General features: G+C 40.3%; 2 protein-coding genes and 2 long non-coding RNA genes across 4 annotated transcripts; 3 read left to right on the top strand and 1 right to left on the bottom strand.

Annotated features, from left to right (window-relative positions):
* Positions 1 to 3,243: 3,243 nt before the first annotated feature.
* SGPL1 (sphingosine-1-phosphate lyase 1) lies at positions 3,244 to 22,876 on the top strand. The gene is made up of 14 exons (XM_053451179.1): positions 3,244 to 3,543; positions 9,010 to 9,175; positions 10,524 to 10,591; positions 13,780 to 13,927; positions 15,433 to 15,512; positions 15,803 to 15,931; positions 18,132 to 18,220; positions 18,588 to 18,696; positions 18,971 to 19,069; positions 19,631 to 19,777; positions 20,352 to 20,590; positions 20,761 to 20,907; positions 21,779 to 21,899; positions 22,461 to 22,876. Exons 1-14 carry the CDS (start codon positions 3,526 to 3,528, stop codon positions 22,599 to 22,601), a joined length of 1,701 nt encoding a protein of 566 aa, XP_053307154.1. The 5' UTR covers positions 3,244 to 3,525; the 3' UTR covers positions 22,602 to 22,876.
* A 3,683-nt stretch (positions 22,877 to 26,559) lies between these two features.
* Positions 26,560 to 37,395, bottom strand: PCBD1 (pterin-4 alpha-carbinolamine dehydratase 1). Its single transcript, XM_053451202.1, has 4 exons — positions 37,261 to 37,395; positions 28,232 to 28,363; positions 27,325 to 27,405; positions 26,560 to 27,194 (listed from the first exon to the last, which is right to left on the bottom strand). Exons 1-4 carry the CDS (start codon positions 37,261 to 37,263, stop codon positions 27,096 to 27,098), a joined length of 315 nt encoding a protein of 104 aa, XP_053307177.1. The 5' UTR covers positions 37,264 to 37,395; the 3' UTR covers positions 26,560 to 27,095.
* Positions 37,396 to 42,685: 5,290 nt separating this feature from the next.
* On the top strand, positions 42,686 to 46,514 carry LOC128469386 (uncharacterized). The gene is made up of 3 exons (XR_008345937.1): positions 42,686 to 42,822; positions 43,433 to 43,539; positions 46,433 to 46,514. It is a non-coding gene; the product is annotated as an uncharacterized LOC128469386 (long non-coding RNA).
* Positions 46,515 to 54,954: 8,440 nt separating this feature from the next.
* On the top strand, positions 54,955 to 55,868 carry LOC128469385 (uncharacterized). The gene is made up of 2 exons (XR_008345936.1): positions 54,955 to 55,032; positions 55,528 to 55,868. It is a non-coding gene; the product is annotated as an uncharacterized LOC128469385 (long non-coding RNA).
* The last annotated feature ends 16,221 nt before the right edge of the window (positions 55,869 to 72,089 follow it).

Here is a 72,089-nt window from a genome sequence, read left to right as displayed (position 1 = left end):
CCCCGCAAGAGGGCTTGTCTGCCGTGTGCCCCGCAAGAGGGCTTGTCTGCCGTGTGCCCCGCAAGAGGGCTTGTCTGCCGTGTGCCCCGCAAGAGGGCTTGTCTGCCGTGTGCCCCGCAAGAGGGCTTGTCTGCCGTGTGCCCCGCAAGAGGGCTTCCTGCCAAGTGACATTCCTTGTTCAATTATTGTTGTACCATCACATGCAATACAGCTCTTAAACCTGATCTTCTGTCTGTGGTTCATTCCTGCGCCTGTCTGTAACAACCCCAGGCCGTCATGCATCGTGGGGTACAGACAGAGCCCCTCGTATCCCCTGCACCTGGGCTCCTTATCTATCTGTGTCCTCAGCTCGTGACAATAACTGACTAACGGGTTCCCTTCCATGAGTCTGTACATCTCACATACTGCAAGGCAACACTTTACCTGCGCTGGTCAACAATATGAGAAACTTGGAAAACATGGCCGACGTGGTCACCCTATTCTATGGCCATTATCTTCACTACAGGGTGTCATATCCCAGCCTTCCGTGTCTTAAAGGTGCTCAACCTCCATAGTGTAACATAGCTGGTTGGGGAGATCAAAGAAAGAAAATGCTGTGACGGAGACCTGTACTCTGACTGAGCAGCTCGACCGTAGGGATCTTCTTTGCCTCTGAAAACTCAAGGGATTAACCCTTTGTAATAACCCAAGCACTATTCGGGAAAAAGTGTCACTATTTAGGGGGGTTCCTAAGAGAGCACCAGCAATCCAAGTACCAATGAAGAGCCAGGGTCCAAGGATGTTATGTTCTAAAGAGCGACTTGATCCGTAGCTGGGGCCCTGAGAGACGGCACTGGGAATGTCCCTAGGAACAGTCTGTAAGTAGCCGGGCCAGAGTTCCAGACCCACCACAAATACAGCACAACCTCAAAAGAGCAATGTGGTAGAGCAACGGACGTCCGTAGCGACTCCATTTCAAATGTTTAGCTGGCATTGCCGCGGTTCTTAGCCGCCGCAGAGTTCCATGGATTTGCGACTAAGTACCGGCCAGGAGCCAGACAGGGAGTCCAACAAACACAAGGGAGAACATGGTCTAGGAACTCATAACCTTGGGAAAGTCAGTGAATACACTTCTTTGAGATGTAAAACACAGAGAAGGGGTAAAATCCACACAAACAAGAACAGGGCCAGGACATTCTTCCATACCATCCAGGACAAAGTAGAGCTGGGGGAAACCGGCCAACTGGGTATATTCTGGACATAACATGGGGAAAATCAAAAATAATTTAAAGCCGATGCTTTAAATTACATTAAAATGTATTTGATGGCTGGAGTAGCCATTTAATACAGAAGGCTATGTTACGGGACCCAACTGGCTACCCCAACTGGCTACCCCAACTGGCTACCCCAACTGGTTACACCTGCCAAATTGTGTTTCCTTTGTTCCGAGACATTGTGGTTTAACCCCTTCATCACTGGACAAGACTAGCGCTTGACGAGGTGAAGCAGGGACAGCTAGCTACACAGTGCTGATATTGTCCTGAAAAGAACAATATGACAGAACTAATGTTGAGGTGAAAACGGGAACTTTGAACTTAAAACAGGTTTTATTGGGAACAGCACAGATATTTATAAACACAAACATAATTAGATCAGAAGTATAATACCATCAACTACCAGGCAGCCCGGCGTCTCCAAACAGTTCTACGGCCAGCAATGCCCACCCGAAAAAGAGTCAATATTTATGGATGATTCCGAGGAAGCGGCGAAGAAGGATGTTATGTTCCAAAAAGCGACTTGATCCAACGGCGGGACCCTCAGCGACCGTGTTGGAAACGTCTCCGGAAATAGTCTGTACTGTGGCCCGGCTGGAGTTCCAGAGCTGCGGCTGGGTTATCCCCGGTCCTAAAGATGGGTAATAAAACCAAGTTTCCCAAATGAGCTCCCTCTCAGTAACCACCTCCGATTGTGGCCCACCACGTGCACAGTATAACCCCAAAAGTGCGACAAGGTGGGACAACGGACATCCATATAGACTCATTTCCAAATTTCAGCGGGCATTGTCGCATGGAGAGTTTCTAGCCATGTAGGCCCCTGTAACTGGCTAGTCCATGGAAGCCTGGTTAGGGCAGACCGGTCACCCTGTGCCACATACGAGGGGATTGGGCAGGCAGGCAAGGAGTCACTCCATGAATCCGTCATGGCTCCCCCTCTCAAACCTACCCTTATGTGTCCTCATCCTCAGGGGGTTACTGTGACAGGATATACAACTTTATTCCAGTAAAAGTGTATTTCTAATATTTTGCAAAGCACTTTGACATAAATTAAAGGATGAACTGATTAGGTTAGAATATAATTTCCATATATTTCAACATTTCAAATGACCAAAGGGGCAAATGTCTGTTTTTGAGTATGGCTTCGATTTTTTTTTTAATGTGACAATGGGCTACTGATGTATGTAAGGTATTTAGAATATGTAATATTTAGACATTTTTTTAAATTTCTAAACACATTTTGTTTATATGCACAATATTGTATTTTTTGGCTGCTAAACACTCATAACACAGGAAACATTTTGCATTACTATGAAAAAAAAGGACGGAAGGATCTGGGTACCAATGAGTGTCTATCCCTTCTATATTGGGACGGTTGGCAGGTATGCACTTCAAATGTTATTTTTTTTAGTTCCAGATAATCTGATGTTTCTCAAATAACACAGCATGAAATGTCAATGTTATAATCTTCTTTTAGTAGTTTGCTTTTTATGCGACATGAACATACCTTGCCAATGAGCAAACATTAATAATTATCATCAAACGCTGCCTTCAAGACTGTAAGCTCAGCAGCCAAGGGGCTGTACAGTGTCTGTTGCTCTACATTTTTTTATTATTTTGTAAAACTATTAGGGATATAAAAGTTGATCTTGAAATGTCCTCACCTTGTTCCACTGAGGTATGATAATCTACCAAGAACCAAGTGTTTAACTCCCCCTTTTATTCTATCGCACCCTGCAGGTAGGTTAGCAGGTGAAGCTTAACAAGCCTCCTTTCCCTGCAGCGTCTTCTCTGTGGCTATAGGTGTCGCTGTTCCTCGCCAACTGTTGCTAACGCCGTCTGCTCTGGTACCGGAACGACTTTAGATGCGCGCCGTTGCTACGTACGTTGCTACGTCGGCGTCGTCTCTAAGGGACTCGGCAGGAGGAAAGGCTGAGACGGGAAGGGTAAGAGGAGGTGTCTTTGATCACATGCACGCCATTTCCGAGAGGTGGAGTGACGGACAGGGGGTATAGGAGGGATTACTAGCCGGTAGACAATGAGCTGCAGAGCTTTAAATCAGTGGGGAAGAGCGCATCTGGGAGATATATAGAAGCTGCTACTTGTATATAGAGACGACTAGGTGCGTTATCATAAGGGTTCTTATTGTGCTTTAAGTATTCGCAGCCCCCTCCTGAACTTGCTGTTCCTTGTCGGGGACCCTCTCAGTCTGTAGCCCCTCCCCGTCCAGGGAGTTACTTTGATTTCCGCCCACCCTGAGTGATTGAAGTGCATGGACATGGAGTTGCAGGTATGTGACTCTTATCTGATATATTGACCCAAGCTTTTAATATATATTTTTTTGTAGACTGGAAGATTATTGCATCGTAACTGGCATTCGCTGTAATGTGTGAATGCCTTTTAATGTAATGTGATCATGAATGTGGGGCAAAGAGCAGGGTATATAGGCATGTTGTGGTGTAAATAATAAATATAATAAATAGCCTCCTCAACAAATAATGTATTTGTATGCGTTGTAACTACTTTAAAATTAACTGATTAAACCTGTAGGGGAAAAAACAACTTTAGGAGAAGTTGCTGCTCCAGAGCATCAGCGCAAACCCCCCCCTATCATGGCCCAATTTAGTGCCACTGATTGGTTGATTGAAATGGATGGCAGTACTTTCTGGACATATGAATGCATGGGGGGGTCCCATGACCCCCCCCCCCCACACCACCACTGAGCCAGATCTGGTGCTGGCTGGTGGTAAGTGGGAACAAGCTGCTGAACACATCTCCAGCAAGTCAGGTAGCCAGTGGCCAGGAAAGGGCCAAGTGCATGGGGGTGGGAGGCTGTAGAATCCCTCCACTGATACCATATGTGGAAAGCTATTTTAAGTGTGATAATTTTGTAAGTAGCCTACAGCTGGTCATTGTATTTGTTACAAATAAATCTAAACTCTTTTTCTATTTGCTTTCTCACTTCTTTTTTTCTCTATTAAATAGTGCCTATTTTCTGCTTACACAAAGTCCAGTACTTTGCTGTGAATATATTCTAATCCGTTTAACACAACAGCGAACTTTGCAGACTTGTTTGGATGTTTGTGGATCAGGTCTGTAGTTCTGCATAGTTGCCAAGCAGGTTCTCTAACTGGCTTTGTCAGGAGCCACTGAAAAATAGGTTGTGAAATCTTGCCCTCCCAATACTTGATTTGTACTCCATCATAAAACAGATAAAATTGTTTTTAATGCATGTTTAAAGGTTCTGTATTGCTGAAAGCATCAATGTTATATAAAAACAATTTCTTTCTGCATGGACAGGTAGTAGATGAAGTGTCTTGGTTTGGAGCCTAATCTAATATTCAAATAAAATGCTTCACAACTGTGTGTTGTGACTTTGGCTGTTATTGTTTATGTTTCACTTGTGTTAGTAACATCTGTTAAGTGTAGCACAGCCTGTGATGCTGGAAACTCTCCGTAGACAATCAGTACTATAGAACTGAACACTTGTATGATATTTTTTTTTTTTATATGAATTCCTTTTTTACATATATAAATAACAAAATGGATGCCGATGTTTTAGGTACCTTTTTATTGGGCTAACATTGAAAAAATGGCAGAAGAATTCTGGCAGAAGAGACCATTGAAGCCCAGAAAGTTTAAATGACAGCCCCATTAAAGGAGGATGCATATTAAAGTTCTCTGTCAGTACTTTAATGTCCATTCTTTTTTAAAAAAAAGGCACTTACCTGAGGTAGAAATTGCATCCCTGCAGTGGCCCTCTTCATGTGTGGATCCAACAATTCTTGCCACAGAAGTCAACAGGAGTGCTTTCCACGCATGGGCACGCCATTACCCGCAGCGTCCCTCAGGCCAGACTGGGGGACAAATGTATATGGGGGGCATACTGCAGGATCTCCCCATACGTTTGGAAGAGGGGCATCATGGAAACTTAAAGGGACCTTTCAGCTATCACATGAGTAAAGTCCTTTACATCTTTTTCTGTGTTGGACCTAGAAAAGCATCAACTTCAACTAAAGACGCCATAAATAAACTACAGGTTTTATTTTGTTGTGTGCCCTTGTATTGTATATCTAATGTATGAAGAGTTAAACCTTTTTTTGATTAGTCCTGCCCAGGCGTGTTCTGTGTCCGTTCCTGTCCTGTACCTACGTTACTATCCGCTCTTTAAAAACTCTAATTTCACTATAATTTGTTGAAACAGTGTTTGCTACGCCTGTACCTTTTTGTTTCATGTAAACACTATTTTAATCAGCATCATCTCTTCCCCTTTCCCTTGTGACTGCTGCTCTTCTCCTGGTAGGTCTACTACATGTATGAAGGGAATGTTTTACATACCTGCCCTGTGCAGGTTGCGTGAGTGTTGCGTTTGCATGCTTCCGAAGGAATCTCCCATAGAAGCATCATTCAGTATTGCACCGATCAGGTGCCCATCCAGCACAATGGCGATCTTGCATGCTGAACAGTGTGTGTTTCACACAAAAGCAAACTTAACAGCACATGGAGGCTAATGAGTACATTTGAGTTACAGCAATAGTCATTTTTTTGTAGTAGCATATTTGATGGTTATAGTGGTAACTGCTCATTAGCAACTGATTTTGGTTGTAAAAAGTTTTTTTGAGTAGAATTGCTATTATGATTACAATTACCGCTATAACAAAAATGACAGTAACATTTCCATTGCTGGGCTCTTCAAGGCCTGTGAAGGAGGGAAGATCTAAGTGCAAAGTTTATTTGTGTAAAGGTGCTGATAAAGTGGGGATGTCACTGCTATTTTGTGGACTTGGATCGTTCCACATTTTATGCTAATAGGGCATTTTAAAGTGCAAAGACACTTCTATGTTTTGCAAGGTTTGCCTTCTTTTGTTTTTATTTAAATGTCGTGTGGTTTTAAATGTCTCAGTGTTTCTTGCTGATCATGAACAGAGATTGCAGAGACAGCACTTCTGGAAAGCAAAATACTCTGATCCCTGCATGTAAGCAGGGATTGATGTATAGAAACTTCTTAATGTAGCTGCTGCATTTGTCCTGTCACTGCATGCTTACACTGATCATGCGTTGCAATGTGATATTTTGCCTGCTACAATTATTTTTATGACTTTTTAAAATAAAAAATTCACATGAGCTCAAATGCTTCTGAGGATAGTTATTGAGTTTTAACCCACAAACTGGGTTTGCCAGAAGAAAAAAATGGTGGTCTAATAAAATCGTAAACCTAGATTAGCATAATTGTGGCATTTCTGCATTCCAATATGCCAGGGGTGCCCACGTTTTTTCTGCAGTGGGCCACGTCATCAGAAATCTATGTGTACGTGGGCCACACTCATTCTTCACTGAGAGTAAACATTAAATAAATCAATTTATTCCTACAGAAAGTAAAGTGCACCAGGACAGGCTCTGCCACACAGACACCCAAACACATACACACCCGGACATGCTCTGGCACACCGACACCCAAACACATACACACCAGGACATGCTCTGGCACACCGACACCCAAACACATACACACCAGGACATGCTCTGCCACACCGACGCCCAAAACACACACACCAGGACAGGCTCTGCCACACCGACACCCAAACATACCCACCAGGATGGGGTCTGCCACACCGACACCTAAACACACACACCAGGATGGGGTCTGCCACACTGACACACACACCAGGATAGGCTCTGCCACCCACCGGACAGGCTAAGCTACAACAATAAAAAAAAAAAAATATATATAATTTTCTATATTGCTTAAGCATAGGACTTGCCACCTTTGCCCCAAAACAACCTAAGGCATCCTAGCCTCAAACAGTCTACCTGTGCAATGCTTTCCCCTCACTTACACATATATTCATGCGCTCATTCACAGATACGCACGAACAAGAGATGTTGCAGGGCTCCTGTGGAAGTGATCACGGTACGGCTGGCCGTGTAATTTAGTTTTAAGCCGGCCTGGGGGGCAATTGCCGAGCCCGCCCCTGTCTGTGGACTGGTGTCTTTTATACAGGTAACAAGCTGAGATTAGTAGCACTCCCTTTGAGAGTGCTCCTAATCTCAGCTTGTTACCTGTATAAAAGACACCTGGGAGCTAGACATCTTGCTGATTGATAGGGGATCAAATACTAATCGCTTTTTTTCAGTGGGCAAACGTACAAAATCAGCATGGGATCTAATATTTTTTTTCCTTCACTGTAGCTTGACTAATTTTATTGAGTGCTTTTTCTGAAAGATATTTAGTTTCTTTTCTTTCTTTTTTTTTTTTTTTTTTGCTTTGGCATTTGTTTTTAGGTTTTTTTTTTCTTTCATTTGTACAATAAAGAAAGTGAAAGAGGCCTGCAGCAATCAACTGCGGACTGAGAGGTGTTCGGTGGAATAGATGCTCTGTTAATCCTGCTTATAGTGACTAATTTTGACAGGCCACTGGTTGGAGGCTGTGAATAGCCATTTTACACACAGTTTTCATACATATGAGACCCTACAATACTTCCAAAAATTTAAACAAAAAAAAAACTTAAAAAAAAAAAAAGCTACATAGTGTATATGGTGTTTCATCTATTTAAAGTCTACACAAGTTATAATCTTACCAAAAGTAAACACTGGGTTTTTTTCTGAGCAATGAAATAGAATTATGTTTGTGGTTTGCAACTAAGAATAAATTGTATGACCTCACTTGGCAGCTAGTTTACATTCTAAACTGTGCCAAAAAGTGGTATCATTTGAAGTGTAAGAGACTTGTGTTTCTCTGCATTAATATATGGTACAGTGTATTAAGAAAGTGTGTTATTAATAATAATAATGTAGCCAATGGAGGGACACATGAATGCAAGATTGAGGATTTGGGAACAAATGTGTGAAAAGGATGAATGAACCAGGCCTGTCTGTCGGAGCACACAAGGTGGGAGTGGAGAAAGGCCTGGCAGGGAGCACACAAGGTGCTATTACATGCTGTATTTCGCATCAGCAGTGAAGTCTTGCTGGCTTGTAAACAAGGTCTGCACAAGCCATGCTGGGACCTGTCATGACCTCCTTTCTCTGAAAGAAAGCGAGAGAGAAGAATGAGGAGAAACTGCTTGAGTGAGAGTGAGGGAAACCTTTATCTCTCCCTCTTAAATAATAAAAAATAAAGGTTTTAAATTACCTCAGTCATGCTATCGTGTCTTTGTTAGGGGTACCCTCTATATTTACAAGAGCCATTCCTGAGATCTTTGATAGAGCAGTGCAAAAGAGTGTTAAAATAAGAAATAAAAAAAGGCAAAAAGTTCAAATGTTAGACCACAAACACCCTCTACCCCATGTCAGTAAATGTTGTGTAGTGTGTAAGAGACCATTTCATTTTTTTTAATCGCTACCCTATCTGGAAACTACCTAGGTTTTACTTGCAGTCTCTATGTGAAGAACTGCTTCCTTGGGACTGAGTCCCTTTTCTCTTTCTCTGGGCATGAGTTATTTGGTCACTTTAACATTCCCCTCATACTCTCCTCTCTAAGAGAGCCAGAGGCTAGTCTCATCCATTTGTGTGGCCATCTCTCTCTCATCTGAAGCCACTCCCCCAGTGTGTGTTGGCGTTAGTGTGTATGTCAGTGTAAGTGTGAGTATGAGTGCATATATGTGTCGCTGCGTATGTTGGGGGGAGCAAGGGGCCACTTGGCTTTACTTGCTTCCTGGGCCAATAGGTTACAGCCCTCCCCTGATACATCGTATCTATATTGTTGGCCTATAAGTATGTTTCTGTTGAAATGATTTGTGCACTCTGCTTTTCTAGGAAACACTAGCAGTATATAAAGAATTTGCCTTCAAATATTTATATGACGCCAGAAATTTTGTCAACGAGGCATGCAAAGGAAAAGACTCATGCCATCTTATTGCTCTGACTGTCACGTCTACACTTCTATCTGTATGGATTTACAACTTTATTTTTCAGCGTGAAAGTAAGTATTGTTTCTACTCATCTTGTAATGCATAACATATTCAGAAATCATCGGGTTTATTCTGAGAGTTTTAGGTGAGTAATGCATGCCTATGAACAGGCCTGGACTGGCTATCCAGGAAACAGGAGTGTGTGTTTTTAAAACCAAACACATACTTAATTGAATAGAAAAAAAAAAAAACATTCACAACAGGATAACTTTTATTCTTAACAGTTGCCGGTGTAATTGGCTAATATAATGTACAAATGTAAATTTTACCCCACGCAAGCTGTCACAATTTCTTCAGCCAGGTGTACTTAAATGTTAATAAATACCTGTAGTGTATGCTTTGATATAGTCTTTTCATTATATATAGTATTTATAAACGTTGTGTTGTCCGTAAAGTAGGAAAGCATTTTGTAACATTGATGCTACCCCACTGTGTAGCTGGATCTGCAGCTTCTCCCTTAAAAAAAAAAATATATATATATATAATATATTATTATTATAATATTCAGTTACCTCCCAACGACCTTAAAAAACCTTGGCGCATAGTTTTTTTAGAAATACCAATAAAACTGTTACTCTCCGGCAGTGCGATGTAAGCAGCCTTTGCTATGTGGTTTCTGGGATGATCATGTTAGATAATATATTGGTACCATATTACATACTATCACAAAATTCAGTGCATGTAGTGGAAATTATGTATGAAAAGTGATCCTCATGCCAAATATTAGCAACTAATGGAAGAAATTTTACAGTTCATTTGGTTGCTTTAGTGATGAGGCCAATTATCACTATTCACCTTTTCGTACACATGAGAATGATTGTTAACATAACCACAATTTGTGCTGTGAACATGTAAGGACCACTGTGGGGTGTATACATTGTCCACGTGGCAGCAATATTAATAATTACGAGAATAAAATTTCTTGCGTCACTTTTTGTTTGTTTTTAATGTTTTAATAACCATTTTTACACCTTCCTAGAAAAAAACATATATCTGCCTTTCTGTAGTAATGTAGAAGAATGAGTTTGTGCTTTCTTCTGTTGCTGTTTTGACTAATCTATGTTGCTCCACGGCACTAATGCAGGCGTTTCTTGTAATGGCAATTGAACAGCCGCAGCATATTTTTATTTTTTTTATTTTATTTGTGTGAAGTGAGATTAACAAAGTTGGGTATTTGGAACTTTTTGAATGTTTTATTAAAAGTTGAGATTTAAATAATCAAGGTAGGAATTTATTTTGGTATAGTATAGACATTGTTTTCACTAACGCGGACGATATTTGCATGCTGTGCAATTTTTAACGTTTATTACAATTGTGGATGCAGTTTTCTTACTTGTTCTCAAAATCCTATCCTTGCAGGTCTTAAATCCAGGTGTAAAAAGCAGTTTTTCAAAACTGTACGTAGATTACCTTTCATCGGCACAAAGGTGAGATATTGAGGATTATGCGTGGCTGATCATGTGCTATGGTTTCTCGACATGTATTATAGGCAAAGAATATTTGATAGTAATCATATAGGGCTAATGTGATATGCGGAAGAAGAATGTCATTCAGAATGGATTATTTAACTTTGCATTGTGCAGCTTTTCTCCTTGTTCACATCAAATTCCCACATTAATCTTTTGTAATGAATAGTAAATTTAATAAGTAGTAATTTTTCTCCTTATGTGAAAATTCACTGTTCAGTAAATACATTTCTTTATCCAGGCCTCCTGGGGAAAGGACTTTAGGGGTATCTGCCGAGACATCTATTCAAATAGTACATGTAACGTTTGCATTGGAAGTTAACGGAGATGTTCAAAAACCTAATTACCTCTCGTGGAATTAATCAAGCCTTAGCTGCAGCTGCCTCATACTGAAAATTATTTGGAAAATCCTTATTTTTTTAATATCTAATTAGGCATTCTAGCCAGGAACTACGGGCAGTGTATGCTACAAATCAAGGTCAATTTGTGTTTGAGATGCGTTCTTCATTGGTTGGGTTGCTTGCTTAAAACACTTTGTAAGCAACATAGATATTGTAGCTGTCTCTTTAATACACATCAGTAATTTCAAAACAGTTCTACAAAATGTAAGCAATGAATTTCACTGTCCTATTGTCAGCTGCAAAGTTTACTAGAGGTCGCTGCACGGTAGTGACAATAAGCAGGGCTTGTTGTGTAGAGAGAGAGAGAGAGGCAAAGCTACATTGGCCTAGTATGAATCATAATTGTGTTGTAAATTTAAATATTTGTTGCCTACAGTTCAAAAGTGTGTTTTATAAGGTTACACACAGATGTTTTACACATGTTTATCTCTAAACGAGATGTTACAATAGCAGTTCCTGTTATCCAGTTTCACCGATCTCCTCAGATATGCCACAGCTTTTTACTGTCCCTTAGTTATTGTACCTGAATTATGGTTCTTTGAGATTTGGACCGTAGACCTTTAGTCCATAAATATTACTATTTGTTATATTAAGCTTTGAAGCGATTATATCTCTAATTTGTATGTGACCATTGTACTATTGATAAGATAATGTCAGTGTGTTATTTACCAGCCTTTTACGTGGTTGTACATAAGTATGGCAAAGGTTCAGACAGACTTCCATATTTGTCCGTTATTAGCCAAGAAAAAAGCTGATTGTTCCTGTTTTTTTTTAAATATATTTTAAGTGATTCTGATGATTCACATGACTTGTTTTTCCAAACTTAGCAGAAACGCTTAGGGCACTAAATGTTTTAGGGACGTCTTGGGAGGATGCATAGGAGAAACTAAATGTTTGCCCTGCCTTTACCTGCCAGGGGAATCCTGTTCCTATTGTTGGTCTCTAGCGATCTACTATGCCCTACCTACAGACATGAGGTAGGCTTATGAACTCTTAGTGACTAGGGGGCTAAAAACTCTGTATGAGCGCAGTTTATGGTTCTGCTAGAATGAGACACACAGTCTGTTCAGAACCAACAAAAGTAATATTCAGCATTGTTCACACACGCGTATTATACCGTCTTTTGTGAATAATAAAACGGCTGGTTCTCAGTCACCCATTATGACTAATGACATTCTATCGAGGAACAAACATCATTAGCATCCCCATAAACAATAGTCTTCAGCAATCACTCAAGTCGCCCAAAATATCACGACTGACAACAATGGCAGCCAACAGGAACAAAATAAGAAAAAAATGTTTTTGCATCAGTGCTTAACCACATTACTGTATATTGCATTTAGGGCTGGAAGTAACGATTAGGCCGCACTCCCCCCCCCCACACACTTTAAAGACTTTAAAGTGCGGCCTATAATCGGGGTTTAGCGCAGGAATGCGCATTTCGTATTGCCCGACGCCCGGGAGATACAGTTCCGGGAGCCGGGCAGGCAGCAGGGTTAGGATCCAGATCCCCCGCAGCACTGCAGGGGAACTGGATCCTACTCTCCGGCAGACGTTCACTGGCTGCGGCGATGGGCGTAAACCACCTCCCTTGTCGGCACCTGAAGTTGTCTACGCGTATTGTGCAGACATCCACCGCCGGCCTTGTTAGACACCAGGAGTCTGCATTGGTAAGTCGGGGGGGGGGGGGAGTCAGAGTGGCAGCATATCTGGGATGGGGGCAGAGTGGAATATCTATAAGTAAGGTGCATTAAAATGGCTATTGATTTACTGTTTGTATGTAATAAAATACAGTGTGTTAGTTAGAATACAGTTTTACTATTCCACTGATGTGTATTTTTTCTAAAAATATAATTTTTTCTTTAAAAAAAGCACCTTTTTTTTTCTTTTTTTTTTAAGAGAAAAAAGCACCTAACTTTTAGGGTGCGGCCTATAATCGAGCCAATACGGTAGTTGGCTCATCAAATGAAGAACAAACGAAGTGTTACAAATAAACAGCAGAATAAAAAAAACTGAATTTACAGACTGGAGGGTGGGAGGGGGTTAATGAGGGGATGAGAGAAACTGGGGACCAGATCAAACTAAAGGGTGGCAGGGAGTTTATTTAATCTGCAGACCGGAGGGTGGGAGGGGGTTAATGAGGGGACCCTGGCAGTTAATGATGAGATAAGAGACAGACTGGGGACCAGATCCTACTGGAAGGTGGGAGGGATAGAGTTAATAGATACCTTACAGCAGTCTCCCGCTCTTCTCCACTCTTAAGTAGCATCTGTCTGAAGTAAGTTAAACTTTAACTTTAAAACAATAGTTCGTGCTGTACACAGACCAACTAATTGTTGTCAAACATTTTCATTATTGGTTATTATTGATTTAGTCCATTAGTTGTTTCAGCCCTAATAGCATTGTACTTTATGCCCAAGAGATTTTTTTCTTTTAACAAGTAAAAGTGAACACTGTATGTACTTAAAATATTTAATTACGGTACATTGACGTCGCTAATTATACTTTTTGTTTCTTTAGCAATTGCTTTATAGTAGCAAAAAAGATTTCTATTTTTTTTTAGCACAACTTTAATATGTGCAAAAGGGGAATTTCCAAATACTGCTGTCGGAGTTTAAAGAGTACATTGCGTGATTCATTTGTTCAGCTGTCGTCCGACATTTGTTCACTGAAGTATTGCATAACTTCTGTCTCTGGCCATTCTTATTAACGAGTATTTTGTTTTTTATTTTTTGCTAATGTCTGTAGATTCAGAGTCAGCTGAATAAAGCCCTAGATGAAATGTCTGACAGGCTGGTGTCCTTAAAGGATGGGATGAGCTATGTGAAGGCGCTGCCCCAGACTGGACTCAAGCAGGAGCAAGTAATGGAGAAGCTGAAAGAATATTCTGCCCTTGGTAATTTAGCCACGTTATTAGTATGTTTTCACAAATCATGAGTTTTATAGTAAGTACCTATGGCGCATCTGCAAATGTAAGCTAAAAAACTTGTGAATATAATTTTCAGGTGAACTTTAAAGCTTACCAAATCCTACATTTCACAGTTTAGTTAATCTGTGTAACACAGTTCACAGATTAAAGTAGCCAATACATATGTAATCCAAACCCACCGTTATCGAGACTTGAAGATTATACCATCTGATTTGTTTGACTGGTTCAGGCAGCCTTTGTACTTTAGCTTCCCTAAGGTAAAAATAATTCCTTAATTTTGAACCGGATATTTCCAGTACAGTTAGATTGACTGAAAATCAATTAGCACTATTTGTGGTTTTAATGTAGTTATGTAACTGCGTAGGTGAAAGATCCCCGTTAAGCCATTCATCCTGTTCTCTCTTTGCTGCGTTTCATGGCTGGCCATTTCTTGTGTTCCCCTGTACAATCATACCGTCCCCTAAGCCAATGTCCAGCTCGTCTAAAGAGACGGCTCTACTAAAGAATTAATGTTAAAGTACTCTGAGTTCTTTAATGTGTGTTGTTCAAAAATGAAACCAGACCTGCCTGAGGTAGCCCAGCAGCCAGAGCTGCCCCCTCCTCCTGTGGTCTGATTACTCTTGCCACTGATAGACTGCTTGAAGAACACATTCTATGCATGTCCACAGCAGGGACATTGCAGGGGGGGGTCAAAGGGCATACCCGTCTCGATTTTCCTTTGACAGTTACATTTAATAAAACACAAAAAATTGGTATTCTGTCTGATTCGGTTATGTCCCTGCACAAAAATACTACCTATGCACAGTGCATTACACTGCACAGGGGGGCATTGCAGGCGGACACATGCAGCCTAAACCCCTGTAAATGAGCTGAATCTGTACTGGGTAGCCTAGAGCTCAATGCTGCAGGGTCATGCAGCATGGCGCCCGCCTTTGACCCAGGATCCAGAAATCCAGGAAGGAAATGTTGGCGAAAGGGCACATTCATATGGAGGAACTCCCCTCATGTATCTGCAAAAAGAGGATCATGGAATGAGAAGCTTGAATGTTTTAGCCCATGTATATGTAACAGCCTTCCATAGACTTAACAATGAATTCCAGAATACAGCCTTAACCTTTTGCCTCCCATGCTTCATTACTACATCACAGTAATCATTTTATGCTATAATAAAACATATCCTGTTTGCCATGCCTTAACTAGAGAACCCACACAATGAGGGGGCAAAGACAAAAACAAGGTACAGTGAAGGGAAAAAATATTTGATCCCCTGCTGATTGTGTACATTTGCCCACTGACAAAGACATGGCATTTACTGTCTTTGCTTCCTTTTAATTATTTTGCACTGTTGGAGATTTTGTTTTTTTGTTTTGTTTTTATTACTAACTGCTCAATTTGTTTATTTTGAGATTTAAAAATATAAACTGGAATGTAAATGTTAACTGAATGTAAATCTAGCCTTTGTTTCATTGTAGGTGAAGTGTCCTGGGAAACAGGAAAAGTTTCTGGGACAGTTTACAGTGGAGAAGAAAGGTTGACGCAACTACTTGTAAAGGTAGTACAGTAAACAATGGTATTTGTACATTCTATGTATAACAAGTTTTTTTTATCCACAATTCTTTTATTCATTTTTTTTGTGCTTATTTTTGGATTATAAACATTAATAAAGCCCCCATTTTTCACTCTGAGGATACATAGAAATATAATTCTGTCCTACTGTTGCTTTGGATCCTATTCTTGAAAGTTGTTTGTTTTATTAGAGGGTTAATTGGACATATCTATAATCACAAACAAAATCCCTAATATTTAATGAAACTGAATAAGATTACATTTTCCCTTCACCAGGTTTATGGAGAATTTGCCTGGAGCAATCCTTTACATCCTGATATTTTCCCTGGTGTCCGAAAAATGGAAGCAGAAGTAGTCAGAATGACGTGTACACTCTTCAGTGGAGACCCAGAGTCTTGTGGGACAGTAAGTAAAACTTTCATTAAGCCACCAAGTCAGATGTGATCTTAGGAAATCTGTCATGTAGGCTGACAAACAAATCTAAAAATAATCTTTATTTCCAAGTCTGCATATTAATGTTTTACAATTACATTAATAGTGTTTAATACATAAAGGTATTACAGGTAGGATGGTACTTGTCATTTCAATGTGTTATGTGTTATAACTGAAGGTATACAGTTTCACATCAACACTTTTGTAAATGTATTTTTAATTTTAATAACTGATTTATTAAATTTTTTAATTACTTTTACTTTTCAAGATTACTATCTGCACTTCTGCATTTATTTTTAGATGAATAGAACAAAAACTTGAATCTTCCCTAAGAAAAACAACTCCACAAAAGCAAAACTGAATAATCTTTTTAACTCCTTAAAGCCCAATAATGGCCCAAGGGGTCAAACGGCCAGGTAAAGACCAATGACGTGCCTGGCATTAAACAAGCTTTCTTCGACATCGAGCCATGGCGCCACTTGCAGGTTGAAAACAGGTACTGCATTTAACCATGCAAGTCAATGGAGCCAATTAAAAAAAAATGAAAAAAGCTACAAAAATAATAAAAAAAATAAAAAAATGCAAAGAATAAACTATTACTATGAGCAAGTGCTAAAATTAGCACTGTATCTTCCCAAAAATCTTGACTTGGAAAGAGTAAAAGTAAAAGCAATAACATGCAGAAAAAAAAGAAAAAAAACATAAACATTGGGTATTTCTAAACTCAGGACAAAGCCCTTCTTGTCCTGAAAATAAGAAAATATAACTTGTGTGGGTACACTAAATGAGCGAGGTGAAAATTACATCTAAACACGAGCACCACAAAAGTGTTAAAACAGCCTCGGTCCAAAGTCCAAAGGGTACAAAAAGTAAAAAAAAAAAACAAAACAAACAAACAAAAAAAAACAGCCTGGTCCTTAAGGGGTTATATACCTGTTTACAGGTATTTTGTCTACCTCCATGTTAATTCTTTTGACTGAGCTAAATTCACTATGAGGGAGCAGTGAATTGTTTTATCAACAAAAGCTACATGAATATCGGCTTGTGATCCACAGTCAGTTACTCCTTTTCTTCCTGAAGACGTGCAGTACAATCTTGTGTGTGTCAAGAGAGACCCCTACTGCTCATGTTTTCTTTTGCAATGCCTATGCACTATATAAACATATAAATGTATCTTTAATATTCACTTAACACCGTCAGATATGTTGGACCCACCACACCAAACCCCCACTACACTAGGAATCTTACTATAAGGACCACTATTGGTACTCGTGTAGTGTGCCAGTTGAAAACAAAAAATCTTAACATTGTGAGCCCGTACATGTAGGAGCTCTGTCGTGAAGGGGTTAAGTTATAGACAGCCATAATATCTGCATTGGCCTAATTTATAGAAATGAGTAAATTTATCCCAAATATCTTCAATTTATAGAAATGAGTAAATTTATCCCAAATATCTTCCTACTGTACACCACAAAAGCTCAAGAATACGATAACTGAGGTGATGTTTGCAGAGAGAACACTTATTTGGTCGCTGCTACTGCGATCAGCAATGGAGGGCTATAGAGTCCAGAAAGAAAGAAGAAAAGTTAAATGGTTAAGACATCCTTCCCTGTCCCATAACCAAAAGTTTCAATGTAATAAAAATTCTATGCAAGGGGACATTTCTATTTTAGAAAAAATTCTTTTTAAAACTTTTTTTTTTAATTATTCAACTTGTGGAGGATGTTGCTGAACATAAATCAGCGTTGTTTTGGGCTTTTTTTTTATCCATTAACGCCACCAGAGTTCTGAAGAAATCAAGCAAGCAGCGAACTTGTATCTGTAATAGGAATGCTACATCTCTCTCCAATTGCTTAGAGATCTCTCCAATGAACAGATCTGTCCTGTATTCTGCAATTTCATGTCTTGCACAAATAACTTCCATTACATATAATAACAACAACCAAATGAGCGTAAAGTGGTTCAGGAGTTTGCATTCTCCAAGCTTTTCAATCTACATCAGAGAGTTATTTAACAATTTTGTGTTGAGTGGTCTGCATTACCACTGCAAGATGCCTCTAAATCCATGACTGTGGCCCCCTAATGTTCCTGCTTCCTAAACTACAGCAGCTATATCTTATCATTTCATTTTTAGAAAATAATTTTAATTTGAATATTGTTTTGTGTTCTATAGGTGACTTCAGGTGGCACAGAAAGCATACTCATGGCGTGCAAAGCATATCGGGACCTTGCATATGAGAAGGGGATAAAGGACCCAGAAATGTACGCACGTTTTCATTGAATGTCTTTATCTGCATGCCTAAACTTTGAAAGAGCATTTACTATTAGTCAATTGACTTCACTATAGAGGGATTGAAACATAAACTGTAAACTATAATAGTGGGTATATGGAAATATTTATGTTCATTGCTTATCTATCGCAGGATTTGCGTTTTTGGACTCTCACAGTAAAAGTAGTACCTGTCGAAACATAAGTGTATTGCGACACTGCAAATTAATTATGGCCTCATCAGCCAGATTGTCCTATGACAAGAACCAGTGCAGCGCTGATAAGTGTTACATAAATGTGATTTATGGTGTATAATTGTTTTTTCGTGTATAACGTCCTATCACTGTATCTATGTTTTAGTATCGCCCCTGTGAGTGCACATGCAGCCTTTGATAAAGCTGCTCATTATTTTGGAATGAAGATGGTACATATTCCACTGGACAGCAAGACCATGCAAGTAGATGTAAAGGTGAGAACCAAATTTACTGGGATGAAAAACTTGAACCTCAGTGCTATATTTTTTTTTATATTAAAATGAAGTTTTATTCGCAAAAATACATAATTGCCTTTTAAACAAGCTGGTACTGAAGATGACGTATCGGACAAGACTGGAATCTAGTGCCATAAGAGCTATAATAGTTATATTTGTCATGCAAGTGTTGATGCCCAACAATACCAATGCTCATGAGGGACATTGCTCTAGTGCATTTTAATGAGTGTGCATGTATGTTCTTCATTTTCAGGCAATGAGAAGAGCAATTTCCAGGAATACAGCAATGCTCGTATGTTCAGCTCCTCAGTTTCCCCATGGTGTCATTGACCCTATAGAAGATGTAGCAAAGGTACAGCACTGTCCTGTTATCCATTGTCCTCCCTAGACTGTGTTCTGTTTTATCAGTATCTGAATAGTGTAATTACTTACGTTTTTTTGTGTTAGTGATTTGGGCAAATACTTTAACCACTTCTTAATCTGCAGCATTTTTTTACTCTGCTTGTTCAACCATGTATGTGACTATATATAACATACAGCAGGGTACACACATAAGGTAAGGTTAAAAGTTCACTATAGAAATAATACTATTTTACATATTAAACAAAAACCTTCAGTTGAAAAAATCAACTCTTCATCTCAAGTTTTGCGTCTTCCTGCTTCCAGTAAATTGCTGATCATGCTGAATAATAAGCAATACATGGAATAACTAATGGCTACTGTACATTACGGAAACTGAGCAGTGATCTGCAATGGCCTGATTTGACGTTTTACTGTAAAACCGTTTGGGTTGAAATAACATACACCTTTTTATAGCTGCATATTCTTTGATTATGAAATATTTGATTAAATGATCACATAAGTTGATGCTGAATTGATATCTATAAATTGATTTTTTTTTGTCTCTATGTAGCTTGCACTGAAATATCAAGTCCCATTTCATGTTGATGCCTGTCTGGGTGGTTTCCTCATTGTTTTCATGGAGAAAGCTGGGTTCCCTTTAAAGCCATTTGACTTCAGAGTCAAAGGCGTCACCAGCATCTCGGCTGATACACACAAGGTAAAACAGTCAAGTGTCAATCAAGGGTCAGTTGAAATGGGGTACAATTTACCATTTGGATATTAGAAGATAAAAAAATATTAACACTATATACGTGAGTGCAGTTGGATTATCTATACACATATGCATTGTGTGCAGGTGGTATACTAAAGTAGAGTACTTTAATGTGAATTATTTATTAGAGGGGGTGTCAGGGACATTCGACTGTCATTTTCACTAGACTTTTTTTTCAGTGGGGTGACTTTGGCATGGTTTTCTGACCTTTTGACTTTACATAGATTTTTATTTGTGTGTGTATTGTAAAACCCTTCCCACATATGTTTACTTGGGTTTAGAGTATAAAGTATTGGAGTGCAGGTTCTTAAAATCCATGCCTTCACAGTTCTTCGGGAAATAATATTACCTAACAAATGACCATATTATAGCTAATCATGTCACTGATATTAAAGAGGAAAAAAATATTCTTGTAAAATGAATGTCTGGTTAAATGTTTAGTGTAACATCGCTCTCAGAACTTAATCAACATTCAAGCGAGACAGTTATTTTAGCCTCATTTTTTATTTATTTTTTACAGTATGGTTATGCACCCAAAGGATCCTCTGTAATACTGTACTGCAATAAAAAGTACAGACATTATCAGTTCTTTGTCGCACCAGACTGGCAAGGTGGTATCTACGCATCTCCTGCTATAGCAGGTTCCCGTCCCGGAGGTATAGTAGCCGCCTGCTGGGCCACCATGATGCACATTGGAGAAGCTGGATACATAGAAGCCACCAAGAATATTATTAAAGCGGCACGTTTCATTGAAACAGAGTATGATTTTTTTTCTTCAAATTATTTATATATCTTTATAGGTTCCATTTGAATTGTTGGTCATTTACTTTATGTTTAGTTACATAACAGAGCAATGCACAGCTATTCAATACATTTTCTAGGTTATTTATAAAAAATACCTAACTCTGTCTTTTTGGTCTATGCCTAAGGTTACGGAAGATCAAAGATATTGTTATTTTTGGGAAACCTGAAGTCTCTGTAATTGCAGTTGGGTCAAATTCTTTTGACATATACCGTTTGTCCAACTCCTTAACGGCAAAGGGCTGGAACCTCAACACACTCCAATTCCCATCTAGGTAAGTGTTACTCCTCGTACATTTCTTCATTTACATTCTCTGCTAGTGTCTTTGTGGCAGTATTTACACGTTTCAGTTTAATTAAGCTTGAGATGGTAAATGAATGCTAATAATAATTACAATAATAAAAAAAAAAGTTCTACCCCATATGTACTCCAGCACAGCAGCCACTGATGTGGAGTGAGGCGTTCCCCCTTTGGCGGAGGATTTAAGGGCCCTGTAGCACTGCAATTTCACAGCAGTATCATTACCGTGTAGCCACATCATTAACAACTGGAGGTTTAAAAAAAAAATAAAAAATCTCTCAACCTCTTAATCACACATAGTATACATTTTATGTAAACTGCTTTTGTTTCAAATCTAGGCAATGTTCATGAATACCTTTTTCTTTCCTAAACCTTTCTGATTTTGTTAGTAGAAGAACAAACTTTTTGGTAAAACCCATTGCTAAGAAGCCAACAGAAAGTCACAGCCTCAAAGTGGAGGATAGATCCTATCACATATGAAACCTTTTCTTACCCTAAAATACAGAAGGCAAAGTTAAATTACCTTTAACAGAAGGCAACGTTAATTTACCTGTTCTATTTTCATGATGAGACCTTCCAATTTTAAAACGTGAATTTTAAAAATTCAGAAAACATAATTTAACACCTTGATTTTTCTTTTTATGCTCATTAACATTTACTTAGTGTAAAATTTGAGTTGATATGGGAAATATGCTCTGATTTAGAATGTTCCAAAATATTATTCTGCATTGGAAATATAGTAAACTTGGTTGCAAACATGCTTCTGTAGTCCAAGGGAATACTAAGTATAATCCAAAATAATGTACTTTGCAAACTTTCTTTTGTCTTCTGTTTTGCTGTTTCAGCATTCATCTCTGCCTTACGCTGTTGCATACAAAGCCTGGAGTTGCCCAACAATTTGTGAAAGATGTCCAAGAATCAGTCGCTGTTATAATGAAAGATCCTGGAGCCAAAACCACTGGAATGGTATTAGTTTTTAACTTCTACTCTTACTTGAAGTGCATTTGTATTATTAATAGTGATTTTTGTTTAATGAATTTTGTGTTTGTGAGATTAAATACAAATTTAGAGTACACATTGCTCATGGTGTCATAGTCCGTAAGCCGTTCTCATTCATGATGTCATCTTCTTATGTGTCATCCATCTCAGATAGGGTCGTCTTTTTATGATCAGTCGGGGGATTACAATTAATTTTGTTAAATTCTCATTTATGATTTGATACTTATATTGTCAAAAACACAATGGTTACCATGTCGCTAATGTGACAACACAGTCTCGTGGCTGTGGTTGACTTAGAGAAGATGACCCGCTTTTGCCCTCCCTATAAAGCTGTCATACCTTTTCTTGCAGTCCTTGGTTAGTAGAGCCATACATGCTCGAAGTCCCGATGTATTTTTTGTCAGCAAGTGTATGTTTGTCTGTGTGCAGTTGTACAGATACATTAAAGTCCCTTGAATATTAGTATCAATGTTGCATTTTCTTCTCTGTTTATAAGTATTTATAACTAACTTTCCTTTCCCTCAATAGGGTGCTATTTATGGCATGGCACAAGCCATCCCTGACAGGTCCATGGTAACCGAAATTTCCCAAGCCTTCCTGGACTGTTTGTACAGCACAGAAACTCGTTTGTCTGCCAAGCAAATAAATGGTGCTTCTGGACACCACTAATGACAACCTCCTTCTCTTAATCGGTACTATTAAGAACTGCAGGGATTTGTAGCTGCAGATTGCTATGTGTTTTTTGTTTGTTTGTTTGTTTTGTTTTTCTTTTTATTCTTTGAACCTGTTAGGGTTTTTATGAGCAATATGTAAATGCCAGTTAGTGAGGTACTTGTTCGATTTCTATGTATATCCTTTTCTTTGTAAACAGGGTAAAATGTATTTTGAAAGATAAATACTGATTTTAAAACGCCTAGAAATTAAACATTCCGTATTTTGCCTTACTCCTTTTTTTTCTTTGCTGCTGTTTGTGAAAAAACACCACCGTTCTCAAAAGAAACAAGTTGCATTATAGTAGACATTACTGTGAGACTTGGTATCAGTCAGTTACAGTTTGAAATGTCATGGTTGTTTGTATCTAAAGTCCAAAAATTACACATGTTGGACATTTTTTTGAAATCCTGTTCCATCACAGTCAACAAACTTGTTTTTTCCCCCACTTCACTCTCAGAATTAATTTAGATAAACATCTGATTTTTCAAATTGTTGAATGTGCTAAGTAGTTTTTTAGTCTGTGGTTTGTTCGTTTTGTGAAAGTCAAGGGCGTGTAGCTGTGGGTCTCCATGCTACCAATGGCATGGAAGACCTAACCAGAACCCCATGTCTGAACAATAGGGCCAAGGGCTTTTTAATATTTTTTTTTAATGGCAGGTAACCCATAGCCATATGCATTTTAAACCTATACGTTTTGTCGGACCAGCAGAAAAAAAAACAAGTGATGTAATGTTACACAAGCTTTTGGAACCACAGATGTCTGGAGAATTCCATCTTTAAGAAAGACCTCTAAGGTTACAAAAGCTTATGTAGCCTTAATTTTTGTTTATACATTTTGCCCGATAAAAGGTACAGTTATATCCATTTTGCCAATTTTACAGAATATATACCGTATTTGTTCGATTATAAAACGAGGTTTCGATTATATACCCCTTGTCTTATATTCAAGGTTGTCTTATAATCAGACCTCAAATAGAGGTCTGACTACAAGACTAACATCCAGATCTCCTGCAGCACTGCATGGGACTGGCTGCCCCCACTAGACACTAGGGAGCCTGAAGCAAGGGGGCAGGGGGGAGTCTCTGGATGCACTGGTAAGTCTGGGGGGCAGAGTGGCATATAGGGGGTTAAAAGGCATTTCTGGGGGACATAGTGGCATATCAGGTAGGTAGAGTACCGTTTAAGGCATTTCTGGGGGGCAGAGTGGCATATAGGGGTAAAAGGTAAATCTGCGAGGCAGAGTGGCATATAGGGGGCATAAGGCAGTCTGAGGGGCAGGGTGGCAAGTCTGGGGGCAGATATCCATAACTGGGGCACAGGTTGGCAAATAAAAGGAAATAAACAAAATTCATTTTTCTCAATCATAGTTTTTAATGAAATATGAAAAATACTTTACATGTGAATTAATATTTACAAGTAAAACATTTTTCCTGTAGGGTCGTCTTATATTCAGGCTTTCTTTTTTTCCTAAATATTCAAATGCTGGGGGGTCATCTTATAATCGAGCAAATGCGGTATATACCGTATTGGCTCGGATATAGGCCGCCCCCGTATATAGGCCGCACCCTAAAAGTTTGGTGCTTTTTTAAAGAAAAAGTTTTTTTCTTTAAAAAAGCACCAAAAAACATGCTGCCACTCTGTCCCCCCCCCGAGATATGCTGCCACTGTCCTCCCCCCCGAGATATGCTGCCACTCTGTCCTCTCCCCCCCCCCCCCCCCCCGAGATATGCTGCCACTCTGTCCTCACCCCCAACTTACCAGAGTAGACTCCTGGGTGTCTTACGGGGCCGGAGGGGGACATCTATGCACATCGTGTATACAACTCCCGGTGCCGGCACTCAGCGGAAGTGCCGGCACCGGAAGTTGTATACGTGTATTGCGTAGGTGTCTTCCGCCGGCCCTGCAAGACACCCGGGAGTCTGCCTTGGTAAGTCGGGGGGGTTAAAATGCATTGTGAGGACGTTCACCGGCAACGTCGCATCGCCGCTGCCGGTGAACGTCCGTGCGATGCGCTTAGACAACCTCCCGTGCCGGTACTCCCCCCCGTGGGAAGTGCTGGCACGGGAGGCTGTCTGAGCGTATCAGACAGTAGGATGCAGGTCCCCTGCACCGCTGCGGGGGATCTGTATCCTAACCCCGCTGCCTGCCCGGCGCCTGGGACTGCATGTCCCGGGCGTCGGGCGCTAGACCCCGAATATAGGCCGCACCCCCACTTTAAAGTCTTAAAGTGGGGGAAAAAAGTGCAGCCTATATTCGGGCCAATACGGTATGTATATTTATTTAGCATTTCCAGCCCCAACTACAGTTGTACTAACACAGGAGTAGTTATTGTGCATATTTCTATGTATAATCTTAATATGTTTAAATGGCAGGACTTCTGTTTTGGATCACAACTGAATAGTATATATAATATTGTTTTATGTCTTTATGCAATATTCGCCCCTTTATAAAACAAACATGCACTGTGAGTTTGCTCATTTTACTATTTCCTAAAAAAAAAAAAAAAAACACCACCAAAAAAAAACACTACTCCGTTATTCATACCTTGGATCCTATATTTACTCATAAGTAACGAATAAATGTATCTTACAAAGCATATTATGATGCTGATCATGCCCTCCAAATTCATTGTTTGTCGGATATGCCTCATGTTCCCTTGCTCTTAAGATTTTGTGTAAAAGTTTTTATCCCAGACTGTCCTGTTGTGCGACTAATTGTAACGTCTTTCTTTTAAAGCTGCATTGTTAAATGTTCACTGAACCTTCTCAGTGTAAAATTGATTAATTATTGTAAATGTACTGTATTTGCTCTATTTATAAGATGACCCCCTCAAAGCTGAATATTATTAACTTAGGAAAAAAGAAAAAGCCTGAATATAAGACGACCCCAAAGGAAAAAACTTTTACCAGTAAATGTTAATTCATGTAAACTATTTTTTTTTTTTTATCTAAAAGGTATGATTGAGAAAAATATATTTTTGTTTTTAGTTCTTGTATTTTCCAACCTGTCCCCCAGGTTTGCCACTCCAATATGGCACTGTGGCCCATGATATGCCTTTTAACCACTCTGCCTCCGGAAATGCCTCAAACCAGTATATCACATTCTGGCATTTAGGAGTCGTCGTCGTCGTCGTCGTCGTCGTCGTCGTCGTCGTCGTCGTCGTCCTCCTCCTCCTCCTCCTCCTCCTCCTCCTCCTCCTCCTCCTCCTCCTCCTCCTCCTCCTCCTCCTCCTCCTCCTCCTCCTCCTCCTCCTCCTCCTCCTCCTCCTCCTCCTCCTCCTCCTCCTCCTCCTCCTCCTCCTCCTCCTCCTCCTCCTCCTCCTCCTCCTCCTCCTCCTCCTCCTCCTCCTCCTCCTCCTCCTCCTCCTCCTCCTCCTCCTCCTCCTCCTCCTCCTCCTCCTCCTCCTCCTCCTCCTCCTCCTCCTCCTCCTCCTCCTCCTCCTCCTCCTCCTCCTCCTCCTCCTCCTCCTCCTCCTCCTCCTCCTCCTCCTCCTCCTCCTCCTCCTCCTCCTCCTCCTCCTCCTCCTCCTCCTCCTCCTCCTCCTCCTCCTCCTCCTCCTCCTCCTCCTCCTCCTCCTCCTCCTCCTCCTCCTCCTCCTCCTCCTCCTCCTCCTCCTCCTCCTCCTCCTCCTCCTCCTCCTCCACACACACCCACACACACCCACACACACACACACACACACACACACACACACACACACACACACACACACACACACACACACACACACACACACACACACACACACACACACACACACACACACACACACACACACACACACACACTCCAAAATGTAACTTCCAATTAACGCAGGATATTTATTTTCTTGAAATAACATTTTTAATTGAGTGCTGGTGAGTTAACCAATATGTCTTAGAGTCTGACTCACCTGCTACACATGCAAAGTAAATCTCTTTTAAATCACTTTATTAAAGTGTGTGCTTTGTTTTTCCATCACTATGTTGTTTATACATTAGTAACACCAAAGAAGTAGCAGATAATGGGGGGGATACATCTTTCCTCTGACCTGACCACAGCCCTATCCAAGGCTGTGAGACTGCACTAAACAAGAAAGCACAAGGTTGGGCTTTTGGTGAAAATTACGAGCCAAAAAATGTAGACTGCAGCGATCAGTATAAATCAGCACAAAAAGGCACCAGCAATAAATTTTATAAGCAATGGCTACCTGGCTTCTAGCATCTGTGTAGCCCTGATGATGCAAATTCTGTTAAGCACCACACTCATTGGCATACATACACATTGGTCTCCAATACAAGTTTTGATACCCACTACAAAAAAAAATAAAAGTTGACAGGTCTTGACATTCCATTCACTGTAAAGAAAGACAACCATAGGAGTTTTCTACCCAATGATTAAAACCATATGACATAATCACCATGTTAAAAAGCGTAATCTGAAGACCTTGGTGCCCTCGTCCAGCTTCACTTAGGACAATGTAGCTGCAACCTGTTCAATAAAACTGGCCAAGTTGATGTCTCTCTCCGATAACCCTCCACAGTCATGGGTGCTTAGAGTGATGTGGACCTAAAAATATATATAATTAGTGAATGTATAAACTGTAAGTGATGTTAAAGTGCCAAAGCACCAATGTTAAAAGCCTATACCTTCACTTTTGCTTGAAGTGAAGCAACCACACAAAATGGATCTTATTTACCTTGTTATAGACATTAAACCACTCTGGATGGTGATCCAGTTTTTCAGCTTGTAGAGCGACCCTGGTCATAAATCCAAAGGCCTGTGATAAGATGTGATGATTTTTAGGACATGGATTTAGGTAACTGTATTTTAAGTTTCTTTAAGAAGGCACACATACAAATATACTATAATAACTTCAAGTTCAAATCATTCTATAACCTGATTTTATAACTGTTACAAATCGACGGTAGGCAACTGTATCGCTAAACATGTTCACACATATCTATATAACACTGGGCAAGCCATATGAAAGTTCCCCCCTCAACCATGCAATTTATGGAAAATACACTGTAACCATTTGCGCTCAACACCTGTACATGCCTGTGTACCAGGCCAATCGATGCTGCCTGCTAGGAAGATAGCAGCAGCTACACATAGAAACACTGCTTGTATATTTTGTTTGCCTCACTGATGCCTGGAAGAATGGGATTACCGTATTTGCTCAATTATAAGACAAGGTTTTTTCAGAGCAAGTGCTCAAAAAAAAAAAAAAAAATACCCATCTTATATTCGAGGTAATCTTATAATCAGACCTCACATAGTGGATGACATGACCTCCGGTGCTCCACCATAGAAGCCCCGGCCAGCAGCAGCGGAGGCTGTCTGAGCACACCGGGCAGATGTTTACTGGCTGCCAGAGAGGTGGACCCCCTGCAGCGATGTGCTCAGACAACCTCCACTGCTACCTGACACAATATTCATTCTTAAATAAAAAATGCCCCTGAATTTTTGGCCTAACAATAGCAAGGGAATGAACTTGCCAGAAAACGAATGGGCCAAAAAAGAAGAAAATCATTTTTGACCCATTTGCACATGTCTAATGTCTACATTGATAGACACAAATAGTGAGGTATTTTTTTTCTTACCCGATTGAAGTCCTTAAAATGGAATTCTTTGTATATAGCATCTCTGCCATCCAGTTCATTCCACCCGACGGCCCTCAGGTTTGGCAGGAGTTGCTCACGTTCTTCAGTACTAAGTCTATGTGATTTCCCAGCCTGTCAAAAATATTTTAAATGAAATTACTGTCAATCTTATTCTTTGCTTTTAAAAGTTTAGTGCATCGCATAATATATCTAACTCTCTGAAGTTTAGTGGTTTTTGTTTGCGCTCCACTGCAAACTCTGTCACGTCATAGTATTTGTTAGAGCTATCCAGTGCTACCCTTATACTAGATCAGTAAAAAAAAAATTTCAAGTGAAGTTTAATGCATCTGGATAAACTGGCAGTGGGTTACTGTCACTACAAAACATCTACCCTTTCTTACTCACATGAGTAGAAGGGTAGGATGTTCAGTGGATCCAAAACTACAATCAAACGTCCCCTACATCACCACAAGTTGGTTGGAAGGGTTACAAGAAGAAAAAAAACCTCTGCTCCAAAAACAAACTTAACTGTAACTTAAAATGTGATCTGGTTCCATGGTCAGATGAAAACCAAAATAACTTTTTTTGGCAATAAACACAAGAGGTGGGTTTGGTGCACACAGAGAGGTAGCCATTTGGAAAAGTACCTCATGCCCAAGGTTAAATATGGTGGTAACTCTTTAATGTTTTGGGGCTGTTTTCTGGCTAGAGGACCTCACTTGAACCTCATAGAAAACATGTTTTTTCCTCAATTCTCTGTTTATTGCACGTTTGGTAAAATAAACACGATACAGAATTTCAAATACAGAGTCACAATACCTGACCAGTATGCAGATACAATACAGAAAGAAACATCATACGAGGGAATTGTAGTCCAGGTAATAGCGCGCAAAGCGGCTATGAGCTATTAAGGCGGTTAAACCCGTAACATTGTGCAAACCGAGACCGACGGGAGTCACATGGCCAGCCCACGAAGATCGACCAACAATACAGATAGCTCTGGCAGGGTAACAGTAGGAAATAACCAACACCGAAGGTAAATGTGTTAGGGCGAAATAATCGATACAGCATTACGAACATGAGACATTGAGATCACATGAGTAACAAATCAGGTACATCAGGAGAGTAAAGATACCCCCCAGAAAGGGAGGACTAAATAAAACCGGGTAATCACTGAGGTACCCAGTATGGTGGTGTCATAAGAACTGTATGTAAAACAAAAGAAAACAAAAACAGAATAAAACAGAATGAAACATGTCCGTCCCAGGGTCCAGCAGATAGCTCCGCTACAGAGTCAACTAACAAGAGACACCAACATAGAAGTGAACACGGAGAAGTGCAAGAAAAGATCCATCTCAAGGGCCATACAACCAATAGGCTAGGGGTAGCGCAAGCCTAAAGGGGCGCAAGCCTAAAGGGAAACAGGCAAAGGGCGTTACTCCAGAGATGTGACATAAGACCTCCAGTAAAACCACTTAAGTGACCCGCACCCCTAGCAGACCACACCAAAACTTCCATCTGGTAAATGAATTTGACCTGATTTACCCAGGCCATAAAAGAGGGGGTGGTGGCTGATTTCCAGTGGCGGGAGAGGACCGTGTTGGCAGCATTGATCAGGTGAAATGTCAAGGACCGCTTGTAGCTAGTGAAGGGAGTGTGTGTGTGGTGAAGCAGAATGGCCTCAGGAGAAGCCTGGAAGTCAGGATTGGCTATGTCCCGGATGGCCAAATATGCAACAGGGAACCAGGATGGACACCACACCTCCAGCAAGTAGGGGATACCTGAGGAGCGAACCTGTGAATGTCTAGGGGAACTCTGTACCATCTCGTGAGTATCTTGAAAGATGTCTCCTGCATCCGGCTAGACACCGAGCCCTTGTGGATTATAGAGAGGATTTTGGACCAGTCCTCCAGGGCGAACAAGCATTCTAAATTCTCTCTCCCAGAGGCTAAAATAATACGGCTTGGTCCCCGGTTCCGGGGACAGTAAAAGTGCGTACAATTTAGATAAGAGGTGGGGTGGCTCCTTCAGCTCAAGGCAAAACCTCTCCAATTGCGTAAGCGGTCTATCCACATGCGGCAGGACCGCTAAAGACAGCACAAAATGCCTGAGCTGATGGTAGAGAAACTGGAGGGAAAAGGGATGGGATCCCGGACCCAACAGGGTCCCTATGGGTTTCAAAGCCGTCACACTAACCAAATGGCAGAGGCGCAAGGTATGTACCCCTGGAGGGAGCAAAGCCTGTAAGCTACCCCCCGAGTGGCCCGGGGGAAAGTCTGGATTCCCCACCAGGGGGGTCAATGGGCCAGGAACCCTAGCAACCGTACCGTCCTGCAGAAGTCTACGAAAGACCCACAGGGTAGGGAGAAGGAAGGGGTGGGCAGAAAACGTGACGCACCTCGCCGGGTCACGGAGCCATGGCAGCGCAGTCACCGGACACGTCAGGAAAGAACCCTCCACCGATACCCATTGTTTGATTGAGTCGACAGACCATTCAATAACGCAGCGCAGATGGGATGCCTGCCAGTATAGTTCTAAGCTAAGCAAAATTTTGGAGAATAACTTCAAGAAATGAGGCGGAAACTACTGCACAAATCTAGGTTCTTGTCAGGCTTAGGGATGACCACAATATGCGCGGTCAGGGCTTGTGGGGCAAATGGAGCGCCCTGGGCGACCGCATTAAAAAACGAGACCAAGTGGGGGAAAGAATGGGGAGGAATTTTTTATAGTACGAAATGGTAAAACCGTCCGGGCCAGGGCTTTTGCCTCAGCAACCTCTGCTAGGGAAATCGGTTGGTCGAGGAGAGCTCTGGCATCGGGAGGTAGAGTTTTGGTGATGAATTCCGATAAATAATCGGTGACGGCCTCCTCCGACCCAGAGAGGGGAGTCCCCGAGCGCGGCAGGTTATACAAGGAGGTATAATATTGTCGAAAGCAGTCAGCAATCTCTTCCGAGCGGAAATGGAGCCGACTGGCAGGGTCCCTAATACGGGATATATAGCTCTGTGCCCTCTTCGCTCTCAGCACCCGAGCCAGGAGCCTGCCAGGTTTGTCACCGAATTCATAGAACTGACGCCTCACCAAAAAGAAAATTACGCTTAGTTCTATCATCAAGGAGGGCTGCCAACCGCGTGCGAAGGGCTGAAAGTTCCACCTGACTAGAGGGAAGTTAAGTTAATTTGTGGCGGGCCTCCAGACGAGCTATTTGTTGCGTAAGGTCTAAGATAGTGGCTTCCCATATAACTGGTAGCGAAACGTCGGGGGTGACATTCTCCTCAAAATATGGTTTAATATTAGAGGACAATTGGGATACATGGTGAGGGTTGCTCAATAAATTTTCATTGAGACGCCAAAGCCAGTTAGTCCTGGGGAGATCAGAGAGATTGAGTATCATGAAGACCGGGGCGTGGTCACTAAGTGAGGCCACACCAATTCTAGCCGAACGCAGGAGCGACAGATGGAAATGCGAGAGAAAAAAGGCGTCTATGCGTGAGTATTTACAATGGCTAGGGGAAAAATAGGTGTAATCCCTCTCATTGGGATGAAGGGACCTCCACGCATCCACCATCTGGTTTAATCGTAATTGGTGAATCACTTTGCAAAGCATTCAAAAAGGAACATGAGAGCTCCCTGGGGAAGTATCAATTTTAGGGCCCAACACCATATTAAAGTCGCCCCTAAGATGGTAATACCCTCCTGGAAATCAGCCAGTTTGGACAGGATCGAGGTAACAAATCGGGCTTGGTTACTATTGGGGGCATATATATTAGCCATAGTGATTTTGTGAGAGCCTACATAGCCCTTGACAAAGATAGCCCTGCCTTCGTCATCTTTCCAGGTCTCCGAGGGTCGGAAACGTATGTACTTATGTATGAGGATAGCTACCCCCTTGGTTTTGGAGGAGGGGGAGCTGGAAAGAAATGAATGTGTGAAATGCCTATTCAGAAGAGGGAATTCCCTGTTAGCAGAATAATGCGTTTCTTGCACGAAGGCAATGTGTGTCTTAAAGGAGTGGAGAAACGCCAGGAGTTTAGAGCGTTGCTGAGGTTTATTGAGGCCTCTGATATTCAAAGAGACCAGATTGAGAGACTTAGATGCCATTCAAAGAGGTAGGAGAGCCCTGTGGAGGGAACAGCCGATACCCTGGACCTCTGGGACAACAAAACAAAACAACAGAAACCAAACTGTGTGGAGTGTGTGTAATGTGCGGTGTGAGGAAAGGGACAACATCCCTAGTAATATTGCGGTAGCAATATGCAGGGTGAGCACGGGGACTGCAAGCAGGCCCAAATCTACTGTCCAAGTGTGGACAGGAAGGCTCTGGGGGGAGGGTTGCCGAGGAGGAGGAACCTAGAGGGGGGCAAAGGAGGAAAGGACCTAGACGGTCCCAAAAACAGGAGATAGAAGAGACAGAACAGTATGTCCCCGTCTACAGAACTAAAACGAGGCAGAAACGCCGCGTAGGGGAATAAAAACATAGGGGGTCGACGTGACGACTGAGGAGCACAGAACGCCCTGCGTGTAAATAACAAAAATATATTAAAGGAAAAAAATAAAATGAAAAATGTGTGTATAATGACCAAGAGCAATACAAAGGCTGGAGAGAGCCAGACCACCACAAACACAGCCGAAGGACCCGACCCACCGGGGGGCCCCAATAATACACGAAATAGTTAGCAGCAGAACCGTGGCGTGAAGGGCGTGATGAATGTAGTGTAGTGTACGACGAGATACCGGACGATCGAAGAACAGAAAATACATAAAAAACGTGCCGAAGTCCGAAAAGTTCAATAGACATAGTCCATGTCACCTTACCCACAGGGTGTGTGGAAACGCGGACACACGAGTAATGAAATGATGCAGCACTCACTATCAGAACAGGCGAAGATCACCGACCGGAGAATGTCAGCTATCCAGGACGCAGGGTCCCAACGGAGCGTGAGAAGCCGGGAACGAAGCCTGTCACTCAGGAGCCTCCATCAGCCTATGCCGCTGCAGTCGTTGCTCGTCGAATCCTCTTTCTGCGGTGCACCGGAGCCGTCCAGGATTTGGCAGGTTCGGTGAGTTGCTTCGGAGCCGTAATAGAGAATTCCCAATCCGGAAGACAAATTGCTGGCAGGTCGAGGTGAGTGAGGAAAAACTCCAGATCGCTGTGGTGACCAAGGGTAAAGACGTCCTTGTCTCTAAGAGCGATGAGCACAAACGGGAAGCCCTACTGGTAGGGTATATTCGCTTCACGTAACGCTGCTGTGACTGGTTTAAGGGCCCGGCGTTTCTGTAGAGTAGCCTGATGTGCAGGTTGTTGCGTCTTCCCCGGTTGTCTAAGTCTTCCAACTGTCTGTGGAGGGCAGTAAAAAGTTCTGAGTGATCGCGGTACATGCCCAACAAGGCATCGACGGTTCCACAGGTCTTAATTTGGTCTTCCTCCAGCGTAGCAACACGGTCGCCCATATGCTGGACGTCTTGTTTAATTGAGGTAAGGTCAGCTCGAACCCCGTGTAAGGCCTGGTCCAAAGCGGCGTCGATCAACCGAGACCAAATCCGCCTTCGTGGGTAGTTGTTTCAGGGCATCCTGCCAGGTAAGTGCCACTGCCGGAGGGTCTGGAAGCGATGAGTCTTGGTCCAGCGAGGCGACGTCGGAGCATTTGCTAGCCTGACTCGAGGGAGAAGGTGCCATCTTGGACGCATGGCCCCGAGTGTCGGAGTCTTGAGAGCCCCAGAAAAAGTGCCAAACCGAGGGCGCCAGGTGTTTCTCCTGTGTGCCGGAGGGTTTAGGAGTACCAGCAGAGCGGTTATCTTGGCAAAGGGAGATAGCACAAAGTATTGTCTAAAAGGGTGCCAATAAGTGTGCCACACGTATATTTCACTATTTTTTTTTGGATGAACCTGTGTTGTGTTTGCAATTGTTTCATATCCATTAGAGAAGTATATTTTTGTGCATTTTTTGTTTTGGAAAAAAGATCAAAAGGGTTAAACAATGAAGACAATTTCTCACAACACTCTTTGCTCAAATTCACCAATGGTGCCAATATTAATGGGGTGCACTGTAAGTGTGTGCCTTTTTGTCCATACCCCTTCCAGTGCACGTTTGAAAGATTAAGATGCATATGTTTAAGCTTAGATGGGGCAGTATCACCAACAGGTTTTTTTTATGATATATGATGCAATATCTGCTGCCACTCCCCACTCAACTAGCTAGCTCCCTCTTTCTAATTTTTTAATTTTATGACCTTATTGGGTGACGTAAAAGGAGAGGGTATCCATAAATGACTAGGAGCAGGTTATGGTCTGGTGTGCTCAAGTATCAGGTAACGATATACCATACGATACCTTGTTCTTTCAGTTAAATCTCCATCAAATCTTACACATCAGGAGAATAAATACCCCGAAAGATTATGCTTGGGGTGAGAAGGCCTATCGCTACTTTCTGGTCAAAATCGCCCCAGTAACTCTGATCCTAGATAAAATTAATGATTTACAAACTAACTTTCATGATATTCCCGATTTTATAAAATAACTTAATCCCACAGGGTGTGTATAGTGCTTTAACGACATTGTTTGGATATATTCACCTTTGGGAGTGTTAATCTGGAGCATAACAAGGTGATTGACAAGTTATACTTTATCATTCTAGAATTCCATATTACTACATATGTTTAAGCATTTCTTTTTTTTAACTATTCAGCAAGTGGATGTGGATATAAGTACATATGATGGGAGAGGTCTCAGGGTGTGTGCCAAACCTCGATAGCTGCATAAAGTGAAATGTGCCTGAAAGTCTACGGCGGGAACCGAGATACTACGTACATCCATGGTCTAGATTCCGTAAAATAAGGAAAATGCTTCCAACTGTAGTAATGTTCGAAAGTTGTAGATATCTTATCTCATGACTTAAATGGATTGAGGCCAACTAATAATAATATGTCTAAGATTTTGCATAAATGACAGGTACAATCTCAAGTGCTTCTCTTATGAAAGCAGATTGGCACCCTGCTTGGTGCCTCATCTACACTAGAGTACTACACTTAAGGCAAAACAACAGATTACTTTTTGAGCTAAATTAAAATGATGGTTAATCTGGAACTCTGGATTGTCAGATGGGGGGAAGTATAAACCTAAACCGAGGTAGCTAAAAAGGGCCTACTCTCTTATCTTTGGGCCCCCGGGCTGATTTTAAAAACAGCACTGTGGGCATGTGATAACCAAATGTTCTTTTATTGTTTTGTAAGAATTACTGGTGACCCTACACATCCTATCTTAGCCCAACAATGGGTGTGGTCTATAGAGCACTACTCAGGAGACTGCAAAGAAGAGTTAAATGAAGCCACATTGTGTTATTGTGAAAGCTCCCCGAACCAACAGCTATGTCAGAGATCCCATAATCATGAATTAACCCAACGATTAAATCCTTTGATCTGATATACTAAAGACTGAGGAATGGGTTGGAAAGTCAGTGTCACACAAACATGTGATTTTCATTGACTTTGCTTTCATCCTCTAACATAGAAACTATTCCAGATGTTTCACTCATGTTTTAAATTAAAAACTGTTCTGTATTTACTAAGCATTTTTTAAACAGTTTCATATATAAAAAGCAGATGATCTAGATATAAGAATGCATTTAAGAAAAAAAAAAACTTTACAATTCAATGTATTTTTATACACACACTCTATATTACACTTAGCATTTCCCCTCTATACATGTTGTAGCGTCAGTTGAATTCTGAATTTAATTGGGTTTTCGCTTTCAGTTATGGCAGCATTTTTTTTTTTTTTTTTTTTTTTTTTAAATTACCAATGGCCGGATTTAACTTATTGTAAAATAGTTTTTATTTTCTGGAAAATGCAAAATATTTAGTCATATGTACATTTTGTATGCACTAGTTTAATTGTATCAATCATCAAAGTTTCAAATCCTGTTTTTTGTAAATAAATGCAATAAGGTTATCCTTACTAGGAATCAACATGTATTATCTGCATGCAGGTAGAAATATCACATTTAATAAAATTAGTGTCGATGTTGCCTGTGGCGCTTATACTAATTAAAAAAAGTCAACAAAGTGGTCCAATACACTCCGTCGTATCTGCAGTAGTCAAAGCAACTTTCAGTTCATTATAGAACTTGTAACTCCCATATTTCTCAGCCAGACTGGTTGCATGGTTGGATTTTAGCTGCTGTTAAGCAACCTGTTATGCCTGCTTTAAAATCATCTAATTTTCACTATCCATTACAGAGTAAGCAAATATATGTTGGCATCACTCTGTTTACAAATTATCAGACATTAAAATCTATTTTTAGTATATCTTCCCTTTCAATGTCTGCCTCGACTATATTTACCCCAAAATGTGCCATGTGGGGCAGCAACATCATATACATTTTCCATAAGTGTCCCATCAAAAAGGGAAGGGAAACACAAGATAATTTTAAAATTATAAAATTATCACCCAGATTAAAATTCATGCAAAAAAAAAAATAAATAGTGCACACCTCTCATACAACATTCTCCTAATCTACTATAATCTTAAACCACTGTATTTAACCCCTGCTTAACCTGCAATGCACATATTACACTCATCTTGCAGTAAGTGTTCATTCACCTGTGGAATGGAAACAATGTGCATCAAAACAACAAAACAATAATCAGAATGGCCCAAATCAATAAAAAAAATACAACGAATGTAAACACAACAGTCAATATTTAACCGTTTCAGTCGAGTGCCCTTCTCTACTCTAAATCAAGAAATAATCTAAATGCAATGAAATGACATTTTATCTTGCTAATGATATTCAGAAATATCCATTGCATGCAATGCATAGTAAAGTTTATTTTCTCCTAGCTTATCATCAAGCTACACTGCTCCCTTGGCTAATGATTTACCAATGCACTTTGGCTGGTGCCTTCCCTAACAATCTGGAAAAATACCTGTATTATTTAAAATACCTCTTATTTTCCTCATTAGGTAAAAATACATAAACAACTCCCAAAAATGTATGATTAAAGCTGCCATTTAAACGGTCAGTACCTTACCATATCTACCCAGGAGGTTTCGCAGCCGGTGGGATGAACGCTGGGTGTGTGTCACACGCTGGAGAGTCACAGCTGTTGCTTCACCAGTTAATGGACTGGGGAGGGGCTTAAAGCAGTGGGAAACCCGCCCACTGCAAACAACCGGCGCTCAGCTGTAAACATAACTCCACTGAGACGCGGTGATTCGGCGCTGGCGCTCTACAGGCGGCTGGTGGCCATCTTGTTTCGGGCTGCTGCTTAGTGACCGTGTCAAGTAACTTATTATCGGTGACAGTACCCTTAGTCATGTTGCTTGCAAAAGGGCTACATCGCTTCAAAGTGATGCTACAAAGCTATATCCTGATGATGTTTCATTACTGATAATAATGTTTTCCCAAATGGCCTCATTTTATCACACCGTGTCTTCTATTTCCTAATTACAGGCGTTCTACCTCCCCCCCATGACTCTTTTCTAAACATATGCCTCTCTTTTCTGAAACAGTAAATATCTTAATAATAGGAGGGACTAGCCTCAATAGTCTGTTTATATGCCCTTGACGCCATCCTTAACCCCTTAAAGACCATGGCTATTTTACAGGAGCAGAGCAATTGTAATGTTTTATATTATTTCTCTTTCTCATTTAGTGTACCCCACACAATATATATATATTTCTTTTTTTTAAGTATATATATATATATATATATATATATATATATATATATATATATATATATATATATATATATAGGGTAACGCATTTTATTGTGAATACAGTTTCTAAAAATATTAAAAAGCAACTTTTGTTTTACATGTATATAAATAATACACGGCTAGTATAAATACCAAAAAAATATATTTGTTAGCTTACCCTGATTCGGAAAATAAATCATTTTATTTATTATTATTTTTATCTACCTAACTCTGACTCCGCCTAACTAATTCCCCACTAACACCCAGCACACTAACCACACAGTATGACTTAAAAAGTACATATAAAAAATGAACTACTCAGAAATATTTTTTTTTTAAGCTTGGGCTCTGTATAGCTCAAAATCACAGACAAGTGACTTTTCAGTGAGAACGTGATTGGCTGAAAAAGTGATCAAATGCACAGAAATGAAGGAGTTCTGGTGCAGACCCTTAATGACAATGGCTGTTTTACCTTTTCTGTGGTGCTGGTGTTTTTTGCTGTAATTTTCTTCTTTCTTATTTAGATAACCCATACAAGTTATATATTTTTTTCAGGGCAAGAAGGGCTTTCTTTACATGCCATTATTTTGATTATACTTGAAAAATCGTTTACTCATCTACAAAAGCTAATGAAAAAAACCTGCTAAATACATTCTAATATTTGTCCTGACTTGAGGTAAGTATATCATATGAACAAATGAGCGGGTAGACATCCAGGAGGAAGCGGAAATGAAGGCACCAATCAACGTGATAAAATTGAAAATGAAAAACTATTCACATACTTAGACAACAGCTATAAAAAAGGCTTCTTTAGGGCTTTAGTACCCTCTTAATCAACATCACGTGTCTAAAAGTTGATCAACAATGAATCTTTACAGAATACATATGATAATGTAAGCAAAGTCAAATACCCCTCCTGCATCTGGTTCATATGAAATGGGAAGGAGACAGTAAATTGCCGAGGAACGTACATGCAATTTCCAATTTTGTAACAACAAGGAGAATATTTCAAAATGTAGCTTGCAAATAAAGCTGGCACAAATTATTTTTTGAGGAAAAAAGGATGTGGTAAATATAATTAGATGTGGTCTGCAGCTGATGTTGAATGAAAGAAGCAAGTAGGAAAAATGAATCAATATCAAAGCAATATGTATGTCTCTGTGGAAAACAAAGATCCACACTGTGGTTAAGATGTACAAATTCAGTGGTCTGCAATTGAGGTGGAGGGCTCTGAAAGTACCCATAGAGAGGTGTATTAAGTAAAACAGGATGTAGGAGATTCCTTATTTTGCTACACATTTGAACCAATCTTATGGGCAGCTGAAAATTGGCCCTGAAACAATGTACAATTAATTCACCAATTTAGCCACATATTATGCAGGGCCACCTCAAACATTTGTGCAGGGGAAGTTCAAAGAGGTTGACCATCATATTGCAGTGTGTGATGGGAGCCAGGGCTCCAGGGGTTAAACCCTGGTAGTTGTTGCTGGCTATTTCTCTTCCATGGTTCTGGGGAAGCTCCACTGCTATGTGGGAGTAGTAAAATAGCTCTTTGCAATCATCAAGGACCAACTGAAATATGGTTAAGGGGTATAGCAAAAGGAAATGTTTGTTATTGGAAAAACAGATTTTGTTCCTTGCCCATGCATTTTGGCAGGAAATTCTGGGGAACCAAATTCGTTGCCAGGTGCCCACATTCACAAGGGGAAGCTCCTTGTCTGTCTGCCCAGTCCCCTCTTGTGTTTTAGCCACCCTATGCTCATTGGGGGGCACAGGGGGATTGGAAAACCTTGTCTGGTCTGCCCTAACCAGACTCCCATGGACTAGCTGTATGGCAAGAAACTCTCCATGTGCCTGACCGGGACCTAGCCACATGGAACTGTATGGCAGCTAGGAACCACGGTGATACCCGCCGACAATTGGAACTGCGTTGCTATGGAGATCCGTTGTCCCACCATGTCGTTTTTTGGGGGTTACACTATGCTTGTGGAGGGCAATACTTGGATGTGTTACTGAGAAGGAGCTCATTTGGCAATCCTGGTGTCAGGACTATGCACTAATTATTCACTCTAATATTTTCCAACAACCACTAATGGCCACCCTTCTCACTCTGGAGCACCCAGACCTCGTTATTGCAAGCAGCTGGGCCTTGTATCTGATCCTGACTTGTTCCTGGCTTCCAAGCCGAGTGCCCTGCCAGTGGGCTCTCAAGCCAAGTGCCCTGCCAGTGGGCTCTCAAGCCAAGTGCCTTGCCAGTGGGCTCTCAAGCCAAGTGCCTTGCCAGTGGGCCTCCTGCCTTCAGCCCTGCCAGTGAGCCTTCTGCCTTCAGCCCTGCCAGTGGGCCTCCTGCCGTGTGTCCTGCCATTGGGCCTCCTGCCGTGTGCCCTGCCATTGGGCCTCCTGCCACAGAGATTTATTACGTTTAGTTACTTGTCTTGCCAGTTCCCTCAATATAGCCTATATCAGAGTATCCTGCCTGTGGTGTCCTTCTTTGCGCCTGTCTGTATCTTCCCTCAGCTATGAGGCATCGTGGGGTACAGACGGAACTCCAAGTATCCCCTGCAACTGGGCTCCTACCCAACCTGCTTACCTGGTTCCTGACACCTGGTTTTATTACCTATCTTTGGGACCGGGGCTATAGAACTCTTGTTCGGCTACTGTGTGCACTATTCCCGAGGACATTTCCTACGCTGTCGGTCAGTGTCTGGAGTAACTCAGATCAAGTTACTTTTTGGAACATAACATCCTCAGAAACCTGAGCTCTCCATTGGTACCCCAGGATTGACGCTGCTCCCTCGGGATCACTCGAAATAGTGACTCTTTGTCAGGTGGGCATTGCTAGCCATAGAACTGTATGGAGGCACTGGGCTGTCTGGTAGGTGATTGGATTACACTCCTGATCCAATTATGTTGTGTCTATAAATATCTGTGCTGTTTCCAATAAAGTCAGTTCCTGTTTTACCTCAATATGAGTTCTTTCTTGTTATTGGGGTAGGTCTCTGTGCTGTCCTCTACTGGAAGATCAGTCAGATCACAATTCGTGCAGTAAAACAAGAGCAACTTTTATTAAAAACACATAGGACTTATATAGTTCCTTAATTCTATTAACATCAATTTAACAGATGCACGTTCTCAATGTACGCAGAACTCAGACCCAAATCCCATTAGCTTGGGGAGTATACAGGCCAGGGGATAAGGTAAAGGGGATTTAGTGATATAATGGGTTTCCCTGCCAGTGTTTTTTGTATTTAAGTTTATTTATACAAAACTGATTATGCTAAAACAAACATTTTTGTGCCTGTTTTGACAATATTACATTAGGACAGATATTCGCAGCGCAGGCCAATACACGTTACAGTACTACTTCAGTTTACAGAAAGCTCAGTAATATACAGTAGAAGCAGTGTACAATTACATTTCCAGACATGGCACATATGATTAGCACATCAGTGGAACACAGCCTTGGGAAATGGGGGAATGGGATGGTCAGGGTGGGTGAGGGGGAGAGTGAAGGGGCAGAGGAGAATGGGACTAGTCTTCAGCCTCTATACTGTCCTTGAGAGAGTACCCAAGGCCCATAGTCTGTAGGGAGGAGGCTGCCCCCGAGGCCCCTCCAGGAGCCCATGACACAGGCTTCCGTTACAACGCCAAAGAAGGAAGGCTCAGATGGGTCAGTGGTATGTCGTCAGAGGTAAGTTGTTACAATAGCCCTACAGAGGTAGAAGAGGCTGGCATTAAGTGAATTAAAAAATGGGAAGCCACAAGGCCCAAATGGTTATCGTTGTGAGTTCTATAGAATCCTGCAGCACATATAGCCAGCGCTTTGGGGAATCTTTTCAATTAAATATTTGTGGGAGATACTTCCATTTACTCCTTTACAACAGTGAGAACAGTTTTAATACCTAAAACAGACAGGGTCCTGGTTAGTCTGTTGGCATACAAGCCTATCGCTCTGATGAACCAGAACATTACGTTATTGTCAACATATTGCCAGATCAGCTACAAATGATACTTTCCCACACTCTGTATCCAGCCCACAGGGGTTTGTCAATAGCATTGATTTAATTAGGTAGGTGGCAGGCTACACCTTGTCAGGCAGCCCTGATCTGTTTAGATACCGAAAAGCCCTTTGATTGGGTGGCATGGCCTCATTTGAAGTCCCAATACTTTGGAGCTTTGGAGGTCGGCCAACTAAACAGGTGACCTAGTTGGGTTCCTTCATTTTTCTACTAAGGTTGGACATACTATGCCCATGTGACACCACAAGGGAAGCACTACATGTGGAGGCAGATCAGCGATAAAATTCAGTTCAAAGGGGACTGTTGGATGGCGAGACGGAGAAAGGTTGATGGTTCATAAAATGTTTATTTGGTTATTACGTTGTTAAATCTGTTCACAAGCAAATGCCCCCTTCACTGAATATTGGGTGGGAACCTTTAAGACATTTTCTACATACAAGAAAAAGGATAAGGAGATTGGAGGGAATTCATCTGCAAACTATGTATGTTGCATATCACTATTATGTTAGTTAAAGTTGGTAATGCCAACATGTGTGTTTTGTAAAAATCTAAATAAAAAGATGTTTTAAAGAATGCTTTTTGTAGAAGTAGCTTTTGGTGTCATATAATCAGGGCCGGCCCTACAATGGAGCAGAGTGGGGCAATTGCCCCAGGCGACACTTTTTTTTTAGCAGAGGAGAGGTGCGCCGAGTGGTTTTCGCTTACCAAGTTGTCAGTACCTGCTCGGCGCCCCTCTCCTCTGCGAGCCCTCTAGCTCGGTCTCGGTGCCGGCTTGTAATGCTGAGCGCCGGAAGTGACGTCAATTTCCGGCGCTCAGCATTACAAGCCGGCACCGTGGCAGAGCAGGGAGACTCGCCGCACGACTGTTTAAAGGTAAGTACAAAGGGGGGGGTAGATAATGGTGTTGGTGAAGTTTAAAATGACGCCCCCCCCCGGCATCGGCAGGCGGGGGCGGCATTTTAAACTTCTCCCCAGGCGGCATTATGTCTTGGGCCGGCCCTGCATATAATGTATACTGAATTTGAGAGAATAAACTGTTCAACCCACCTGTACACTCACAATGTTAAACATATGCATAGGAAAGTCTTTACAAAGTAAATCATTAATACTTGTTTATGGACAAATTTAATGAGTATATTTGTTAATCTCTTGGTTTATATTATAATGAAACATAAAAATCGCAACCAGTAGGATAACACTAATTTTAATAAAGCTGCAGTATATACATTTCATATGGACAACATAAAGAGTGCATTTATTATTCAATAATGACACTGTGCAAATCTTTGCTTTTAGTAGGGTTAGATTTGGCTAACCTTTAGTTGTGTAAATTTACAGTGGTTAATGTTTGGCTTTTGGGGGATTAACATTTGCTTTTTACTGTGTTAAGTTTACATGTTGCTAATCATTAACCTATTGTCTTTAGACTCGCACTCACAGGAGAAACAATAAATGTTGTGTTGTCCCATTCATTTTTCCACAGGCTATTGGGAAGGCTGACAATTGGGCAGTAAAATATTAAAAAGACAGGCAGAGAGACATCGTGTACACTCTGGCATTCCACAGGCAAATGTACATTTCTTCTTTACTGTGAGTGTTTTGTGACAGTATCTTTATGTACATGGGAGGGGAGAGGGAAGAGATAATGTTTTTTTCTTGATTTTCTTTTTCTTTTATCTCCTCTATTTGGGAATGAACATTGTGTAAAATGATCTCAGTACTTTTTGTATTTCAGTACTTATTCTTTACTGCCGAATTGTATTCTTTTGATCACTATGTCATTCTCTATATGTTCTCTATATGTTCTTTATCTTCCAAACTGTAAAATGTTATTTTCTGAGACCTATTGTTACTCACCTGTCCCCCGGTTCCCACGCTGCCGCAACAGCCGCCACACGGCCACCTCCGCAACAGCCGCCACGTAGGAGAGGGAGACCCCCCTCCACCGCACGGCCACCTCCGCAGCAGCCGCCACGTAGGAGAGGGAGACACCCCTCCACCCCACAGCCACCTCCGCAGCAGCCGCCACGTAGGAGAGGGATATCCTTCTCCACCGCACAGCCACCTCTGCAGCAGCCGCCACGAAGGAGAGGGAGACCCCCCTCCACCGCACGGTCACTTCCGCTAGCGTCTTATGAAGAGCCGCGCAGGAGAGGCAGACCTCCAGCTGCAGGGCGTTCTGCTTCAGTGCTCCCTAACTGCAAGTCTTTATGAAGGGAGATTACTCCACACTCAAAATGGTCGCGATTCCCGGACACCGGAAGTTATGTCATGACCTGACCACGGTGTCTCCTACTACTTATACGTGACACATATGTCTCATTTGGGACTGTTTAGCAGCCCACCAGCTCAAATTACCCCCCCCAGTATATATTTTTTGGAAATAAGACCCTATAGAAATTTCAACAGTTATCAGGTTGTTATTGCTCTTTTTCCAGGTTTCTTAGGATTGCTTGCACAGATTTCATACGATACTGGTTGCGCATAGACAAACATAAGGCAATCAACAGCGCTCACAGCATAATGGAGCATCACATTCATTGTAGACTCTATAGATATAGTCTCTAACGCAGGGAAAATTAATGACAGTTCCCAAGGACTGCCTTGGGTGGGATAATTAGCAACCTTTTTTATTTTTTATAATTTTTTTTCTCACTTGAAGTTTATTGGGTTTTCAGAAACAAATGGTTTCATAAACAAGAAATAGATACAAGACTATGCAATACAGCTGTCGGGGATTCGGCGTGAGGAACCCGGTATGCAGGATACCTCACAGCGGTGAGGGCAGATGGTAACTCAGCAAGTCCAGGAATAAATAGCCAAAGCTCAGGATTGGAGAAAATAGCGTAAACGGTATTTATTAGCCAAGGTTCAAGAACGGAGAAATCAGCATAAACGATATTCAATAGCCAAGGGTCAGGAACGGAGAAATCAGCATAAACGGTATGCAATAGCCAAGGGTCAGGAACGGAGAAATGAGCATAAACGGTATTCAATAGCCAAGGTTCAGCAACATGAATCAATAGGAAAAAGCAGCAACACAATAGAGCTCTGGTAAGCACAATAACTGAGCACTGAGTGATACTCAGTGCTGGTTTTTAAAGCTACCACCAGGGGTCACCCTGCCAACGTGCGTAATGTTGTTGACACGCGGTCCCCGACTTCTCCATTCAGGAATCCACAAAGAGAGGTGGGGGCGCGTGCACGCGTCTATACACAGACGGCGAAGCAGCCGACGGAGCAGCAGTGAGGACGGCAGCGGTGTGGGAACTGGTGCCCGCCATTGCCGGGTACTCAGGTGAGTCGCTTCGTTGGGGTCCTTGCTGAGGACCCTGACAACAGCGCAGAAGAGCAAAGAAAAACCATAAACAAAACACAGAGCACCAGTGGCCTTCTTATACCACGGCACACGTAGAGATCCCAAAACAAAGCCTTTAGGAGTAGAAAATAACCTAGAACACAGTTGCGATAGATCTAACTGTTAGAAATCTTTCTCTATTACTTGCAGATGCCATTGCTACTTGCCCTTCAAGCCACAATTACCACCTCAGCGGCAGAGAAAGGGACTAAGATACTCATCCCAATAAAGGAGTCTCAGACTGTTTCAAAGTAGGTGCTCTTCCACAAAACTTTCATTGCTGACAAAAAGCTGAAACGATTATTGTTCTCCTGAGGAAGCTGAGAGGCGAAACGCGTTGAGGACTACTTACCCTAACAGTTATCCCTTTGGATTTTGCTTTTAACCCCGGACTTCGAGTTGAAGTGCCTGATACAATCTACCATCCTGTAAGTGCAATCTAACTTTCCTATAACAACTACAGGAAAATACTGCACCATTGGCCTTTTCTCTTTTTATATTGATCTTTTAGAAATAAGAAGAAATAAAGGAAAAAAAATTATTCTGAAGAGCCTTTACCATCTGTACTTTTGTGAGTGCACCCACTACACATACATATTATAATATTTATTTTCAACATTATTGCACTATTATTCTTTATTTTTCTTTCCCACACATGTACATGCACCCCTATACTTGTGTTGGATTGGATTGAGATTATTATGATCCAGTAATTGTACATTTAACTGACCACTCTATAAATATATAAAACAGCTTTTCTTATATCTACAAAACAATTTTAAAAGGCACCCTATCCGCAGTAAATGTCATAGAGTCTTGTGTGATTGGCCCTTTACTTATTCATTATTATTATTAATTAAAATAGTAGTATCATATTCCACACTGCTGTATAATATTTGCTCACTTTGTAACTTGACTTAAGTTGAATTATTTCATAGTATCACAGCCTGATATCAACTCTGCTTTCACATACTGGGCCTTTCAGACACCAGTTACAGAGATTACAAATTACAAAATCCAAAACATTAAGATGTCATTAAAACCTGTTATTAAAACACATTGTACATACACAAATTCTTACGCTTAATATTTACTAACCACTAAGCATTTTTGCCAGATTACCAGATCTTGCCGTGGAACAGAGAGAATCATCGGCTTCCTAAGAACTTCCCACAGAAGAAGCTGTCGAACAGATTTGTCTTATGTCATCACTGCCTGTGGGAGATGAATGCAGAAGTGGCCCAGTTAGAAGAGACAAACGTGGAGCACAGCACAAAACCTAAATTGTACCCCCTACCATGCAATAGTTCTGTAGCTTATAAGAATATGTGATAACCTAGTCATTGATAATAAAATCATAAAAATATTAAACGTTTTGAGACTGCGTGTTGTCTATTGGAAATTGACATGTGTGTTCCATGTACAGTTGTGTAAAATAGAAAGTTTACACTCTTTGAATTGTATTGTTTTACATATCAGGACATAACAATGATCATCTGTTCTTTAGCAGGTATAAAAATGAGGTAAATGCAACCTCAGATGAACAACAAAGAAGGCTTTGCGATCTGATGGAGAACCCATCAGGTTGGGGACTAAAAGGAAACATTTGGGACATGAGGATTTCAGTTTTTCAACTTGGAATTTTGACACCTGATCATCCTGCCCCTAAACTCTTTCTATGTCAGGATTTTTGTGAAAGTACAGTGCTCATAAAAATGAACTTTACCTCCTCTTATTTATAATCTTAAATTAAATATTTTTGTTAGTTATTTTACTAATCAGTCAAGGGGTTAAATGAAACGCCAGTATACTGTTATTCAGTCTAAATGTTCCCTTTAAAACACTGCACCTGTAAGCAAAGTTTATGCCACCATTTTCCTTGGACACCATGCCCAAATACTAGGCAGTCCCGTTTAAAACTGGACACCTAATAGAAAAACGCATTGAATGTGTGAACCGTGGTTCTTTGTCATTAATAAAATAAAAATATATTATAAAGAATGAAGTAAAATGCGAACGTGAGTTTAAGACTCCTTTAATGCTATCTTAACAAACTATCTTAACAAACTATCTACTATGAACTATGTTCAGTCCGCAACATTCAGTGACGATCTCAAATGGAATGTGCAAAGTAAAGTCACTGAGTAGGGAGTTCAGGTTCCTCAGCATCAAAATATTGACCCTGTTCTTCGTCATCCGCAAAATTTTCTTCAAAATCCCTGGTCCTGGCAGCCTCATAGCTGGTCAAAGGAACATGGAAGTCATAAAATGCTGCATTATTGATATTTCTGCCTCCCGAAATGCCTTTTACCCCCTATATGCCACCCTGCCTCCAAAAATGCCAAAGTGGCATCTAGGGGGTTACGAGGCATATCATGGGACAGAGTGGCAAATAAGGGGGTATAAGGCATTTCTGGAGGCAGAGTGGCATATATGGGGTTAACGGGCATTTTTGGAGGCAGAGTGCCATACAGGGGGTTAAATGGCATATCATGGTGCACTCTGCCTCAAGAAAAGCCTTATGGCACCCATAGAATCCCCCTACCACCGGAACTTCTATGAGCACCGGAAGGTCATGTGATGCCGGTGCTGCGTCATAGGAGCTACGGCGGAAGTAAAAGCAGTAACGGCGATTCTCTGCGTTCATCGACCAGACGTCCGTCGGCTGGCAGAGAGGAGAATTCCCTGCAGCGCTGTGGGGAATTCTCCTCTCTGGCAGCCGGGAAAGGTATGCGCGATGCGCATAGACAACCTCCACTGCTCCGGCACTTTCTCCGGTGTCTTCCCGTCCTGTGTCTCCTTCCTCTGCCTATACGGTTGTAAGCCGGGTTATTTGCTTAGGTTGCGCCTGTCATTGCCGGGAAAGGCTGTCTACATGACTTCCGCTAGGTGCCGGGGTATGGGAGTGTACTTTAAGGGCCCGTGGTGTACCAAACGGTGGACAATGGAATGGCTAGGATCTGACATCTTCAAGAATTTGGCTTTACTCAAGCTTTTTCCTATTGCTGTGGCCATCGAGTTGTGGGGTGCAGAGAAGAGGGACCAGCCAGTGAAAGTAAGGTCACTTTTAGCTTTTTCATCCCTCCCTCCCTGTTGTGTCATATTTAGGGGTGCCAGGGACCAAAGTGGGGAGGCAATTATAAAACGCTACATATACACTATATATATATATATATATATATATATATATATATATATATATATATATATATAGTAAAAGATGACACAAGGCAGGATGGGTCCATGCTTTCATGATGTTTACTCCAAAGTCTAACCCTGCCATCTGAATGTTGCAGCTGGAATCATTGTTACATTGTTACATAGGCTGAAAAAAGACATGCGTCCATCATGTTCAGCCTTTCTCGCATACCGTATTTCCTCGATTATAAGATGACCCTGATTATAAGACGACCCCCCAAAATCTGATTATTCATTTAGGAAAAAAAGAAAAAATCCTGAATATAAGACAACCCTATAGGAAAAAAGTTTTACTATTAAATATGAATTCATGTAAACTATTTTTTCATATTTCTTAACCCCTTGATGACAATTGCCGGTCCGGGCAATTGCCGGTCATGTAAACTTTTTTTTCATATTTATTAACCCCTTGATGACAATTGCCGGTCTGGGCACGATCGCCTCCTAAACTTAAATGGTGTCGCTGGAATGCCTCGATCAGGAGGCATCCAGCGACACAAAACACTTACCTCGGGATGGACTGTGACCGCTCCAGGGAAAAAAAAACAATAAAGTAGAAAAAGGTTCGCTAGATGGTCGCCAGACCCTCTAGAGAACTCTGGCTCCACTTGCAGGTTGAATACAGGTACTGCATTCAACCATGCAAGTCAATGGAGCCCAGCTTTCTAATCACAGTGTGATTAGTAAAAATAAATAAAAAAATAAAATAAAATTAATAAGAATTAGAAAAAAATAGTAAAAAAACAGTAAAATGTAAAAATAATTTCCCACTGATGTCACTATCAGGGAAACCTTCAAGTTGAAAAAAAAATGTTACATTTTTTTTTTTTAAAAAGGCAAAAAAAAAAAATATATATATAAAAAATATATTTTTGTGAGCAAGTCCTAAAATTAGCATATTAGCTTAAAACAATTCTCGCATGGAAAGAGTTCAAATACTGGCATATTAAATGCCCATGGGGTGTCTACTTTTAAAAAATGTATGATTTGATGGGGTAAATTGAATTGGCCGGGTTCAACAATGTCCCAATTAACACGGGGGGAAGGATGGCCACATATCTAATTTCCAATTACCAAATGTGGCCTTTTAGTTCCCCCAAAAAATGACAAACCCATGCATGTGGGGTATCACTGTACTCAGGAGATGTTGCTGAACACATATTGGGGTGTCGTGTGACAGCGGCATATACCAGGAGCTGTAAATTCATACATAACATAGGTTTGTGGGGGAAAAATACACACAAAAGAATACTACTGCAGACTTTGAAAAAATTCTGGTGGTAAAATGTGTGCATGCAAAGAGTTAAAATACCAGCATTTAAAATACCCTGGGGTGTCTAGTTTTCAAAAATATATGGTTTTGTTGGGCACACTGAAATGGCCCGGCTCAAAGATGTACCAAATAGGGCATGGGCAGTGGATCCCCAAATGCCAAAGTTCAACATTGAAAAATGCGCATGCCCCAAATGTGGCCCTTTTGCCCCCAAACAACCAGGAGAAATCATTCATGTGAGGTATCGCTGTACTCAGGAGATGTTGCTGAACACATATTGGGGTGTTTTGTGATAGTGACATATACCAGAACCTGTTTATTCATACCTGAAGTAAAATGTGTGTGAAAAAACAAATGCAAAAAAATTACTACTATAAAGTTTGCAAAAGGCTGATGGTAGAATTCGTGCTTGGAAAGGGTTAAAATACTAGCATTTGGAATACCCTGGGCTGTCTAGTTTTCAAAAATATATGACTTGATGGGGTAAATTGCATTGGCTGGCTTCAAATATACCCGAAATGGCACATGGGGGGAAGAATTACCAGATTTGGAAAAAATGGCTTTGAAATAGCAAAACGCTACCTGTACATATTGCCCCATAATGGGTAGAAAAAAGCAAAAAAATAAATATTAATGAATAGAAAGGGTGAACCAGTGGTTAATGGACCTTCTGGTTTTAGGGTGGTTGGCCTGGGTTTGGACCAAGAGTGTAATGTGGTTACAATGTGTTTATATACCGTATTTGCTCGATTATAAGACGACCCTGATTATAAGACGACCCCCCAAAATCTGAATATTAACTTAGGAAAAAAAAGAAAAAGCCTGAATATAAGACGACCCCAAAGGAAAAAAGTTTTACCAGTAAATGTTAATTCATGTAAACTATTTTTTTAATAAAAGCTATGATTGAGAAAAATATTTTTTTTGTTTTTATTTCTTGTATTTTCCAACCTGTCCCCCAGTTACGCACATCTGCCCCCAGGCTTGCTACTCCAATATGGCACTGTGGCCCATGATATGCCTTTTAACCCTCTATATGCCACTGTGCCCCATGGTATGCCTTTTGACCCCCTATGTCCCACTCTGCCTCCAGAAATGCCTTATACCCCTATATCCCATTCTGGCATTTAGGGGGTTAAAATGCATATTATGGGGCAGAGTGGCATATAGGGAGGTATAAGGCATTTCAGGAGGCAGAGTGCTCTATTAAATGCCCCCTTAACGTCACTCCAGAAATGCCCTATGCCCCCATTTAACACACACACACACCCTATACCCCCATTTAACTAACACACACACAGCATTTGCTCTGAAAAAAACCTCGTCTTATAATCGAGCAAATACGGTATATGTCATTAAGTATTTGTTGCAGCTCATGTAGCTCTTTCCAATTTTGCAACAAACTAGGAAAAAAGAAATCTTTCTTGACCCCAGAATGACAGTCAGATCTCTCTTGGGTCAAGAAGCTATTTTCCCATCATTTAAAAATTATATACCTGAATATTATGTTTTTGCAAGTCTTCATTCAGTTGCTGTTGAAACGTCTGTACAGACTCTGATAATGCTATCATATTCCCTCTGAGGCGCTGCTTTTCTAAACTAAACAGTTTAAACTAAAGTACTCCATTCCATTTATTCATTTGGTAGCCTGCCTCAGCACTTTTTCCACTGCTATAATATCCTTTTTTAGAATAGGTGCCCAAAATTGCTCAGCATATTCAAGGAGTGGTCTTATAATTGATTTATAAAGAGGTTTATATAGAGATTTATATTGAATCCACTTTTCAGACATGACAATACCTTACTTATCACTTAGCAACTGCTGACAGGCATTGCACATTGTTGATTCACATGCAAACTCAGCATTGAAAGTATAGATCAAATAAACAGAATCAGACATACAAATCCTGTTTTTGCATGTATACATAAATAATGTATGGAAACATAGCATAGCAAATATAGATCAACACAAACCCGGCTTTGCAGCTATAGATCAAGTGGAATTCAACTTAAAACAGCATTAAAGGTATAGATATAAACCCTACAGTACAGCATATATCACAGGTTGCACACGCCAAAGGCCAGCCCTGTGGTCCACATTGGCAACAAAGAACCTGGCCAACACCCAGATTACACACATAGGACTTGGCATCATTGTCCCTACACAGCCCAGCCTGAGTTAACTTTGACCCCACTTTCAACAGCCCAGCAGAAGACATCTTTGTCAAAAAAACAGCCCAGTGGTGGTTAAAAAGAGGGACCTCTTTGGTAACACTGGTTTTATTACCAATATTTAGGACCTGGGTTGGCCCAACCGAGCCTATGGAACTCTGGCCTGGCAACCGTGCGGACCATTCTAGGGAAAGTTTCCGAGACTGTTGCTCAGGGTTCAGACGGCGGATCACGGCGCTTTTTGGACCATAACATCCTCGGACCCTGATGTCTAAATTGGTACACTGGGATTGACGCCCAGGGTACCCTAGGGTTGATGCCACTCCCTCCGAATCATCCTGAAATAGTGGCTGTTTGTTGGGTGGGGATTGCTGGCCATAGATCTTTATTGTGGTGCCGGGCTGTCTGGTAGTTGGTGGGATTATACTCCCAATCCTATTTTGTTTTGTGTAGAAATATTATCTGTGATGTCCTCAGTAAAGAGAGTTCTTTTTTTTTTTTTTACTAAATCTTGGTGCTTGGTTACACAGGATTAACCCTTGAGCAACTGAGCATTCATGGCAAGGAGGATTTCTACTGCGCCGCTACTCAGTTTGAGTACAGGTCTCTGTCACACACCCATAATGAAAGTAATGACTTGCTATTGCACCCATAGTGCACCCAATTTGCACTCACATAAATTTCCACTGCACTCATAATGACACAAAATGGCTTGTCATTGCTCCAATTTTAGATGCACATATTTCCACAGTAGCCATAATAAAAAAAAACATACATTGCCATTGCATCCACTTTGTCCTCACTTTGCACCCGTAGAAATTTCCAATGTACCCATAATAAAAAAAAATGTTTTGCTATTGCACCCACTTTGCACCCAAATAAATTCTCACTGAACAAATAATAAAAAAAAGATTCGCCATCGCACCCATTTTGCACCCACACAAATTTCCACTGCACGAATAATGAAAATAAATATTTGCCTTTGCACTCACTTTTCACCCAGTTTGCATCCCCTTTGTACCCCCTTTGCACCTACATAAATTTCCACTGCACCCATAATGAAAAGAAATGCACCTGCACCCATGTTGCTTCTAAAGGACTTGTTTTATTCATTTGATATTATAAATATGGGCAGGAATATTTTACTGTTAAACACGTTATACAAACACACATATTCTCTGGCTCCTGGTGCTGCTGCTGCTTTATGCTAATTTGTTCAGCGTTACTTTGTTACATGTGAATAGCTGAGCAGATGAGTTTTACAGCAGCTCGGAGGTTTGACAGTTTAAACGATTTAAAGAAAACCTCCCAAGCCCAACTGCAGTTGTCCTTAAACTTAACTGCTCCTGCATGTTTATTTCTTGTTTCCATGGCACCCAGATGGACAAACGGTAATTCCGAAAACGAAAATGTACGACGAATTACATTGAATAAGAAGGAATCCCCCCCAACGCAAACACAAACTTTCTCCCAGCGCACAAGTCTAGTAATCATTTTTCTATGCGATGCTTGTGTGAATTCCCTAACTGTCACAGGCTCTACCTGGGAGACAGCTCCACTCATCCACTTGATAAATATCATTTAATAACAGAACAAATATATTTTTTTAAAATATCATTTTATTGTTTTTCTTGCTAGACCTTTAAGTTACTTTATAGTGTAAAATATTTATCCATTAGAAGAGAAGCTGCAGGTATATTTCTGATGGAAGCTCTTCCTCCCAAACATTGTGAAAATAAAGTATCCTCACTAACCACCACCTATATGTACATACATAAGCATTAGCTGTTTTTTTTATTTTTTGCAGCCTTGATATTAAGCCACTGTACATATTACATCAAAATATAAATGTTACACAGAACCTTTACTTCTGTTGTGTTATAGCTTCACCTTCTGTGATGTCACTTATCTGCTTAAATACAGGCACCTGGCCACAATTCCATATCTTGCGAGTGAATAGAGACTGGTCAAGTATTTCTATTTGCAATCTGTGAAAATGGGGATTTTATTCTTCATTTATGCTCTTATTTTACTCTGTTGCCTCATGCAATGCTTTATTAAACCTAAAAATAAAGTAATGAAAAAAAAATATAAAAAATGGCTCTATGAACAACAAAACAAGGGAAAACCCACCCAGACTCCTTCAGCCAGGTAAGAGACGAGGTGACAGGCTTGACATATTTAGAGGAGAGAACATTAAATCCTGGAATGTAAAGCTTTTGGAATAACCATTGGAATAATGAGGGTGATTTACCTGCCGTTACAGTATGATAGCATATCATTAGCACTGGGAAGGGAATTAGAATATGAGTAATGTGTTGATATAACGTTATATAATGGCTGTACATAAAGGACAATTACAGAAAACACAAGAATATACAAAAGTATATATATATATATATATACACTGTATATACTTTGGGCCTTATTAGAATTGCCATATAAAATGTGTGATTTTTATTTTACATAATATTGAAAAATATTGTTTTCCAACCATATGCCCAGTTGCCCCCCGTGTCATTTGTGGGTTAAATCTTGTATGCTGTGTATGTGCAATGCATGGGTTCTCTCTCTAATGTCAAATTACCCTAATTTATAGTACAGATTTTAAAGAAGATGTTTTTGAAATAGTTAAATAGCACAACACATTTACTTGAATTTTACAATTGTTTATTTTCATACTTATATTTTATGGAACCCACCTCATGGACGTACCCATAAAGGTATATCTCTCTAAAACCAGGTGTGGAGCATAAAATATTTAACCTGATCTACACATTTGATGTCAGGGCTCTGGCATCATATGCTCACTAATATCATTGGGGTATTATTGTGGTACTCTTATTGACGTTTTTCATTAAGATGGAGCGATTTTACACTCATGCTCTCAGGTAAAAAATAACCTAGAACACAGTTGTGATAGATCAAGTGAATTGGGTATCTAACTGTTAGAATTTCAAATTTTTCTCTATTACTTGCAGATGCCATTGCTACTTGCCCTTCAAGCCGCAATTACCACCTCGGCGGCAGAGAAAGGGACTATGATGCTCACCCCAATAAAGGAGTCTCAGACTGTTTCAAAGTAGGTGCTTATATGAAACATATCTTTTTGATTTTTTCTTTCTTGCATGAGATTATTAAGTGTTTGGATTGAGATTATTATGATCCAGTAATTGTACATTTAACTGACCACTCTATAAATATATAAAACAGCTTTTCTTATATCTACAAAACAATTTTAAAAGGCACCCTATACGCAGCAAATGTCATAGAGTCTTGTGTGATTGGCCCTTTACTTATTCATTATTATTATTAATTAAAATAGTAGTATCATATTCCACACTGCTGTATAATATTTGCTCACTTTGTAACTTGACTTAAGTTGAATTATTTCATAGTATCACAGCCTGATATCAACTCTGCTTTCACATACTGGGCCTTTCAGACACCAGTTACAGAGATTACAAATTACAAAATCCAAAACATTAAGATGTCATTAAAACCTGTTATTAAAACACATTGTACATACACAAATTCTTACGCTTAATATTTACTAACCACTAAGCATTTTTGCCAGATTACCAGATCTTGCCGTGGAACAGACAGAATCATTGGCTTCCTAAGAACTTCCCACAGAAGAAGCTGTCCAACAGATTTGTCTTATGTCATCATTGCCTGTGGGAGATGAATGCAGAAGTGGCCCAGTTAGAAGAGACAAACGTGGAGCACAGCACAAAACCTAAATTGTTCCCCCTACCATGCAATAGTTCTGTAGCTTATAAGAATATGTGATAACCTAGTCATTGATAATAAAATCATAAAAATATTAAACGTTTTGAGACTGCGTGTTGTCTATTGGAAATTGACATGTGTGTTCCATGTACAGTTGTGTAAAATAGAAAGTTTACACTCTTTGAATTGTATTGTTTTACATATCAGGACATAATGATCATCTGTTCTTTAGCAGGTATAAAAATGAGATAAATGCAACCTCAGATGAACAACAAAGAAGGCTTTGCGATCTGATGGAGAACCCATCAGGTTGGGGACTAAAAGGAAACATTTGGGACATGAGGATTTCAGTTTTTCAACTTGGAATTTTGACACCTGATCATCCTGCCCCTAAACTCTTTCTATGTCAGGATTTTTGTGAAAGTACAGTGCTCATAAAAATGAACTTTACCTCCTCTTATTTATAATCTTAAATTAAATATTTTTGTTAGTTATTTTACTAATCAGTCAAGGGGTTAAATGAAACGCCAGTACACTATTATTCAGTCTAAATGTTCCCTTTAAAACACTGCAACTGTAAGCAAAGTTTATGCCACCATTTTCCTTGGACACCATGCCCAAATACTAGGCAGTCCCGTTTAAAACTGGACACCTAATATAAAAACGCATTGAATGTGTGAACCGTGGTTCTTTGTCATTAATAAAATAAAAATATATTTTAAAGAATGAAGTAAAATGCGAACATGAGTTTAAGACTCCTTTAATGCTATCTTAACAAACTATCTTAACAAACTATCTACTATGAACTATGTTCAGTCCGCAACATTCAGTGACGATCTCAAATGGAATGTGCAAAGTAAAGTCACTGAGTAGGGAGTTCAGGTTCTTCAGCATCAAAATATTGACCCTGTTCTTCGTCATCCGCAAAATTTTCTTCAAAATCCCTGGTCCTGGCAGCCTCATAGCTGGTCAAAGGAACATGGAAGTCATAAAATGCTGCATTATTGATATTTCTGCCTCCAGAAATGCCTTTTACCCCCTATATGCCACCCTGCCTCCAAAAATGCCAAAGTGGCATCTAGGGGGTTACGAGGCATATCATGGGACAGAGTGGCATATAAGGGGGTATAAGGCATTTCTGGAGGCAGAGTGGCATATATGGGGTTAACGGGCATTTTTGGAGGCGGAGTGCCATACAGGGGGTTAAATGGCATATCATGGTGCACTCTGTCTCAAGAAAAGCCGTATGGCACCCATAGAATCCCCCCCACCCACTTACCAGTGCTTCTGACTCCCTGGTGTCTGGTGGGGGCACCGGATGTTCCACCGGAACTTCTATGAGCACCGGAAGGTCATGTGATGCCGGTGCTGCGTCATAGGAGCTACGGCGGAAGTAAAAGCAGTAACGGCGATTGTCTGCGTTCATCGACCAGACGTCCGTCGGCTGGCAGAGAGGAGAATTCCCTGCAGCGCTGTGGGGAATTCTCCTCTCTGGCAGCCGGGAAAGGTATGCGCGATGCGCATAGACAACCTCCACTGCTGCCGGCACTTTCTCCGGGGTCTTCCCCTCCTGTGTCTCCTTCACATCCCATGCCTCCTGGACCTGACTATTCCAAACAGGTAGAACCGATGCAGCTGGTGTTCACCTGCCTTCCAGTGGAGGAGACAGACTAACGGAGGAAGAAGGGCCTCTGCCTATACGGTTGTAAGCCGGGTTATTTGCTTAGGTTGCGCCTGTCGTTGCCGGGAAAGGCTGTCTACATGACTTCCGCTAGGTCCCGGGGTATGGGAGTGTACTTTAAGGACAATGGAATGGCTAGGATCTGACATCTTCAAGAATTTGGCTTTACTCAAGCTTTTTCCTATTGCTGTGGCCATCAAGTTGTGGGGTGCAGAGAAGAGGGACCAGCCAGTGAAAGTAAGGTCACTTTTACCTTTTTCATCCCTCCCTCCCTGTTGTATGTGTCATATTTAGGGGTGCCAGGGACCAAAGTGGGGAGGCAATTATAAAACGCTACATATACACTATATATATATATATATATATATATAGTAAAAGATGACACAAGGCAGGATGGGTCCATGCTTTCATGATGTTTACTCCAAAGTCTAACCCTGCCATCTGAATGTTGCAGCTGGAATCATAGTTACATTGTTACATAGGCTGTAAAAAGACATGCGTCCAGCATGTTCAGCCTTTCTTGCATACCGTATTTCCTCGATTATAAGATGACCCTGATTATAAGACGACCCCCCAAAATCTGAATATTCATTTAGGAAAAAAAGAAATAATCCTGAATATAAGACAACCCTATAGGAAAAAAGTTTTACTATTAAATATGAATTCATGTAAACTATTTTTTCATATTTATTAACCCCTTGATGACAATTGCCGGTCCGGGAACGATCGCCTCCTAAACTTAAATGGTGTCGCTGGAATGCCTCGATCAGGAGGCATCCAGCGACACCAAACACTTACCTCGGGATGGACTGTGACCGCTCCGGGAAAAAAAAACAATAAAGTAGAAAAAAGTTCGCTAGATGGTCGCCAGACCCTCTAGAGAACTCTGGCTCCACTTGCAGGTTGAATACAGGTACTGCATTCAACCATGCAAGTCAATGGAGCCCAGCTTTCTAATCAAAGTGTGATTAGTAGTAGATACTCTCGTATTGACTATATTTTGTGCTCCTCCTCTTTGATAGGACGAGTACAAAAAATAGAAATAAAAAATAATACCTGGTCAGATCATAATATTATGGTACTGGAGTTTAAAAACAACTTAATTAAGAAATCAAGAACGACGTGGAAACTGGATGACTATATACTTTATAATAAAGAAAATGTGAAGTACCTAGAGGAATCAATAAATTTATTTTTTAAGGAGAACAATCCTAAGGATACCTCTCCAGAAAATAATTGGTGTACATTTAAAGCATTTCTAAGAGGACTCATGATAAAATTAAAAAGCAATATTAGGAAGAACCAAGGGAAAAATCTTAGAGAATTATATATCCTATTTAACCAGCAAGCCTTAGATAATAAAAAACATCCCACTAAGGGTAGAATGGAAAAAATTAAAGAGATCCAGAATCAAATCAATGAGAAACTGATGGAGAATACAGTACATAAAATGGAAAAATTAAGAACAAGATTCTATTGTTGTAGTAATAGAGTAGACAAAATGATGTCAAATAGATTAAGAAAAATAAAAGCTAAAAATAGAATTAATAAACTTGTAATAGATAATGAGATTTATTCTACACCTGAAGCAATTGGTAACCAATTTAATCAATATTATGAGAAATTATATAATCTAGGGAATAAAGTACTACAGAAAGATATTGAACAGTATTTTTCGAAAATACATTTGCCCCAGATTTCTGTAGAACAGAGAGCCTTATTAAATGGAGAAATAACAAAATCCGAGATTAGATTAGTAATATCCAGGTTAAATAAATATAAAACTCCAGGCCCGGACGGCTTCACAAATCTATTTTTCAAAAGTTTTAACACACATTTACTTGATCCATTGAGGTTGGCGTTTAACTCTATTGCTGAAAAAGGTACTTTTCCCAATGAAATGATTAGAGCAAATATTCTCCCTATCCTTAAAGAAGGTAAAAACCCCACAGATCCTGCTAACTATAGGCCTATTTCACTCATAAATGTTGATGTGAAATTATACTCTTCCATCCTTGCCAATAGATTAAAATTAGTTTTGAATACGATTATTAACCCGGACCAGGTTGGTTTTATTCCCGGCAGATCTTCCTGTAATAATATTAGAAGAATAATCAATATTATAGATCAAGCAGAAAAGAAGGCTATTCCAACTATGATTATGTCTGTCGATGCAGAGAAAGCCTTCGACCGGGTTAGCTGGGATTTTATGAGGGGTACATTAATAAAGTTTGGAATTACGGGATGGATATTTGTGGCAATCATGGCTCTTTATACAAATCCATCAGCTAGAACTGTTGGACCTAATATCTGTGCTGAATGGTTTCTTTTAAAAAATGGAACAAGGCAGGGGTGTCCTTTATCCCCCCTGCTTTATATAATATCAGTTGAACCATTAGCTACAGCTATTAGAAAAAATAAGAATATATATGGCTTTCCTACAAGATCTCAAGAGTTAAAGATCAATCTATATGCAGATGATATACTAATCTCTATTATCAATCCACAGTCTTCGTTAACTTATTTATTAGAGGAATTTGAAATATAGAGCTTGGCATCAAATTATAAGATGAATATAAATAAAACCTCAATATTAGAAGTCAAGATGGATAGTAGAGAAAAAGAACAAATACAAAGCAATTTTGACTTCGTTTGGGTAAAATCAGATTTTGTTTATCTAGGTGTTCATATAACAAAAACAATGACAACAATCCTAGAAACCAATTTTATTCGTCTTTTGAAGCAAACTAATTCTTGGTTAAAAGAATGGAGGAATAAGGAATTTTCTTGGTGGGGCAGAATTAATATCTTAAATTCATATATAGTTCCGAAATGGTCTTATTTGTTTTCAATGTTACCGCTGAATGTGTCCGAATCATGGTTAAGCCTTGTACAGAGGAGTTTTGAGTGTTTTGTTTGGAAGGCAAAGAAACCAAGACTGAAATCTTTTATAATGGCTCAAAAACCTAAATATGGTGGTCTGGGCCTTCCTTTAATTAAAAATATATATCAGGCAAATATGATTGTACATATCTATAGATTACAACTAGAAGAATCTAGTAAGGAAGGATGGTATGATATAGAATCACAAGTCAGCGGTGGTAAAGAACTAGCAGCTTTTATTTGGTACCCTTTAACCATAGAAAACATAGCAAACATAAGAAAACAAAATATGATATTGGGCCAACTACTCCCGATTTGGGAAACCATTAAGAAATCCTTAAACATACATAAAGGAGTCCCGATTTTCTCTAAACTTAAATTAGTAGAATATTATATTTCAAATATAAATGTGGATGACTGGAGAAATAAAGGTATTGAGTCTCTAGATCAAATTACAACTATAGCAGGACCCAAAACGTTTCCACAATTAGTACAAGAATTCAATCTAAATAGCTCCAATATCCTCAAATACCTGAGAATTAAAAACTTTTTATTGAAAGAGATAATAAAAGAAAATCAGGATATAATGTTACGAATTCAAAAAAAATTTTCAGGAAAAACCGTTGACAGAGTACTATCTAGAAGTCGAGATTTAATTAATTCTATTTCTATTCCTCTAGCAAGAAATATATCGACAATAGCTATTTGGGAAAGAGAATTAGATATAGAGATCAATTTGAATAATTGGCAAAAATCTCTATATGATGCTACTTTATCTATTCATTCGTTATCTTTGGTAGAAACTCATTTTAAAATTCTGAACAGGTGGTATTTGGTTCCCTCGAGGCTACATAAGATGTTTTCAAACTGTTCCGATCTGTGCTGGCGATGCAGATTGGAAAAGGGGAGTTTCCTTCATATATGGTGGAACTGCCAGAGAGTGAAAGAAACTTGGTCTAGAATATTTGATCTTATAAATATCTTAACACAAAAGACCATAAATAGATCTCCTGCATCTGCGCTATTACATCTAGGATGGCCGAACTGTAGTGGGATAGAAAAACAACTAATTATTCACTGCTTCATTGCCGTAAAAATATCGATTGCCAGATTATGGAAACAGGAAATCGATATTTGTTGGAATCTGGTGACCACACAATTGAAATTCCAAATAAAAATGGAAAAACAATTGTATAAATCTTATTTTTACTCTATAAAGAAATCTAATATATGGGGCTTTTGGTTAGCAAAACTAGAAAAAGCCTTGGAGTAATTAATCTAATGAGTTTCTTAGATAAGATGGTTTTTCTTCCTACCTTCTTTTTATGAACAATAGGAGCCTTGATAGTGTTGACCGGATTTCATTCTTGTTAGATATCATAGAGATATATACAACTAAGGATGGGAACACTTGTCCCTATAACCCAAACCAGCAGCTTAAATATTGTATTGTATGTTTTTTTGTTTTGTCTGTATTACTCAGATATCGATGTGTATATCTTCCATCTGTTATTTATAACAATAAAAGAAAAAAAAAAAACTCTAGAGAACTCTGGCTCCACTTGCAGGTTGAATACAGGTACTGCATTCAACCATGCAAGTCAATGGAGCCCAGCTTTCTAATCAAAGTGTGATTAGTAAAAATAAATAAAAAAATAAAATAAAATTAATAATAATTAGAAAAAAATAGTAAAAAAACAGTAAAATGTAAAAATAATTTCCCACTGATGTCACTATCAGGGAAACCTTCAAGTTGAAAAAAAAATGTTACATTTTTTTTTAAAAAAAAGGCAAAAAAAATAAAATATATATATAAAAAATATATTTTTGTGAGCAAGTCCTAAAATTAGCATATTAGCTTAAAACAATTCTCGCATGGAAAGAGTTCAAATACTGGCATATTAAATGCCCATGGGGTGTCTACTTTTAAAAAATGTATGATTTGATGGGGTAAATTGAATTGGCCGGGTTCAACAATGTCCCAATTAACACGGGGGGAAGGATGGCCACACATCTAATTTCCATTTAGAAAAATGCACACGTACCAAATGTGGCCTTTTAGTTCCCCCAAAAAATGACAAACCCATGCATGTGGGGTATCACTGTACTCAGGAGATGTTGCTGAACACATATTGGGGTGTCATGTGACAGCGGCATATACCAGGAGCTGTAAATTCATACATAACATAGGTGTGTGGGGGAAAAATACACACAAAAGAATACTACTGCAGACTTTGAAAAAATTCTGGTGGTAAAATGTGTGCATGCAAAGAGTTAAAATACCAGCATTTAAAATACCCTGGGGTGTCTAGTTTTCAAAAATATATGGTTTTGTTGGGCACACTGAAATGGCCCGGCTCAAAGATGTACCAAATAGGGCATGGGCAGTGGATCCCCAAATGCCAAAGTTCAACATTGAAAAATGCGCATGCCCCAAATGTGGCCCTTTTGCCCCCAAACAACCAGGAGAAATCATTCATGTGAGGTATCGCTGTACTCAGGAGATGTTGCTGAACACATATTGGCGTGTTTTGTGATAGTGACATATATGAGAACCTTTTAATTCATACCTGAAGTAAAATGTGCGTGACAAAACAAATGCAAAAAATGACTACCACAAAGTTTGACAAAGACTGGTGGTAGATATGGTGCATGGAAAGAGTTAAAATACTAGCATTTGAAATACCCTGGGGTGTCTAGTTTTCAAAAATATATGGCTTTATTGGGCACACTGAAATGGCCCGGCTCAAAGATGTACCAAATAGGGCATGGGCAGTGGATCCCCAAATGCCAAAGTTCAACATTGAAAAATGCGCATGCCCCAAATGTGGCCCTTTTGCCCCCAAACAGCCAGGCAAAATCATTCATGTGAGGTATCGCTGTACTCAGGAGATGTTGCTAAACACATATTGGGGTGTTTTATGATAGTGACATATACCAGAACCTGTTTATTCATACCTGAATTAAAATGTGTGTGAAAAAACAAATGCAAAAAATTACTACTATAAAGTTTGCAAAAGGCTGATGGTAGAATTCGTGATTGGAAAGGGTTAAAATACTAGCATTTGGAATACCCTGGGCTGTCTAGTTTTCAAAAATATATGACTTGATGGGGTAAATTGCATTGGCTGGCTTCAAATATACCCGAAATGGCACATGGGGGGAAGAATTACCAGATTTGGAAAAAATGGCTTTGAAATAGCAAAACGCTACCTGTACATATTGCCCCATAATGTGTAGAAAAAAGCAAAAAAAACAAAAATAAAAACATTAGGTATTTCTAAACTCAGGACAAATAGTAGAATCTATTTAGCAGGTTTTTTCATTACCTTTTACAGATGAGTAAAAGATTTTTCAACTAAAAGTTAGAAACAGTCATTTTTTTCTAAATTTTTCACCATATTTTATTCTTTTTTTTAATAGTAAATAATATGATACAATCAAAACAATGTCATCTAAAGAAGGCCCTTCTTGTCCTGAAAAAAAACAATATCTAATGTGTGTGGGTTCAGTAAACGGGAAAGAAGAAAATTACAGCTAAACACGAGTAGCGCAGAAATGTTAAAACGGCCATTGTCACGAAGGGTACAAAAAGTAAAATCAGCCTTTGTCACGAAGGGGTTAAAAGCTATGATTGAGCAAAATATTGTTATTGTTTTTATTTGCCATCCTGCCCCCCAGTTATGCACATCTGCCCCCAGGCTTGCCACTCTACCTCCCTGCTTTTACCCCCCATATATGCCACTCTGCCTCCCTGATATGCCTTTTACCCCCTATATGCCACTCTGCCTCCAGAAATGCCTTTTACTCCCTATATGCCAGCCTGCCTCCAAAAATGCCAGAGTGGCATCTAGGGGGTTACGAGGCATATAATGGGACAGAGTGGCATATAAGGGGGTATAAGGCATTTCTGGAGGCAGAGTGGCATATATAGGGTTAACAGGGATTTTTGGAGGTGGGGTGCCATACAGGGGGTTAAATGGCACTTCTCATGGTGCACTCTGCCTCAAGAAAAGCCTTATGGCACCCATAGAAACCCCCCCCCACTTACCAGTGCGATTGTCTGCGTTCATCGACCAGGCGTTCGCCGGCTGGCAGAGAGGAGAATTCCCTGCAGCGCTGTGGAGAATTCTCCTCTCTGGCAGCCGGGAAAGGTATGCGCGATGCGCATAGACAACCTCCACTGCTGCCGGCACTTTCGCCGGTGCGCGGTGATAGACGCCCGGTGTAAGTGGCGGCAGCAGCTGAAGTTACCAGACAGGAGGATCCAGGTCCCCTGCAGCACTGCTGGGGATCTGGATCTCAGTCTCACAGTCAGACCTCATTTGAGGTCTGATTAGAAGATGACCGTGATTAGAAGATGAGGGGTATTTTTCAGAGCATTTGCTCTCAAAAAAACCTTGTCATATAATCAAGCAAATACGGTATGTCAATTGGTGTTGCTGTTGATCCAAAAGAAGGCAAAAATCCAGTATGGATAGCCCTGGCTCAACTGAAAGGCAGGGCTGCATGTGGTTGTGGGGATAGGGGTTAAATAAAGGTCAGGCAGGTAAGGCAGGTTAGGGTCCAAAGTTAAGTGTAAAAAAGAACAAAAAATGCACTGCCCAGGGTTTTTTTGCCCGCCTTGTGCTCGCGTGTGTCTCGCGCTGCCCAAAAGGCAGGAATTTGTGCTATAAATAGCACCGTTTTGGAGGTGCTGCGCATACCAGAGGCAAATTGCAAAGCTGTTTGCATTGACCTCGTACGAGCGTCTGGTGATCAGCAGCATAGCAGGAGAGCCGAAGGTAGAAGATGGAAGAGCTTCTTTGCAGGCAAAAAAGTTTATTATGATGAGATTTGTATTAAATTATCGTGGCTTTTATTGTGGTTAAGGTTACCCTTTTTATATATAAAAAAATATAAATATTAATGAATAGAAAGGGTGAACCAGTGGTTAATGGACCTTCTGGTTTTAGGGTGGTTGGCCTGGGTTTGGACCAAGAGTGTAATGTGGTTACAATGTGTTACAATGTGTTTATATATATGTCATTAAGTATTTGTTGCAGCTCATGTAGCTCTTTCCAATTTTGCAACAAACTAGGAAAAAAGAAATCTTTCTTGACCCCAGAATGACAGTCAGATCTCTCTTGGATCAAGAAGCTATTTTCCCATCATTTAAAAATTACATACTTGAATATTATGTTTTTGCAAGTCTTCATTCAGTTGCTGTTGAAACGTCTGTACAGACTCTGATAATGCTATCATATTCCCTCTGAGGCGCTGCTTTTCTAAACTAAACAGTTTAAACTAAAGTACTCCATTCCATTTATTCATTTGGTAGCCTGCCTCGGCACTTTTTCCACTGCTATAATATCCTTTTTTAGAATAGGTGCCCAAAATTGCTCAGCATATTCAAGGAGTGGTCTTATAATTGATTTATAAAGAGGTTTATATAGAGATTTATATTTTGAATCCACTTTTCAGACATGACAATACCTTACTTATCACTTAGCAACTGCTGACTGGCATTGCACATTGTTGATTCACATGCGAACTCAGCATTGAAAGTATAGATCAAATAAACAGAATCAGACATACAAATCCTGTTTTTGCATGTATACATAAATAATGTATGGAAACATAGCATAGCAAATATAGATCAACACAAACCCGGCTTTGCAGCTATAGATCAAGTGGAATTCAAATTAAAACAGCATTAAAGGTATAGATATAAACCCTACAGTACAGCACATATCACAGGTTGCACACGCCAAAGGCCAGCCCTGTGGTCCACATTGCCAACAAAGAACCTGACCAGCACCCAGATTACACACATAGGACTTGGCATCATTGTCCCTACACAGCCCAGCCTGAGTTAACTTTGACCCCACTTTCAACAGCCCAGCAGAAGACATCTTTGTCCAAAAAACAGCCCAGTGGTGGTTAAAAAGAGGGACCTCGTTTGGTAACACTGGTTTTGTTACCAATATTTAGGACCTGGGTTGGCCCAACCGAGCCTATGGAACTCTGGCCTGGCAACCGTGCGGACCATTCTAGGGAAAGTTTCCGAGACTGTTGCTCAGGGTTCAGACAGCGGATCACGGCGCTTTTTGGACCATAACATCCTCGGACCCTGATGTCTAAATTGGTACCCTGGGATTGACGCCCAGGGTACCCTAGGATTGATGCCACTCCCTCCGAATCATCCTGAAATAGTGGCTGTTTGTTGGGTGGGGATTGCTGGTCATAGATCTTTATTGTGGTGCCGGACTGTCTGGTAGTTGGTGGGATTATACTTCCAATCCTATTTTGTTTTGTGTAGAAATATTATCTGTGATGTCCTCAGTAAAGAGAGTTCTTTTTTTTTACTAAATCTTGGTGCTTGGTTACAGAGGATTAACCCTTGAGCAACTGAGCATTCATAGCAAGGAGGATTTCTACTGCGCCGCTACTCAGTTTGAGTACAGGTCTCTGTCACACACCCATAATGAAAGGAATGACTTGCTATTGCACCCATAGTGCACCCAATTTGCACTCACATAAATTTCCACTGCACTCATAATGACACAAAATGGCTTGTCATTGCTCCAATTTTACATGCACATATTTCCACAGTAGCCATAATAAAAAAAACATAAATTGCCATTGCATCCACTTTGTCCTCACTTTGCACCCGTAGAAATTTCCAATGTACTCATAATAAAAAAAAATGTTTTGCTATTGCACCCACTTTGCACCCAAATAAATTCTCACTGAACAAATAATAAAAAAAAAATTCACCATCGCACCCATTTTGCACCCACACAAATTTCCACTGCACGCATAATGAAAATAAATATTTGCCATTGCACTCACTTTTCACCCAGTTTGCATCCCCTTTGTACCCCCTTTGCACCTACATAAATTTCCACTGCACCCATAATGAAAAGAAATGCACCTGCACCCATGTTGCTTCTAAAGGACTTGTTTTATTCATTTGATATTATAAATATGGGCAGGAATATTTTACTGTTAAACACGTTATACAAACACACATATTCTCTGGCTCCTGCTGCTGCTTTATGCTAATTTGTTCAGCGTTACTTTGTTACATGTGAATAGCTGAGCAGATGAGTTTTACAGCAGCTCGGAGGTTATGACAGTTTAAACGATTTAAAGAAAACCTCCCAAGCCCAACTGCAGTTGTCCTTAAATTTAACTGCTCCTGCGTGTTTATTTCTTGTTTCCATGGCACCCAGATGGACAAACGGTAATTCCGAAAACGAAAATGTACGACGAATTACATTGAATAAGAAGGAATCCCCCCCAACGCAAACACGAACTTTCTCCCAGCGCACAAGTCTGGTAATCATTTTTCTATGCGATGCTTGTGTGAATTCCCTAACTGTCACAGGCTCTACCTGGGAGACAGTTCCACTCATCCACTTGATAAATATCATTTAATAACAGAATATATTTTTTAAAAATATCATTTTATTGTTTTTCTTGCTAGACCTTTATGTTACTTCATAGTGTAAAATATGCATCCATTAGAAGAGAAGCTGCAGGTATATTTCTGATGGTAGCTCTTCCTCCAAAACATTGTGAAAATAAAGTATCCTCACTAACCACCACCTATATGTACATACATAAGCATTAGCTGTTTTTTTATTTTTTTGCAGTCTTGATATTAACAAATCTGTCACTTTACCTCCCCTGTACATATTACATCAAAATATAAATGTTACACAGAACCTTTACTTCTGTTGTGTTATAGCTTCACCTTCTGTGATGTCACTTATCTGCTTAAATACAGGCACCTGGCCACAATTCCATATCTTGCGAGTGAATAGAGACTGGTCAAGTATTTCTATTTGCAATCTGTGAAAATGGGGATTTTATTCTTCATTTATGCTCTTATTTTACTCTGTTGCCTCATGCAATGCTTTATTAAACCTAAAAATAAAGTAATGAAAAAAAAATATAAAAAATGGCTCTATGAACAACAAAACAAGGGAAAACCCACTCAGACTCCTTCAGCCAGGTAAGAGACGAGGTGACAGGCTTGACATATTTAGAGGAGAGAACATTAAATCCTGGAATGTAAAGCTTTTGGAATAACCATTGGAATAATGAGGGTGATTTACCTGCCGTTACAGTATGATAGCATATCATTAGCACTGGGAAGGGAATTAGAATATGAGTAATGTGTTGATATAACGTTATATAATGGCTGTTCATAAAGGACAATTACAGAAAACACAAGAATATACAAAAGTATATATATATATATATATATATATATATATATATATATATATATATATATATATATACTTTTGTATATTCTTGTGTTTTCTGTAATTGTCCTTTATGAACAGCCATTATATATATATATATATACTGTATATACTTTGGGCCTTATTAGAATTGCCATATAAAATGTGTGATTTTTATTTTACATAATATTGAAAAATATTGTTTTCCAACCATATGCCCAGTTGCCCCCCGTGTCATTTGTGGGTTAAATCTTGTATGCTGTGTATGTGCAATGCATGGGTTCTCTCTCTAATGTCAAATTACCCTAATTTATAGTACAGATTTTAAAGAAGATGTTTTTGAAATAGTTAAATAGCACAACACATTTACTTGAATTTTACAATTGTTTATTTTCATACTTATATTTTATGGAACCCACCTCATGGACGTACCCATAAAGGTATATCTCTCTAAAACCAGGTGTGGAGCATAAAATATTTAACCTGATCTACACATTTGATGTCAGGGCTCTGGCATCATATGCTCACTAATATCATTGGGCTATTATTGTGGTACTCTTATTGACGTTTTTCATTAAGATGGAGCGATTTTACACTCATGCTCTCAGGTAAAAAATAACCTAGAACACAGTTGTGATAGATCAAGTGAATTGGGTATCTAACTGTTAGAATTTCAAATCTTTCTCTATTACTTGCAGATGCCATTGCTACTTGCCCTTCAAGCCGCAATTACCACCTCGGCGGCAGAGAAAGGGACTAAGATGCTCACCCCAATAAAGGAGTCTCAGACTGTTTCAAAGTAGGTGCTCTTCCTTATATGAAACATATCTTTTTGATTTTTTCTTTCTTGCATGAGATTATTAAATGTTTGGATTGAGATTATTATGATCCAGTAAGTGTACATTTAACTGACCACTCTATAAATATATAAAACAGCTTTTCTTATATCTACAAAACAATTTTAAAAGGCACCCTATACGCAGTAAATGTCATAGAGTCTTGTGTGATTGGCCCTTTACTTATTCATTATTATTATTAATTAAAATAGTAGTATCATATTCCACACTGCTGTATAATATTTGCCCACTTTGTAACTTGACTTAAATTGAATTATTTCATAGTATCACAGCCTGATATCAACTCTGCTTTCACATACTGGGCCTTTCAGACACCAGTTACAGAGATTACAAATTACAAAATCCAAAACATTAAGATGTCATTAAAACCTGTTATTAAAACACATTGTACATACACAAATTCTTACACTTAATATTTACTAACCACTAAGCATTTTTGACAGATTACCAGATCTTGCCGTGGAACAGACAGAATCATTGGCTTCCTAAGAACTTCCCACAGAAGAAGCTGTCGAACAAATTTGTCTTATGTCATCATTGCCTGTGGGAGATGAATGCAGAAGTGGCCAAGTTAGAAGAGACAAACGTGGAGCACACCACAAAACCTAAATTGTACCCCCTACCATGCAATAGTTCTGTAGCTTATAAGTATATGTGATAACTTAGTCATTGATAATAAAATCATAAAAATATTAAACGTTTTGAGACTGCGTGTTGTCTATTGGAAATTGACATGTGTGTTCCATGTACAGTTGTGTAAAATAGAAAGTTTACACTCTTTGAATTGAATTGTTTTACATATCAGGACATAACAATGATCATCTGTTCTTTAGCAGGTATAAAAATGAGGTAAATGCAACCTCAGATGAACAACAAAGAAGGCTTTGCGATCTGATGGAGAACCCATCAGGTTGGGGACTAAAAGGAAACATTTGGGACATAGGGATTTCAGTTTTTCAACTTGGAATTTTGACACCTGATCATCCTGCCCCTAAACTTTTTCTATGTCAGGATTTTTGTGAAAGTACAGTGCTCATAAAAATGAACTTTACCTCCTCTTATTTATAATCTTAAATGAAATATTTTTGTTAGTTATTTTTCTAATCAGTTGTCGTCAAGGGGTTAAATGAAACGCCAGTATACTGTTATTCAGTCTAAATGTTCCCTTTAAAACACTGCACCTGTCAGCAAAGTTTATGCCACCATTTTCCTTGGACACCATGCCCAAAAACCAGGCAGTCCAGTTTAAAACTGGACACCTAATAGAAAAACGCAAATATATTTTAAAGAATGAAGTAAAATGCGAACATGAGTTTAAGACTCCTTTAATGCTATCTTAACAAACTATCTTAACAAACTATCTACTATGAACTATGTTCAGTCCGCAACATTCAGTGACAATCTCAAATGGAAAGTGCAAAGTAAAGTCACTGAGTAGGGAGTTCAGGTTCCTCAGCATCAAAATATTGACCCTGTTCTTCGTCATCCGCAAAATTTTCTTCAAAATCCCTGGTCCTGGCAGCCTCATAGCTGGTCAAAGGAACATGGAAGTCATAAAATGCTGCATTATTGATATTTCTGCCTCCAGAAATGCCTTTTACCCCCTATATGCCACCCTGCCTCCAAAAATGCCAAAGTGGCATCTAGGGGGTTACGAGGCATATCATGGGACAGAGTGCCATATAAGGGGGTATAAGGTATTTCTGAAGGCAGAGTGGCATATATGGGGTTAACGGGCATTTTTGGAGCCTCAAGAAAAGCCTTATGGCACCCATAGAATCCCCCCCACCCACTTACCAGTGCTTCTGACTCCCTGGTGTCTGGTGGGGGCAGCGGATGTTCCACCGGAACTTCTATGAGCACCGGAAGGTCATGTGATGCCGGTGCTGCGTCATAGGAGCTACGGCGGAAGTAAAAGCAGTAACGGCGATTGTCTGCGTTCATCGACCAGACGTCCGTCGGCTGGCAGAGAGGAGAATTCCCTGCAGCGCTGTGGGGAATTCTCCTCTCTGGCAGCCGGGAAAGGTATGCGCGATGCGCATAGACAACCTCCACTGCTGCCGGCACTTTCTCCGGTGTCTTCACCTCCTGTGTCTCCTTCACATCCCATGCCTCCTGGACCTGACTATTCCAAACAGGTAGAACCGATGCAGCTGGTGTTCACCTGCCTTTCAGTGGAGGAGACAGACTAACGGAGGAAGAAGGGCCTCTGCCTATACTGTTGTAAGCCAGGTTATTTGCTTAGGTTGCGCCTGTCGTTGCCGGGAAAGGCTGTCTACATGACTTCCGCTAGGTCCCGGGGTATGGGAGTGTACTTTAAGGGCCCGTGGTGTGCCAAACGGTGGACAATGGAATGGCTAGGATCTGACATCTTCAAGAATTTGGCTTTACCAGTAGCGTACCTAGCGGGGGGCGGGGGGCGGTCCGCACCGGGTGCCACTCATCAGGGGGTGCCAACTTGCCGGCACCCCTCCAGAGACGGACAGCAATGTCCGCCGCTGGAGGAGAAGGCTCGCAAGGGAGCAGTATCGGAGGTCTTTAACAGACCTCCGGCTCCCTTGAGCGATTTTAAGCCGGTGGAACCTGCTTTAAATCACTCAAGGGAGCCGGAGGTCTGTTAAAGACCTCCGATACCGCTCCCTCGCGATCTGCGCGGCAACTGCTGCTGTGCGCCGGGGTTTGTTTTCAGATCCCGGCGCACAACACTGAAGCCGCGCCCACCGCCGGCCGTGCCCTCTGAACCAGGAAG

This window comes from Spea bombifrons, chromosome 11, assembly GCF_027358695.1.
Source record: "Spea bombifrons isolate aSpeBom1 chromosome 11, aSpeBom1.2.pri, whole genome shotgun sequence".
Lineage (NCBI taxonomy): Eukaryota > Metazoa > Chordata > Amphibia > Anura > Pelobatidae > Spea > Spea bombifrons.
Note: the sequence above shows the minus strand (reverse complement) of the source record. Positions and strands in the feature narration are given on the sequence as shown.

Excerpts from the sequence above, each read along its gene's own strand:
- SGPL1 (XM_053451179.1), top strand. Across the intron at positions 19,778-20,351 it reads TCTCGGCTGATACACACAAG|TATGGTTATGCACCCAAAGG; the intron begins GTAAAACAGTCA and ends TATTTTTTACAG. Across the intron at positions 20,908-21,778 it reads ACACTCCAATTCCCATCTAG|CATTCATCTCTGCCTTACGC; the intron begins GTAAGTGTTACT and ends TTGCTGTTTCAG.
- PCBD1 (XM_053451202.1), bottom strand. Across the intron at positions 27,406-28,231 it reads ATTTTAAGGACTTCAATCGG|GCCTTTGGATTTATGACCAG; the intron begins GTAAGAAAAAAA and ends ATCTTATCACAG. Across the intron at positions 27,195-27,324 it reads GGTTTAATGTCTATAACAAG|GTCCACATCACTCTAAGCAC; the intron begins GTAAATAAGATC and ends ATATATTTTTAG.